Source organism: Scyliorhinus torazame, chromosome 3 (genome assembly GCF_047496885.1).
Source record: "Scyliorhinus torazame isolate Kashiwa2021f chromosome 3, sScyTor2.1, whole genome shotgun sequence".
NCBI classification, from domain to species: domain Eukaryota; kingdom Metazoa; phylum Chordata; class Chondrichthyes; order Carcharhiniformes; family Scyliorhinidae; genus Scyliorhinus; species Scyliorhinus torazame.
The window spans coordinates 260,854,776-260,926,864 of NC_092709.1; positions in this window are offsets into that span (position 1 = coordinate 260,854,776).

Sequence of the window (72,089 nt, forward strand, 5' to 3'; positions counted from 1 at the left end):
AGCCTCAACGATTGGACTTATAAATAATTCCCTGTATATACAATGTTATGTTTCTGCATGCTAAACACCTTACATGTACATATCCATCCACTCACCGATTTTGTATATAGTTACTCTTGTAAATATGTAGTTTCTGCTCTAAGCAGCCGACAACATTTTTTTTAAAAAAGGGGGATGTCATAATGTACACCCATGCACATCATGATGTAAAAGCAGGCAGTGACAGACACCCAGGTGAACCAATCAATGTACAGAACAGATCACGACCAATCACAAGACAGACACCAGAGGGAGACTGACACCTATAAAACACACGAGGCATCAGCACTCTGCCTCTTTCCACTGGTAATAGCTATAGTGATAGTCAGGGTGTACAAATCATTCAACACCTCCAACACGTGGATCAGAGCTAGCCTGGTCTAGGTAGATAGCTTGAGTTTACTTAGGGTAGTAGAGAGTCAACCCACAGGCAGCTGTGTGTTTTGTTGCTAGAGATCAATAAATCTTTTATTGAACAAACGCCTTTGTTTGTTGTATACTTGATCAGTTAATTGCATCGTGTGCAATCCGTGTTACCCCAGGGTGAACAACATGACAGTCGAATCGGGGGTTTGCCGGTCAGATGGCTGCCACCAGTTCAGCGGACTCCCCGCAGATACTTCATGGACCCCCAGGGGTCTGCGGACCCCAATTTGGGAACCCTTGGTTTAAGAAATTGATGATGTGGAGAAGCCGGCGTTGGACTGGGGTGAGCACAGTAAGAAGTCTTACAACACCAGGTTAAAGTCCAACAGATTTGTTTGGAATCACTAGCTTCCGGAGCACTGCTCCTTCCTCAGGTGAACAAGTCACTTCCCCTTTTCACATTATTCGCAAAGGCAAGTTCAAGGATCATCGACCTGATACATTTATTCCAGAAATGCTGCTAGACTTGCTGTGTATTTCCAACACAATTCCAGATTTTCAGCAATCTTTTACTTTTGTAACAAATTGGACTGATTCAATTAAGTGGGTTTGGTCCTTTTGGTTGCTGTGCGCATTCACCTGTCGTGAAGTAACTTGTCGCAGGGTAACACTTCGTAATCCACCATCAAAAACTTTGGAGAAGGATATGGAAGTGCAAGTCCATATGGGTGAAATTCTTATACCCCTTGGCAAAATTAGATATTGAATGGAACAAGCATAAAATCACCTGGAAATTATTTGGAAAATTGGGAAATTTTGAAAAAAGTGGTCTTCTTTCCTACATCAATCAGAAAAATAAATTTGTTTCCCTCACATAATACAAATAAATAAATCACTGAATGTAGTACAGCAGGGGGCTACTTTTAACTTGACTGTCTATATTTTTAGGATACAAAATTGTTTCTCACAACTCAATCCTCCCATCTCCACAACCACTTTTCCCTCCACTGTCTCATTAAAAATACATCTATGATATGGTATATTACACAAATACACAAGTCGTGGGTCATGTAAGCAACCAGAGTGTGAGATTGTCGTCTTTCACTTGAGTGTAAAAATACTTTCACTTTATGGTACTGGTAAAGCATATCGGTCAGGATTCTCCGTCCCGCCGGGCCCGATTTCTGGTATGGTGTACCCCCGCCGGCAGCGGGATCCTCCGTCCCGACAGCCGGACAATGGGATTTCCCACTGTGGGCACCCCCGCGCCGTCGGGAAATCTGCAGCCGTGAGTGTGCTGCCGGCAAAACCGAAGATCCCGCTGACGGAGAATCCAGCGCATGGTTCTGTGTGTTCCTAAGAGAAACTTAAGAGAGCATCTTTGAATAAATTCTGAATAAGGACACTCTTTGTTGACCTTTATGTGTGATTTCACATATGGTAACTGTCATGATATTTAGATCAGTATATCATGGTGCAATCACACACACACTGATGGACATGCAGTAGGACCAACCAACACACACAACATCGCAGCCAATCACCAGTGAGAGCACACGCACTATAAAAACAGTGGACACTACAGTTCCCGCCCATTCCAGCAGCAGCCAGCTTAGAGCACCGAGCTCTGAGTCTGCCACTCAGACATTCACCATGTACTGAGTGCCTCACCCAGATAGTGATAGGACAGGGTCCACAGATTAGCTGGTAATGCACGTACCCAAGTTAGCAGTGTGCTGTTATAGTTGAGTAGTTAATAAAATTGAGTTACACCATCTCCAGCCGTGTTGGATCGTTTGTACATCAGAACACCCAACACGACATGATACCAGAAGTGGGCACAAACTAGCGCCTATGAGACCTACCTGCAACGTATCAGCAATCCGCCGTCCTGCCCCATGGAGAACATCAACCCGCCGCCACCTCTCTGAATCGCTGGCAATCTCGGGGTCAATTGGAAACTGTTCAAGCAGCGCTTCCAACTCTTCCTCGAGGCCACAGGCAGGGAGAATGCATCGGACACCAGGAAGATTGCCCTTCATCTCGCCACGGCGGGACAACACACCATCCACATCTTTAACTCCCTTACATTTGCGGACGGCGAGGACAAAACCAAATACAAGACGATGCTCCTGAAGTTCGACGAACACTTCAGCGTTGAAGTAAACAAAAGCTTCGAAAGGTACCTGTTCCAGCAGCGCCTGCAGGGTAAGGACGAACCTTTCTAGTCTTATTTAACACACCTCCGCATCCTCGCGCAGTCCTGCGGCTATGGGACCACCTCTGACTCCATGATACACAACCAGATAGTTTTCAGAGTCATGTCGGACACCCTGCGCCAGCAGCTCCTTCGGGTCAAGCAACTCACCCTGGCGACTGCCATCGAGACCTGCGTCCTGCATGAGAACGCCACCAGCTGGTACTCACACATCCAGGCGGCCGAAACAGCACGGCACAGGCCCCACGAGGCGGAGCGGGTCCAGACAATCGAGTACCTCCCGGGCCGCGGCCTGGAGGAGGCCGGCCATTTCGCGCGCTTTCCGAGGCCTCCTGTGCTTGTACGCGCCGAAAGAGGGGACGCTGATGCAGAGGAACGCGATGCGCAGGCGCGCACTACGCAAGACCGCACCGCGCATGGGCAGTGGCGCAACGAACGCACTGACGTCACGACGTGCGGCAACTGTGGCTCCCCCCATTTAAAGCGGCAATGTCCGGCCAAAGCGTGACAATGCCTACACTGTGGCAGGTTGGGCCACTATGCTGCCTGCTGTCAAGCAGCTCAGCCTGCCAACTCGTACCCGTTTAACCAGCCTCGCAGAAACGTTCGGGCAATTCAACCCACGTTCACCGAGTCCTATCCCGACATCACACAGACCAGTGACACTGAGGACAGGGAGCCCTTCCGCGTTGCTGTCATCAACAAGAACAAGCTGTCCCCGAGTCGAAAGCACCGACCTCTGTCAGTGCACAGCATTGATGTAGACGACGAGTGGTATGCCACCCTGACGGTCAACTGATCCCAGATCAGATTCCGCCTGGACACTGGTGCCTCCACCAATCTCCTCGCATGGTCAGCATTCCAGACCTGAAGGTTAAACCACCTATTCTGCCATCCAACTGTCAACTCGTTGACTATAATGGCAACGTCATCCCCGCCACGGGGTTGTGCTAGCTCGAAGTGACACGCAACTCACGTAAAGCCATACTACCATTCAAAATCGTGGGCTCTTCAAAGGACTCTCTGCTAGGCGCACAGGCGTGCAAAATCCTCCACCTCGTTCGGCGTGTACACTCTCTCTCTCCAGAAGGCACGTCCGATTTCCCAGATGCAGACTTTAGAGCGCAGCTCAACTCAATCCTCACGCACAACCAGGATGTTTTCGAGGGCATGGGCACACTGCCCTACACGTACAAAATCCGGCTTAAACAGGATGCCACCCCGGTAGTTCACGCACCTCACAGGGTCCCAGCACTCCTCACGGACCGCCTCAAGCAGCAGCTGCAGGACCTTCAGGACCAAGGAGTGCTTTCCTGGGTAACTGAGCCGACTCCATGGGTCAGCTCCATGGTGTGCGTCAAGAAGCCTTCCGGCGAGCTCCGGATCTGTATAGACCCGAAAGACTTAAATCGTAACATAATGAGGGAACACTACACCATACCCAAACGTGAGGAGCTCACGTGCGAGATGGCTCGGGCAAAGATATTCACCAAGTTTGAGCTGCTTGACAGCAGGCAGCATAGTGGCCCAACCTGCCACAGCGTAGGCATTGTCGCGCTTTGGCAGGACATTGCCGCTTTAAATGGGCAGAGCCACAGTTGCCGCACGTCGTGACGTCAGTGCGTTCGTTGCGCCACCGCCCATGCGTGGTGCGGTCTTGCGTAGTGCGCGCCTGCGCATCGCGTTCCTCTGCATCAGCGTCCCCTCTTTTGGCGCGTACCAAGACGTCTGTGCGTCTTTCTCCGATTCAACCCTGCCTCCGCCTCGTGGTGAGTGTTCGCGCCATTTTTACCGATTTTGTTTTCTAAATGATGATTCTGTGTTTGCAGAGACTCAAAGTACTGATTTTGTTTTTGTTCATAAGCAAGGCATTTTTGTATAGCGATTTCTAGAGTTAGATACTTATTTTGTGAAAATTCTTCCCTCAAATTTTTATCAGATAGTCCAGAAATTAATTGATGCATTATCACAGTGTCTCTGAAATCAGCATAATCACAGCCTTGTGGTATTAACCTGAGATTTGTAATAAAATCAGAGATGGGCCCTCTGTTTCTCTGACAAGAGTTAAATCTTTCCAGCATCTCACTGGACTGACTGTTACAGCTCTCAACAAATTTTTTGAGTATAATGTCTACTTTGGTGATGTCCTCACCTTCTAAGTAATTAAAGCAATTATAGAGTTTTCTAGCTTCATGCCCTCCTGTTGAGAGTAGTAGGGCTATTTTTGTTGCGTCAGAGGCAGTGCTTAAACTATTAGCTGTGATAAATATTTGGAACAGCTGTTCAAACGTTTTCCAGTTAGAACTTAAATTACCGGTTGTTTCCAGCTGCCATGGAGTTCCAACAAGTTCCATCGAATCAGTTAATCGTCGAGGATCCATTTGCTGCGAAGCCTTCCACAGTTGAATATCCAGTTTAAGTTTTTCTTCTCTTGCTGGTGTCTAGCTAGCTTTCTGAAATCACTCCTGGTATCATATCTTATTCTCTAAGACTGAATAAAGATTGTAGAGTTCCAGTTAACACAAATACTTTATTCAATGGGTTTGTTCTGTTTCCAGAGCTTAACTAGATATAATACAGTTAAGAGGTATGACCAGTGAAGCTGAGGTAAACTGCCGATGCTGAGCTGTTTCTGTCTGCTGCTGCTCACGAGCCCTGTGCTTCTGAAAGAGGCGGATCCTGCCTTGGGCCGGACCCTTTATACCCGTCTCTGATGCTGCCCTCTAGTGATGCTGTGGCTGTTACATCTGTCTTTAGTCCCTGGTGTATGTGCAGATGTATGTACAGATGTACAGATCACTACATCATCAAGAATCAAGAATGAGAGGGCGCAGATTTAATGTGATTGCAAAGGAAGCAAATGTGATGTGAGAACTTTTCACACAGCGAGTGTTTTGCGTCTGGATTGTACTGACTGGAAGTGTGGTGGAGGCAAGTTCCTTCGAGGCATTCAGGAGGGCAACAAATGATTATTTGAAAAGAAACAATGTGCAGGGGCACAGGGAAAAGGCTGGGGAATGACATTAAGTCATGTTGTTCATTTGGAAAACTGGTGCAGCCACAATGGGCCGAATGGCCCCCTTCTGTGCAATAGGCGTCCGATGAATGCAGGGTCATGATTGTTTGTAATTAATCAAACTACGGTCCTGCTGGGCCTCTGTCTAAGAGGATGATGTGAATAAAACTCACAGCTTTGGGTGAATTCTGTGGAGTTATAGTGTCCTAGGGCGGGATTCTCCGACCCTCCGCCGGGTCGGAGAATCGCCGGGGGCTGGCGTGAATCCCGCCCCCGCCGGTTGCCGAATTCTCCGGCACCAGATATTCAGCAGGGTTGGGCATCACGACGCGCCGGTTGGCGGGCCCCCCCGGCGATACTCCGGCCCGCGATGGGCCGAAGTCCCGCTGCTGGAATGCCTGTCCCGCCGGCGAGAATCAAACCACCTCTCTTACCGGCGGGATAAGGCGGCGCGGGCAGGCTCCGGGGTCCTGGGGGGGGGCGCGGGGCGATCTGGCCCCGGGGGCTGCCCCCACGGTGGCCTGGCCCGCAATCAGGGCCCACCGATCCGCGGGCGGGCCTGTGCCGTGGGGGCACTCTTTTCCTTCCGCCATCGCTATGGTCTCTACTATGGCAGAGGCGGAAGAGACCCCTTCCACTGCGCATGCGTGGGGATGCCGTGAGTGGCCGCTGACGCTCCCGCGCATGCGCCGCATGGCAAAGTCAGTTTCACGGTAGCTGGCAGGGCACCAAAGGCCTTACCCGCCAGCAGGCGGGGCGGAAATCAGTCCGGCACGGGCCTAGCCCCTCAAGGTAAGGGCTCGGCCCCTCAAGATGCGGAGGATTCCGTACTTTTGAGGCGGCGCAATGCCGGACTGATTCGCGCCGTTTTGACGCCGGTCGGCAGACATCGCGCTGATTGCAGAGAATCCCGCCCCTGATGTCTGGAGGAATACTGAGGCTCAGTGTCAAGATGAGGCCTCTGCATTATTCACGCGTGACAGCTGGCATTTGGAGAGATGGTGCTGTCTGGATGTAGCTCCTTCATGAGACGGTCAAGCACTAACCATCGGCGGCTACTTTTCCTGTTAGCACCACCTTGCTAAGCTGTCGTCATACTGGCATAAGTGCAGCCGGTCGGCGGCTGCTGATAGCGCCCCCACCCCCGGCGATTCTCCGGCCCACAATGGGCCGAGTGGCCACCTGTTTTTTGCCAGTCCCGCCAGTGTAAATTAGAGTAGGTCCTTACTGGCGGTACTTGGCGGCGCGGGCAGCCTCCTGGGTTCACGGGGGGGCGTGGGGGGATCTGGCCCTGGGAGTTGCCCCCACGGTGGCCTGGTCAGTGATCGGGGCCCACTGATCCGCGGGCGGGCCTGTGCCGTGGGGGCACTCTATTCTTCCGCACCGGTGGCTGTAGTGGTCTGCCATGGCAGGTGCAGAGGTGGAGCCCTCTGCACATGCGCCGGGATGACGTCAGCACACACTGGCGCTCCCGCACATGCGCCAACTCGCGCCAGCCGGTGGAGGCCCTTTGGCGCCGGTTGGCGTGGTGCCAAGCCCCTTCCACGCCGGCCAGCGTGGCGCAAACCGCTCCGGGGCCGGCCTAGCCCCTGAAGGTGCGGAAGATTCCGCACATTCAGGGCGGCCCGACGCCGGAGTGGTTCATGCCACTCCTTCCCGCCGGAGTTGCCCACCCCGCCGATTATGGCAGAATCCCGCCCCAGAACTATCACATTCCTAGACAAGCGAAGGTGCCTGCAGCACTGCATTTTGTTTGTAGAATCATAGAATTTACAGGGCAGAAAGAGACTATTCGGCCCATCAGGTCTGCACCAGCCCTTGGAAAGAGCATCCTACTCAACCCTACACCTCCATCCTCACCCGGTAACCCAGCAAACCCCACCTAACCTTTTTGGACACTAAGGGCAATTTAGCATGGCCAATCCACCTAACCTGTACATCTTTGGACTGTGGGAGGAAACCTGAGCACCCGGAGGAAACCCACGCAGACACGGAGAGAAGGTGTAGACCCAGCACAGACAATTACCCAAGCCGGGAATCGAACCTGGCGCTGTGAAGCAACAGTGCTCACCATTGTGCTACTGTGCCGCCCCGTCTCCATGTATGAACTCCATCTTCTGCAGAGCCTTGTTTGTGCCAAATGTCTTTGTGGATTTGGCTCCTCCTCATCAGCATCTGGGTCTTCATGGGACCTCGTTGGCTCTTGTTCCTGAGAGCAATGTTTTTCTTTGATCTGTGCCAATCGGTCTTTGGCCATTTTCCCCTCATCTGAATCAAAGCTATCAAGAAGGCAGCTTTGCTTGCAGCCTGCATTCTGCACTCCTGTGTGTAGCTGTGAAGGAACAGGTGCTGGAATGTGGTGGCTTGGGGCTTTTCACAGTAACCTCATTGAAGCATACTTGTGACAATAAGTGATTATTATTATTATTATTATTATTAATAAAACTGAGCTAGTTCTCATTGAATGTTGCCCCTCCATATTCAAGGCAGGAATACTGTTTCTAGCCCTACATGACACACCAAGGCTGAGCTTTCCCCTCAGACATGATGGTGCATTCATAATGAGGGCTTTAATTAAGGGCCAAAGACCCAAGACAGGTGCTCCACTGTCGGTTGGTTGTTCTCAGTGATCTTGAGAGTAACTATTGATACCCAATCCTTGCACTTATGTCCTGACTACAAGCATGGTGCTCCGAATGCCAGGATCAATGCACAGGGAACATGGAGGCTTTTAAAGGTAGGTGAAAGGCCCATGCTGCCTCTTCGCTGCAATTCTGGCTTTTGATTACTTGGCCCTACATTCAATCTGGCATCCCTCTCTGAGGATCAGATGCTAATTAAGATCATATGCACCACAATACTAAACTTCATGTACTCTCATCTGAATGTGCATCATGAGCAAAATAGCCAAGTTTGTTCATTGTGACCTTAGACCCTCGAGTCTAACACTCAGCTGAGCAATGTTGTCCATGGTTTGTGAAGGATGTCTAAAAGGTGCCCCTTCAATCTGCCAAGAATTGCTGTGCTGTACTCCTCCCTCATGGCCAGAGACCCCTCGCTTGACCACATGCTTTCCAGCTTGTTTTCCAAACCCCGTCATTGTAAAGTGAGATTGAAAATTGTGTTGCTAACATTTATCCATGGGGTCAGCTTCCAACCCTCCTCCCATCACCCATCAATATCTTCCCATCCTCCTCCATACTACCATTTTTAATTCCCCTTCCTCCCAGCACTATCGAGACTTCAGCTGTTACCCTTGAACCCGTCATTGTCCATGTGGATATTCCTGTTTTATCCCTTGAATCCTTGAATGTTGATGTCACCATGCTCTTTGTTGACCTGACCCCTTCTTGAGGCCACATGCAGACTTACTTTCTGAACAATTTGCCCTTGACAGCATGGCCTCAGCTCCAGGACAGTCTCTGACTTTTAGACATTCTTATTACTCTTGCCCCAAGAGAGTCTTTAAATATTTTGCTCTGTTCCTTGACCACCTCCTAGCCCTGCCTCCGTCTCCCCCCTCCCTGTTGGTCTTGCCTCCTGTGCCCAGCTTTGGTGCAACTTGTGCACAGGCACCCAGAACCTCACTACAAGCTTTTAAAGGTAGGTGAAAGCAGCGTCAACTGTCCTCCAAGTCATGGATAAACTGATGCTCGCCAGGTGGTCACCATGTATATACAGTCGGAAAACAGACTTATCTAATCATCCGTTAGTGAGGCACTTAATTTGAAGAGGAGCATAATTCCAGCGAGTTTGCCTTTTAGATGCAAATGTGATTCCCAACATATATCAGTTGGAAACTCAGCTCACTTTTAACCCGCCATCAAAGTTGGGAGAAAAAAACTGCAAACTAATTTCCCGTTGGCAGGAAACTGACTTTTTCCATCATGCCAAATTTAGTGTGTTTGTTCACCACAATTCCTGCTGTTGGCAGAACTGGAAAATTCCTCCTAATGTCTGGTTTGATGCACAATATTCATTGGCTTGTCAGCATTTCCCAAGTTTCAAAAATAGATTTAAAAAACTGTTGGCCACAAATTTGTTTACGATGATTTTTTGACATGGGTTGTAATTTGCCTGCGTGCACGTAGATTGAGATGTGCATCTGCAAAATTCATGCACCTACCTCACCCAAATGATCGCGCCACTTGCTAGTGCTTGACCACATGCTACAGGTAGCCTGCTCTTTATTAAAGACAGGCTGTGTTTTAAAGGTAAGCTGGATAAAAAGATTGCTGCAATGGAAATTGATGGAAAACAAAACATCAGGGCAGGCAGAGGATCCATAGTGATGGATATGTGGCAATAGGTGTATTGGTGGTGCAGATGGGCTCCTTGTCATTGACAAAAAGCAGACACCTTCCTTACACACAGCACCTCTGTGAGGTTCAGCCATGGAATTCTGTTCCTGAGGACCTGCATGCAGTAATGCCTCCTGCATTCTTGTCGTCGTCCGGGCTACACATCTTTGCCGGCCTCCATTGCTGCTGCTCCAGCTGCTACTGCTGTTTCTACTCAGGCTTTGGTTACCTCATTGATAAGCTCAGCAGAATTATCAAATTCCGCAAACCTGATCAATAAAATACTTTATCCTGTCTTCAACCACATTTTGTGAAAGTATTCACCAAACACTTGCATAAACCAGCCATAAACCAGATCCCAAAGTACCCCAGTTAAAACCATAATTTACCTTTAAGAGATGCGACAACCCCTTTAAATACCACTTTTACAAGCATAATGTCATGAATGGTGGAAAGAGTTTCAGATGCACAGAAATTAATCTTATTGAGACACAGGGCCCTAACTGGTTACATTCATACGATGGCTTTATGAGCACCCAGGTAGATACGGGGGGTCATGCATATCCCGCACCCTTCCGGTGCGGGATATCCTGTTGCTTAATTCAACTTTGTGGCCTCCGTTTCGGATGGCCAAATCATGCAAGAAGCATTTTAATGTCTGCTCCTCTCTTTTTCTAAAGTTCTTGACAACCACAACCATTTTTAGTCCATTAATACCAATATGCTCTGCAATGGTATTTAGGGAAGGATTGGATTTCAAAGTGCAGAGTTGCATTTTAGCTTAATATGCATACAAGGATGTTAACGGTATTACGAATTGTACATCTGATTGAATCTTTATATGGTCCTTTGGACCCCGGTAGAAAACTGGAAAATAACAAATTCCATTCTCCAAGTGAGGATTGGCACAACCCTGGGAATTCTAACCAGTTAACGGCATGTCGACAGTGACAAAATACAGGTGCTTATTGTAATGGAAACTATTTTTAGATGATTTAGTAAGACTGAGGAAATAAACAAATGTTAGCAAATGTTCCATAAAAGGGAAACTATGCTTAGCATGCTGTTGTGCCATTTTGAAAGGTAACAGTCAGCAATATCTGCATTGATTGCACAGGCTCAGATATTCAAGTGTGCTCCGAATATTCTTTCAGGTTCAACATCAACTGTCAAGCTATATTCTCAACAACAGGGAAAGTATTTTTATTGCCTAAAATCTAAAAGGGACTGAAAATTCAATCTGTAGCAACAATGGAGCCGATATTTAGTGGGGCACGGTTTTTAAGTTGGGTGGAGTTCTGATCCTGGCTGCCTTGCACACCATGAAGTTTTGACTCCACAACGTGAGTGTTTATATTTTTAGCAAGTGTCCCCGTCCAGAAAACAGATTTATTAACAGGTTTGGCACCCTATCAGGCAGGGGAATGCTGCACCAAAGGCCACAGTCCAAGGCGAGGTAGGATAGCACAATTGCTTCACAGCTCCAGGATCCCAGGTTCGATTCTGGCTTGAGTCACTGTCTGTGCGGAGTCTGCACATCCTCCCCGTGTGTGCGTGGGTTTCCTCCGGGTGCTCCGGTTTCCTCCCACAGTCCAAAGATGTGCGGGTTAGGTGGATTGGCCATGATAAATTGCCCTTAGTGTCCAAAATTGCCCGTGGGGTTACTGGGTTATGGGGATAGGGTGGCGGTGTTGACCTTGGGTAGGGTGCTCTTTCCAAGAACCGGTGCAGACTCGATGGGCTGAATGGCCTCCTTCTGCTCTGTAAATTCTATGATAATGTGTCAGGAATTCAGTTCCATAATTTTTTTAAATTATTAAAGTTTTCAAATTTTGCCAAATATTACAAGAAATGTAAATTTTTACAAATCCACAACACAACATTCCAGGAAAGAATACTAAAAATAATTATTATCTTTATTGTCACAAGTCGGCTTACATTAACACTGCAATGATATTACTATGAAAAGCCGCTAGTCGCCACATTCCGATGCCTGTTCAGGTACACTGAGGGAGAATTCAGAATGTCCAAATAACCTACAGCACGTCTTTCAGGACTTGTGAGAGGAAACCGGAGCACCTGGAGGAAACCCAAGCAGACACGGGGAGAAAGTGCAGACTCCACACAGACAGTGACCCAAGCCTGGAATCGAACCTGGGACCCTGGAGTTGTGAAGCAATAGTGCTACCCGCTGTGTTACCATGCTGCCCACAAACCCACATAACGCATTCCCCTCCTTTTCAGCCTCTCTCCCCCCTAGCAATTGCCTTAAAATATGTCATGAAAGGCCACCACCTCTGGTAGAATCCCTTGACCGATCCCCTCATGGTGTATTTAATCTTCTCCAGGTACAGAAATTCCATCAGGCTCCCTAACTGTGCCAAGGTGCTGGGTGTGGTTGGGCACCTCCACCCCAGTAGAATTCGCCTTTGGGCAATCAATGAGGCGAAGGCGAGAACCTATACCCCCGCCCCTGCTTGCCTCCGACACGCCAAATATTTCAACGAGAGGACAGGGCTCCAACCCATAGGGGGGGCTGGAACCATCACATAAATCAGTAAGTTGTCGGCACATAGGGGTACCCTCTGGTCCACCACCACCACCCCCAACTATCCCCTTCCACTTTCTTGAAGCCCTCATAGGCAGGGGTCGCCTGATACATACAAATAGTTCAAATCTAATCTTTAATGCCTTTGGGTAGTAAAAGAAAGTTCTGACTTAATTTCAACCTACCCCCTCCCCAAAGGTGGGTGGCACATATCTCCAATTATTGTTCAGGGCATGGCCAGTACCATTGGGCAATCAATTGTCTGATAGCCACCGTTGTTCCAGCTTTTATAAAGATTTGCTGAAGAAGATTTCCATGCACACAAAATGCAGCTGGACGTGCATGCACAAAACATATAAAAGCACCGCAGCCAATCAGCGATATAAGTAGGGGAACTACACATACAATCCACTCACATAGATTCAATATTAAATCACTAAATCTAATAATAAACTGGGAAGCATGTCAGCCTGAGTGACTGATCTGGAAGATTTAAGTTCCAAATCAGTAAGTGAATCACTGACTTGGAACTATATTTAATTCAAATATTCACCAAATTGCGTGAATGAATCATAGAATGAAAAGAAGAAGGGACACCTGACCTAAATGTCAGTAGAAATTATTTCAGTATCTCATTTTTAAGGCACTTCTGCCCTTCATGGCTGTAAGGTTCATCAATCGGTCTGTCGCAACGCTGCTTTATAAATTCCTGACAGGATGTGAAAAACACTTGTTGTGTTATGCTTCTTCATGTAGCATAAGCTGCTTCCTTGATGTATACTCTGACAAAGGAAGGTTCAGACTTGGAAATAGATTTAACACATTTATTGAACAGTTCTCCTACTTGAGTTTGACTCTCCTGCTAATCTTACTATAGTAACTCGATCTAACTAACCAGTCTGCTCTAATCCATGCGGTGGGTGTGATGCTTCCTGATCTGCCCCTGTCTCTCTGAGTGTCGCCTAGGGAAAGAGAAAGAGCATGTGTGCCTTGTCCTTTTATATGGGTAGCCCCCTTGTGGTAGTGTCACCTCTGGTGATTGACTGCCCATTGGTCGTGTCCTATTTACTGACCTATTCGTTGAATGTCTGTGTGTCATGATGTCTCTGGTGCTCGCTCTAGTGTTTATTCAGTTGCAGTGTGATGCTCGATCAATGACTCCAGAAGCGAGATTGGATGACAATTGAAGGCTGTATTGGTCTAGATGTTTCCCCCAGCAGCGCAGGTGCAGAATGCAACTGCTAGGGAGACACAGACTCTTATACACCGCCTTACTGGGCGGAACCAGCAGGCAGGCTTCACCAATGGTCTTCCTGTCTCAGGTAACTCCCACACCAATGATCTTACAGCCTCAACCTAGGTACCGTAATACCCCTAATACCGACTACCACACACTGTACCTACATTAACCCCTTGTGTATTTATAGTGATGCATATCACCACATCCCCCTTTTCTTTGTGTTACATATTTTCTGTACAGTGTTAAAGAAAATTGAACAAAATAGGTAGATAAGTGATGACATGTACAAATCATGATGAGAGTGATGATTACACAATAGCAAATAATATGTATGAGTCCAAAGTTCGTGAATTAATACGCTCGAGTGGCTTTCTTGTTTTGTTAGTGAAGTGGTGATGTTGATGGTGGCATGTCCTTGTGAACGCCGTCAGTGTCCCTGTGCATAAGGAACCAAGAAGTCATCAGGATGTGTGCAAATGGTCAGATCATTTGTTGTCTGATTTGGACTCTTTTTTTTTTCAATGCTTGTGGTAGCGATGCAATATATCATCTGTGTTGTCCAACCTGGACTGTTTCTTGTGATTGCGATATTGATGCAGTATGTCACCTGCCTTGAAAGCTGGTTTGCTTGTTCGTAGTGGAGCAAACTTTAATCGTGAGATTTGCTGTCATGCCATGGTATGGCTGTACTCTTGCCCGTGTTAGGAGCTGTGCTGTTACACTGTCTTACATTCGCAGAGTTGTACCATGTCGTACCAGTCGTCCCAGTGTTGTTGTTCTTGTCGTTCTTGTTGTTGACGTTGGTGCCTTTGGTACGCTTCTTGTTGTTGTCTTTGTTGTTGCTTTCATAGGTTTTGTTGTTGTGTTTGTTGTGCTCAATGACCACACCGAGTGGAGAATTTGAGTCCTTCACAAAGTTACTCATGTCAGTGTCCTTTGTGGCATCTGCTGTTTCATTGAGCATGCCGTCTCTGATTCCTCGGCGCTCCCCGTCTGGAGTCATGTCCGGTTCACTGGAATCATCTTTGGCTTGTCAATGCTCCAGGTCTGGAGTCCTTTCTGGTTCACCTGAAACAGCTTTGGTTTCCTGACACTCCCCGCCCGGAGTCATTTCAGGTTCACTTGAATCATCTGAGGTATCTTGATGCGCCCCGTCCGGAGTCAAAACGTTCAGGAATGCATTTTCTTGTGGAGAGGCTCGAGTGGATGAGGTTTGAATTAACGTGGTGTCACTGGAGTCACCAGTAGCCTCACTTTGACTGTCGAGTGTCTCTGTACATACTAGCGGAAAACAGTCAGTCTCGCTGTCATGTTGCACATCCTATATGGGAAGTTGGATGCTGTCGTCACTTGTCTCACAAACAGTGGGTAGAGCCTCAGTGTCTTCTTGTCGTTCACTTGAGCGTGATAGACTGTCATCGTTTTCTTGCTGTGCACTTGAGCGTGATAGACTGTCATAGTCTGCTTGCTGTTCACTTGAGGTTGCTAGACCTTCGTGGTCTTGTTCATGCAAGGACTGTGCTCTGGAGTCTTGCGTTGCTTCCATGGTGGAGTCATTCCACGAGCTCACTGTGGAGGCTTGTGTTACTCTCTCTGTGGAGTCTTGCAGCGTTCCCTGTGTGCAATCGTGCATTGGTCTCGCTGTGGAGACTGTCATCGCTTTCTGTGTGGAGGCTGGGACCCTTCGTGGTGCGTGGACCACTTTCTGTGTGGAGACGGGGACTCTTCGTGGTGCGTGGACCACTCTCTGTGCGGCAGCAGGCTGCTCTCTGTGGGCTTGTACCGCTCTCTGTCTCTTGGCATCAGGCCGCAGCATAATCCTGCACTCACGAGTCGGGATGTGAACCTATGGAATTTCTTGCCCAGTGAAGCAGTAGAGGCTCCTTCATCAAATGTTTTTAAGACAAAGATAGATAGTTTTTTGAAGAATAAAGGGATTAAGGGTTATGGTGTTCGGGCCGGAATGTGGAGCTGAGTCCACAAAAGATCAGCCATGATCTCATTGAATGATGGAGCAGGTTCGAGGGGCCAGATGGCCTACTCCTGCTCCTAGTTCTTATGTTCTTATGTTCTTATATATGCTGGGCTGAAGATCCTCAAACCTGAAGAACTCGTCCATATCTGTGTCGGATTCTTCACTGTACAACACATCGCGTTGCGGTTCAGATTTGGTACTGGGATCGCCATCTCCAAAGATTAAATCTTCATCTGAGTCGTAGTCTTCAAGGACCACATCATCACTTTTTGTGTCGGAGCTGTCATTGTGCTCGCGATGTCCAAAGAAGTAGTCAACGTCTGAGTCGTAGTCATCAAGGACTAAATCATCTCTTAGGGCGGTGCTATCTGCTTGTTGCAGGGTTCTGCAGAGGTTACTTTCAGCTACTGGTTGAAGTTCAGGCATTGTGCTGTCGTTCCAGGTGAAAGAATTGTGTTTTCCGACTTTAAAATTTTTTTTCACTATTTTGGGACATTTCCCCTTTAAGTGGGCGTGGTCCAGGGCCTCTGATGTCATGACGCTTGTGACGTGAGCGTAGGAATGGATTGCGTATGCGCAGATTGCTGTTCCTTTACTTTGCACCATTTTCGCAACGGCGCATGCACGGCTTCTCGCGCATGCGCAAACACTTTTGCCCGTAAGCCTATTTTGCGGAACTGCGCATGTGCGGCTCCTTTCTCAAGATGGCTGCCAATCAAAACTGCCGTTTTCTGCGTTTGCAGGCCTACCTTCGCCTCGTGGAGAGTATTGGTGCCTCTTTTACCTTTCTCTCTTGTGTTTTCCTTGCAATATTCTTTAAACTTGTCCAGGACTGTCTGGAAGTCTCTCTTATCTTGCCCTTTGGAGTACTTGGAGGTCTTGAAGATTTCTGCTGCTCTTGCATCGGCAATGGTGAGCAGAGCTTTATTTTCTCTGCATCCGCCACGCCATCTAGGTCGGACACTACCAGGTAGACCTTGAATCTGTGCCTGAACACACGCCAATTTGCACTGAGATTGCCGTGGTACCTGAGCTGCTGCAGAACAGGAATCTCGAACATCGTGCCTGGATGCTGTTGCTGGTAGTCACGGATTTGTTGAGTTGAACTATGTAGATTTAACAGGTTACTAACTGGTACCATGTTGTGTTATGCTTCTTCATGTAGCATAAGCTGCTTCCTTGATGTATGCTCTGGCAAAGGAAGGTTCAGACTTAGAGATAGATTTAACACATTTATTGAACAGTTAACAATTCTCCTACTTGAGTTCGACTCTCCTGCTAATCTTGCCATAGTAACGCAATCTAACTAACCAGTCTGCTCTAATCCATGCGGTGGATGTGATGCTTCCTGATCTGCCCCTGTCTCTCTGAGTGTCGCCTAGGGAAAGAGAAAGAGCATGTGTGCCTTGTCCTTTTATATGGGTAGCCCCCTTGTGGTAGTGTCACCTCTGGTGATTGACTGCCCATTGGTCGTGTCCTATCTTACTGACCTATTGGTTGAATGTCTGTGTGTCATGATGTCTCTGGTGCTCCCTCTAGTGTTTACTCAGTTGCAGTGTACCTACATTAACCCCTTGTGTATTTACAGTGATGCATATCACCACAAGACTAGCACTGAAAATGAAATGAAATGAAAATCGCTTATTGTCACAAGGAGGCTTCAATGAAGTTACTGTGAAAAGCCCCTAGTTGCCACATTCCGGCGCCTGTTCGGGGAGGCTGGTACGGGAATTGAACCGTGCTGCTGGCCTGCCTTGGTCTGCTTTCAAAGCCAGCGATTTAGCCCTGTCTGTGTATCATGATGTCTCTGGTGCTCCCTCTAGTGTTTACTCAGTTACAGTGTACCTACATTAACCCCTTGTGTATTTACAGTGATGCATATCACCACAAGACTAGCACTGGATCATCTGTCTTTGAACCTAGATTGCACCAATTCCATTGGATTATGTATAGATCATCCAAGTAAAAAAGCAATTTTATTTATTTAAGTGTTTTTCAAATTCAAACATTTGCAACAGTGAATTTTCAACATATTCCTTTTTTTTCTGAATCTGCAGGTTTCTACTATCCTCTGATGCAGTGTTGGAGCTGGCTACAGGAATGTTTATACTGATAAGCCTTCCTTCCACAAATAAGATGCTGCTTGCTGACTGTTAGAGTGAAGGATGCTGCTTGGATAACCTCAGAATTTGATCCTATCCAATTGACAGATTCCTGGCGTTTTTTGAGAGTTGTTCATCAAGATAAAAACACAACTTTCCAAATTAACAAATCAGAAGTGGATGAAAAAAGATCCTTAAAAAAAATGAAGCAAACATTGCAAGAAAAAACACCTACCTCGATGAGACAAATATTAGCCTGTAAGAAGCATAGAAAATGCAGCACCAGGCATGACGCTGGAATCCATTTGATTAGCCACATAAATTAATAATCTGTGTTACTAAAACTCCAGCTGTCTTCTTCCAAATTACTTGTACAATATCGATTTAGCTTTTAGATTTAGATTTATTGTCACCTATACCAAGGTCGAATGAAAAGTGTTGTTCTGCGTACAGTCTGGACAGATCGTTCCATACATAAAAAACCAAGGCCTTTTGATAAATACTCAATGTAAATACATAGACACAGGCATCGGTTGAAGCATACTGAGTGTAGTGCTACAACAGTAGAGGAGATACGTGGAGAGATCAGTCCAGTCCATAAGAGGGTCATTCAGGGGTCTGCTAACAGCGGGGAAGAATCTGTTTTTGACTATGTTAGTGCACGTTCTCAGTATCTTCTGCCTGATGGAAGAGGTTGGAAGGGAGAATAATCCGGGTGGCAGGGGTCCTTGATTATGCTGCCCGCTTTCCCTATGCAGCTTGTGGTGTAGACAATCGATGGGAGGCGAGTTTGCACGGTGACTCGGCTGTGATCACAGCTCTATGTAGTTTCTTACGGTCTTGGGCCGAGCAGTTGCCATACCAGGCTGTGATGCAGCCAGATAGGATGCTTTGTATGGTGCATCTGTAAAAATTGGTAAGAGTCAATATGGACATGCCAAATTTCCTAAGTTTCCTGAGAAAGTTTAGGCACTGTGGTGCTTTCGTGGTCGTAGCGTCGACATGGGTGGACCAGGACAGATTGCTGGTGATGTGCACACGTGGAATTTGAAGCTGTCAACCATCTCCACCTCGGCACCATTGATGCTGACAGGGGGGGGGTATGACACTTTGCTTCCTGAAGTCAATGACCAGCTCCTTAGTTTGCTGACATTGAGGGGAAGATTGGTGTTGTTGCACCATGCCACTAGGTTCTCTATCTCCCCCTGTACTCTGTCTCATCGTTATTTGAGATCTGACCCACTCTGGTTGTGTCATCAGCAAACTTGTAGATGGAGGTGGAGCTGGATTTTGCCGCACAGTCGTGTGTGTACAGGGAATATAGTAGGGAGCTAAGTACGCAGCCTTGAGGTACTGAAGAATATCGTGGAGGAGATGTCATTGTTTATCCTTACTGATTGTGGTCTATGGGTCAGGAAGTTGAGGATCCAGTTGTAGAGGAAGGAGCCAAGTTCCATGTCCTAGGATGACTCTAAGGTTAATAAAACAGCCAAAAATCTAAATACTACTCCTGCCGATTCTCTTTCCGTTGATAGTACTAGGCTCCTATTTCTATGAAAAATGCCGCTGTTACAAACATGCGAATTCAGAACAAGACTACGCCATTCAGCCCCTCAAGCCTGTTCCACCTTACAACAGCCATAAAATAAGAGTATGGCTGGGGCCTCATCACCATTGTTCTGCCTATTCCTGATACCTTATTAGTCAAGAACCTACCTACTGCTGTCTCAAAAATATTCACTGACTCTGCCTCTACCAATCTCTGGTCAAGGGAATTCCTCGGTCTCAGAAGACTCTAAAAAAAAATCATTATTTTTGTCTCCGTCTTATATGGGAGCCCCCCCCCCCGCCTCCGAGCCCCAGTCCTGGTCTCTCCCACAAACATCTTTTCAGAATCTGGGAATTTTTGCAGTTGTTTGTGTGGGCTTTGGGAAAATCACCATCTTGATTGTATGAGCAACACCCTTAATAAACTTCTCATCGTGTTTTACAAGAATCTACCTTCATCCCTTTTCTCTTAGCGGCAACAAAGAAATTTAACAGAAGAGAAAACTGGCGTTGAGGACAGGGCAGAGAAAAGTTGCATAAAAAAGAGATTTCCATCGAAGAACAGTGGGACGACGTCAGGAACAATGGAAGATTTGCGGGGCCGGACACACACACACACCCACAGACGTCAGGCAAAGCACTGCTGCCGATGTGAAGGTTTAACAGATTTTTTAACAGAAACTGTGAGTAAGGAGACCGAGAGTCAGGGAAGACTTGCATTGAAGTGAATAGGGTCTGGGCTTCAGGGACTGCACACTTGTCAATGCTACATGGGCTGCAGGAACGAGGACTTTGAAATCTATCGACTCTGCATGGGCCACTACCTGAGGACAAAAGTCCAACTAGTCAGGCCAGATGGGTAAGATTTCCCAGTTGTTTGTAAAAGGGATTGTTTGTGCCATACTTCTATTAAATTTGGAAGGGAGGAAGTGTAGACCCTACGGTCCGAGATCCCAAAATGGCAGGAACAATGGGTGCCATGGACACATATGATGATGATTATGAAACACAGAATTGATAGGAGGAATGATTCCAACTGTTTACAATGGCAAATCAGACATCGGGGCCGCGATTCTCTGGTCCGGGGCCAGAGTGCCGGCGCCAGAATGGGAGTACTTTACTCCGGCGGCGGCGCTGGTTCCGAGACCCGATTCTCGGGTCCTGGAGGGACCAGCACGGCGCTAGAGCGGCACATTCCACTCCAGGAGCTGGTCCCGGCGTCGACCTGGCGCCACGGGGTCAACGCATGCGCAACGCAAATGGCGCAGGGATCCAGGGGCTGGCGCGAAGGAAGGGAGGTCCCCCGACAGAGAGGCCAGCCAGCCAATCGGTGGGCCCCGATTGCAGATCAGGCCACTACGGAGGCCCTCCCTGGGGTTGGGCCCCTCACCCCCCACAGGCTGCCCCGGACCCTTCAACCCCGAGGTCCCGCCAGCCCAGAGCATGTTAGAATGGCGCCGGCGGGACTCGGATTTCTTTGTAAGGCCGCACGGCCCATTTGGGCCGGAGATTCGACGCTACGGAGGATCGCCGCTACGGCCATTTGCAGCGATTCTCCATGCGGCCCGGTGCCATGCGCGCCCATCCATTATTTCACGGCCGGGAGAATGGCGTCTTGGCGTTGGGGCGGCATGGCATGATTCGCGCAGCCCCCCGCCGATACTCCGGCCCGGCGGGGGGTCGGAGAATCGCACCCCCAGGTCCTAAAAGTCACAACTCAGTTGGATGTAAAACGTTTATGTTGCAACAGAATCTAGTTCACCCAGCAAAACCAGGAGAAATGTCTTATATTGGATTAATGTAAATCTTAGAGGGACATTTCTCTCTGAAACCATTATTGATTGCAGGAAGATTTCAGTTCCACTACCATTGTCAGGAAGAATGTGAAAGCATTTTACAATTTATAGCATCTTTAAAAAGGTTAGCTGGATATTGTGAATTTGGTACAACACATGATGATAGTCTTTGTGACAGGCTGGTTTGTGGACTCCATAGTGAAGCTATTCAGAGGAAGCTCCTTATTGTAACTGATTTAACTTTAAAAATTGCAGTGGAAGTTGCCACATCTATGGAGCCTGCAATGAGAGAAACTTCATAGATTGAGGCTGGAGCGAAGATCCACAAAATATGATACCTCAAGGAAAAAGGCTGCAAAGGTGCAACCACGTTTCCATTGTACACAGGTTGGACACTTAGGGCGAAATTCTCCGGAAACGGCGCGATGTCCGCCAACTGGCGCCCAAAATGGCGCAAATCAGACGGGCATCGCGCCGCCCCAAAGGTGCGGAATGTTCCGCATCTTTGGGGGCCGAGCCCCAACATCGAGGGGCTAGGCCGGCGCCGGACGAATTTCCGCCCCGCCAGCTGGCGGAAAAGGCCTTTGGTGCCCCGCCAGCTGGCGCAGAAATTACATCTCCGGGCGGCGCATGCGTGGGAGCGTCAGCGGTCGCTGACGGCATTCCCGCACATGCGCAGTGGAGGGAGTCTCTTCTGCCTCCGCCATGGTGGAGACCGTGGCGGAGGCGGAAGGGAAAGAGTGCCCCCATGGCACAGGCCCGCCCGCGGATCGGTGGGCCCCGATCGCGGGCCAGGCCACCGTGGGGGCACCCCACGGGGCCAGATCGCCCCGCGCCCACCCCCAGGACCCCGGAGCCCACCCACGCCGCCTTGTCCCGCCGGTAAGGTAGGTGATTTAATTTACGCCGGCGGGACAGGCATTTTAGCGGCGGGACTTCGGCCCATCCGGGCCGGAGAATCGAGTGGGGGGGCCCGCCACCCGGCACGGCGCGATTCCCGCCCCCGCCGAATATCCGGTGCCGGAGACTTTGGCAACCGGCGGGGGCGGGATTCATGCCAGCCCCCGGCGATTCTCCGACCCGGCGGGGGGTCGTAGAATTTCGCCCTTAGTGTGGGAATGCTGGAGAATGCAAGACCTGTGGCAAGGGTCACATTGCCAAGGCATGTTGGGCTCAGAAAACCTTTCCTACACCAAAAAGGTGCAAGAAGAACAATACAGTCAAACAATCTACTCGTGTCTACAAATTAGTGGATGAAGCTCAAGATCACTCAAAAGACAACATAACCGAGCTATTGCAAGAGATTAAGGTAGGTGTCTTGTCAATTCAGGGTGATCAAAAGCGGTTTTGGGTATATCCAAAACATGAACATCATAAAATTAAAATTAAAGTGGGTATGGGTGCAAAAGTATCACTAATACCTGAGACAATCAAAACCTGAAATATCTGCCTGTAAACTAGTCAAATGTGATCCTAAAAATGTACACTGAAGGGGCCGTACAATTAAAAGGATGCATTATGGTGAAAGTAGAAGCAAATGAGTGGTCGGGGAAGTTATCTCTTCGCATTGCCTGTGCAAACAGTGACCCAAGCCGGGAATCGAACCTGGGACCCTGGCGCTGGGAAGCAACAGTGTTACCGTGCCGCCCGTTGAGTATTCAACCAGGGAGAGAGAGTGCAATCTAGGAGCTACACCGCCAATGAGAAATGGGTACCAGCTATGATCCTAGCAAAGACAGGTCCAATGTCATACAACATACACATGGATGTTGAAAGCATTTGGCGACATCATGCTCATCAGTTATTTACTACGCAAAATGAGTTTGCAGAAACTTCTCAAGAAGTTCTACCCTTGTAAAACCTAGAGAATAATTCTTCGGAATGGAGACCAGAGACAGTGGTGAGTTCAGATTCTGTTTCTGAGGACTTTTCAATACCTACAGTGACAGATACTGAAAGAACTACTCAAGAATTACCACCCACAGAAAGGAATGAGGACATTTCTGATGTTGCAAGAGCCGAGTTCAAGAATGCCACATTCTACCAAAACGGAATAGACGTCCAACACAGTCTGCCTATTGAATTGAATATATGTATTCAAATAATACGTAAGGGGATATGTTGTGTAAACGTGGCCAATGTATCCTTTACAATAGTTATCATTTTGAACAATCATAAAAAGAAAAGCAACAGCACAAACTATGTTAGAGGCCACTGCAGTAATGAATTACTCTGCTCCTGTTTATCAGGTATATTGAGCTTTTTTACAATAACTTTGTGACATTCAGAAACAACCCACCTTTTGCACCATTCCTTCAATTGGATTATCCGATGGAACAGAAGCTTGTACACAGGTAAGGTTTCCAATAACAGTTCCCATTGAACACACTATGCAATCGAAAACAAGCAGGGACTTTTGAAAATATCTTTCACACTTCTCACTATTCAATATTATGGCTGCATCTTCTGGGACAGCACTCTTTTATTCACAAAGGGCTCCCTTGCTGGTGGTGTTGAAATGATTTCCCATGTTGCCTGTACAATGATGTGTTTCTCCTATTGGTACTTCAGGTGTTGCTACTTCTTGCACCAGGACTGGTGCTCAAATTCCTCTCCTTGGCCTGTTTCTTCGAAGAGTATATTTTCCTTTTGTTTCAAATAAGGTTTAATATTTCTTTGTTTAGTCATTATTTACAACTCATTAATAAAATGGTGGATGCACAGATTTAGAAATGGATCTTTTTGTGCAAGGCAATTCAGTTTGTGGGAATGGTGAAAAATGGTCAATTCATCCTTTAACACTAATCAAGTAACTGATGAGCCATTTGAATGGTATGTGTTAAGAATCAATACCTTTATTTCATCGTTCCATTAACATTCCAACATGTCCAAAGATTCTTCATAGAAGTATGATCAGACAAAACTTAACCCTGAGTCACATAAGTAGGTATTAGAAGCATTGTCCAAAAAAGGTTATAAGGGCATAGAGTCTGAAATATTTGAAGGCTAAGAGAAAAGCAACAACATTTTTCATTAAATAAGGTGATGGGTTGGGCAAGTGTAGCATGTAACCCATGAACGAAAGTAAAATATTGCTTATGTTAGAAATCTGAATTAACAGAAAATGGTGGAAATATGCAGCATATTAGGCAGCATCTGTGGAGCGTCAGGTCTGAGACCTGTCACCAGTTTTGATTTCAGCACAAAATGCACTTCCACTAAGTCTTATCGCTTTTAAAAATAAATTTAGAGTACCCAATTATTTATTTTCCAATTAAGGGGCAATTTAGCGTGGCCAATCCACCTAACCTGCACATCTTTGGGTTGTGGGGGTGAAACCCACGCAGACACGGGGAGAATGTGCAAACTCCTCAGGGACAGTGGCCCAGGGCTGGGATTCGAATCCGGGTCCTCAGCGCTGTAGTCCCAGTGCTGACCACTGCGCCACATGCCGCCCTCCTTGCAGAAAAGTTCCAACATATTTGGTTTTGAATAAAATAACTGACTTTTTGATTATTGTTTGTTATATGACACAGTGACAGGATATGTGGCGAGGATTTTTAGAAGTTTATCAATATACTCCTCACAGTTCACAATACTTGTAAGTTTTGTGTCATCCACAAATTTTGAAATTGTGGCCCATGCACCCAAGCCCAGGTAATTAATGTGTATCAAGAAAAGTAGGACCCCTGGACAGTCCTACTCCTTCCTCCAGTTTGATAAACAACCATTCACAGAGTGAATGGTTAAGATCTGGAATGCACCGCCTGAGAGTGGGGTGGAGGCAGGTTGAATTGAAACATTCAGAAGGGAGTTAGACTGTTATTTGAGAAGGAAGAGTGTTCAGGTTTATGAGGAGAAGGCCGCAGAAAGGCACTAAGTGAAATTCTCATTCGAAGAACAAGGGCAGACACGGTGGGCCAAATGGGCTCCTTCTGTGCAGTAACAATTCTGTGATTACAGCCAGGATTCCATCTGCTCCAAAGTCCTTGTTGTTTCTCAGCTGTCAAGTAGTAGCTTTTTTCAACTTTGTTCCAGTCCCAGGTAGCGCCGAGGCTGAGCTGGGCAGGGTAGTGAATAATGAAGTAGAGGACTTCAGTGATGAGGTTGTGCCGAGCGGAAGCACAAAAGGTGGCTCTCCTCCTGGAAACTCGGAATTAGGCAGTTTTAACATAACATAGTTCGCTAAACCGAGGGGGGGGAACCCCCCCACCCTCCTCCAACACCATCACCATGGAAGAAACATTCCAGGCAACAACCTGAGGAGCTGACAAGACGGCAGAGGCAGTAAAAGCCTGGAGAGAAAGACTGAGACGCTGGTGAACACGAGGGGTGAAGATGACTCGCCCACACCCGAAAGGGATGGGCCGCCAGAACATATGCTGAGCTACCTCGTGATGAACGAATGGAGGGAATTCCTAACAGAGGAACTCAAGAGCTTAAGGACAGCATCAAACTTGAAATTATGGCAACAGAGAAAGTGGCAGTAGTGGATGCGCTGGTCACCCTGCAAGCAGCGCTGGAAAAGACGGAGCGGTGTTTAGAGATGCAGGAGGTGACGATCAGAGAGCTGGAGATGGCCACCACCAACCATGGTGATTGGATGGCCTCAGAAGTACAAGGTTTGTGGCATCACAGGGGACACTAAGGGGAAAGGTCGAGGACCAAGAAAATTCATCGCGTCGCCAAAATCTCCACATTGCGGGCCTACCGGAGGGTACCGAGGGCAGGAACCCTATGGAGGACATGGCCCAGATGCTGGGCAAACTGGTTGGAGGGGAAAGCTTCTCCAAACCACAAAAAGTGGTCAGAGCCCACAGGTCACTCCGGCCAAAGCCCAAGGCAGGGGAGCAGCCGCAGGTCATCATTGCGAAACTGCACCGGTACCAAGACCAGGAAAATATCCTGAACTGGGCAAGACACACAAGGTCCTGTAAATTGGAGGGACACTCGATCTGGGTGTACCAGAATATTGGGGCGGACCAGGCCAAGTGCCAGGTCGAATTTAACAAAGACAAGGTGGCCCTCTATAAGAACAATGTGCGGTTCGGGATGCTGTACCCTGCCAAGGTCAGGGAATACTATTTCATCACACCGGCTGAAGCAGATGAATTTGTGCACAAGCGTAGGCTGGGAAGGCAATGAAACAAGACATTTAATCGTATCAGTCAACAAAAAAATGTAGAGACCATTTGGACGGGACTGAACAGCCTCATCTTCAAATCTGACGTAGATTCTCAGGAAGAGGGGGTGAGAGCAGTAGGACACAGGAGAGCATGAGGAGGAGGAAAGGGGGAAGAGACACGCATGGGTCAAGGGGAGGCATAGATCGATCCTGGGGGGGGGGGGCAACCACACAACGGGTGAGCTAGCACAATGAAGTACAAGCGGGGGAGGGCTGCAGCACAGCTCCCAACAGGGAGAGGGTGCCTGACGACAGGGGGAGAGAATACTCCATATGGGGAGGCGATTCGGGGATAAACAGAGGAGGAAAGCTGGGGCGGGGGGAAACTTTCAGGGGTGATGGGGAGGGGGGGAGACAGACTTGTGGTAGTCACCACTGTTGTATTATATTGTCTATACTGCACTGCATACAAGGGTATTACGGTAAGGCCCCTGTACTACAGGTATGGGGGTAGATCCCTGCCTGCTGGCTCCGCCCAGTAGGGGGAGTATAAATGCGTGTGCTCTCCGAACTGCAGCCATTTCGGCAGCAGCTGTAGGAGGCCACACATCTCTGTGTAATAAAGCCTCGATTACTCTCTACTCGCGTCTCGTCGTAATTGATAGTGCATCAATTTATGACATAGAGATTTTACTAACGGGGTCTCGATCTTATAACGGGAGATGGACCGAATGGTTGACCGGTACGGACTGCGAGCCACTTTCCCATACCTGGATAACGTCACCATCTGCAGCCACGACCAGCAGGACCACGACGCTAACCTTTCCAAATTTCTCCACACCGCCAAACTCCTCAACCTAACCTACAGAAAGGAGAAGTGTGTGTTCAGCACAAACCGATTAGCCATCCTCAGCTATGTGGTTCAGAACGGAGTTCTAGGGCCCGACCCCGGTCGCATACGCCCCTTCATGGATCTCCCCCTTCCCCACTGCCCCAAGACCCTCAAATGATGCCTGGGGTTCTTTTCGTACTACGCCCAGTGGGTCCCTAACTATGCGGACAAGGCTCATCCACTCATCCCCTCCACCGGTTTCCCACTGACGGCCGAGGCTCACCAGGCCTTCAACCGTATCAAGGCCAACATCGCCAAGGCCGCGATGCACGCGGTCGACGAGACGCTCCCCTTCTGTAGCCACCTAAATTGGCCAACTCCCGATTTAAAATGGCGAACGGCAAAGGCTGAAGGGAAATTCAGCCAACACAGGCAGAAACCAGCAGGTGCAAGTTTACTGTGTATTTGACTCTGCAAAGCCCAGACAGCATCGATACCAGCGACCATCAGCATAATAATGTAGCAGCCATCTATATACTAATGAGCAATCCCCGGGAACAATAGCAACATTTGGGACACACAAAACTAAGCCAGACTCCACGGCGCCAGTAGGAGCCAACACAAAAGAGGTTAACGAACACCTCAATACTGCCCATCGATCAGGGAACCGCTTCAGTATTGGAGAAATCGAACCAAGCGATTGGAACAAAGTCCAATCACTTAGAACCAGGTACAGGGTCCGCCCCGAAAGGTAGGAAGCCCCTGGGGACTATAAAGTTAAACCCCCAAGTTCAACTCGCTCTCTTCTTCCTGCCCGGGTCACCCAGCAACTTCGAACCAACCTTGACCATGACCGGTGAAGTGACCACCGAAAGTCCGTAAGTCTTAATTCAACGCTTGCTATGACATAGGCGCTCCTAGCTACCAATCCGTACCAACTTCGAATCCCGCAGACTCAGAACCTGAACGAAAGGCCATTTGTTCCCCTGACCTGGTGGGCCAGTGCGAAGTTAAGTATAGGCCTGTTAGTTGTAGAAGTAGCTTAGACGTAGAATTTGTGCATGAGTAACGATTACTGTGTATAACAAATGTGCTTTGATTTGGATCTTACTAATCGGTGTATTGAGTTATTGATCATTACTTGGACTTGAAACTTGTGGTGGTATCATAAAGATACCTGGCAACTCGTGAGCAAAGGTGATAAAACAGAGCAATTGAACCAACCGAAAAGTTAGCAACATTATTTGGCGACTCTGGTAGGACCCGATCTAGAAGTGGCATAACCACTCCGGCAGAACCCAGAATTTGAATTAGAGATCCAATTGGGAACAGAAAACCACAAGCGTTCAAGCAGTTCTGATCAATCCTCATAATTCGGAAGTGTGTGTATGCATGCGTAACAACAGGCGATAAGGCAAAATTGATAGATTTTTGTTGCGACAAAACTGTCGGGAGTCCGTATTTCGGAAAGTAGCGAAAGCCGTACCAGTATTTATAGCACCGCCTTAATACCCCTGTCCCAAATTTGAAGAGCAGCATTCAGATAGGAAAGATGGCAATGCAGGCCAGCAGCAGTAGAGTGAGACAATGTCCCATTTGGGAAGAGGAGATCAGGAAATATCTCAAAGGGAAGGGATGGTCCCTTTGGAGTGAATTCTGTGAGGAATTAGGTCCCGGAGAATATAGGAGATATTTGGTGGGAGACCCTGAGCGAGATCCACAAGAAGAGTTTAGGAAAAGCTCGCAAGCCGATGGCAATCGTGTCCTACTTGGCAAAATTGCGAGGCACAGAGGAGGTCGTTAGGATGCTCCGGAAAGAGCTAGAAGGCATACATCGAATGAGTAAGGTCGATGTAAGCGAGGTAGAAAGAGAGAACTTAGAGTTAAGGAGGAAGTTGGCAGCAAAAGACGGAGAGATGGATGACGCCAAGAGAGCACACCAGTCTTGTCTGGCGCACTTAAGCAGCTTCCAGTCCTAGCATGAAAAGGCCTATCAGGACACGTAACGTGCAGTCCTGGTACGAGAAGAAACCGAGAAGCAGGTAGAAGCATTGCAGTGGCAGTGTAGTGACCTGAAGGCAGCGTTAAGAGCACTCCATTCTGCCACCACAGAGCAAAGACAAAGCTCACTAGACCATGCAAAGTGCCGGAAGCAGATTGCAGAGCTGCAATCGCTGCTTTCAGTCCAAAAAGGATTTCAGGAAACCTTTGGAGCAAAATTAGATAAGGAAGACGGCCCTGATTGGGAAGAATTAAATGAAACAGTGCAGAGATATGTTCATGGAACATGTGCACTGGGAAAGCCACAGAGAGCCCAGCAGACGGGCACTCTAAGTAAGAAGAAGACAGAGCCCATTCATAGTGTTAGCGCCCGTTCAGATCAGACGGACCTGACCAGAACGGACTGACGGTGTACGGGCTCCCCCAGTTGGGTCTGCGACACCCTTTGGGATAGGTCCGGACTACCGGTAGTTGCAGCGAAAATTCGGGGACAGCCCATCGAATTTCTATGGGACACAGGAGGGTCCCGCACCACAATAAATTCCTCCACCCTGTTTCAAAAAGACACGTGGCCCACTACAGCCACCACCACCCTCAGCGGCTTTATAGGCCACTCACAGCAGGGACACATCACAGCCCCTGTACCCATTCAAATCGGCACCATCACCACAAAGCACCCCGTAGTCTTAGTCGATCTGCCCCACACAGCAGAACACATTCTGGGAATAGACTTCATGAATTCCCACAATCTTTCATTCGATCCAGTCAACCAGTGTGTCTGGAAAATGGCAAAGTCTGCAAGAGCCCCCGCAACGCTCAACATAGGAGAGTACGCAAACAAAATTAGCGCAGTAGGCAAATTTTGGTTCAACCCGACCACGACAAGCAGGTTAGGGCAGTTCTGCAAAAGAACAGGGCAGCATTCGCGACCCACAAACACGACTGTGGCCGGATGACTGGCTCCGTACAAATCACAGGACCTGACCCTAGACCCCCAAAACAATATGGATTGCCCCAAGAGGCAGAGGGAGAAATCGCAAAAGTAATTGAAAGCTTATTAGAGCAGGGCATACTTAGATCAGTAACCTCCACTAATAATGCCCCGATTTGGCCAGTGAGAAAGCCCGATGGATCATGGCGACTGACCATCGATTACCGGGAACTCAACAAAATCACCCCCGCAGCAGCCCCCACAGTAGCCACAAGTCCCGAGACCATGCTCAAGCAGGGACTCAATTCCCGATTCTTTACGGTTTTGGATGTCAGTCATGGATTCTGGTCCATTCCATTGGCAATGGCATGCCAGTACAAATTTGCCTTCACCTTTAAAAATCAACAGTACACGTGGACATGCCTGCCACAAGGCTTCCACAACACCCCTTCCATTTTCCACCGACAGCTGGCAAATGGTTTAGCCAAATTCTCTCGCCCCGAATGTCTGGTCCAGTATGTAGACGACCTACTACTGTAGACAGACACCAAGGAAGAGCACATCGAGCTTCTGTCCGAACTCCAGGAACTTTTACATTCAATTGGTTGTAAAGTTAACTCCAAAAGGGCCCAGATTTTGGAAAACAAGGTGATATATTTGGGAACAATTATCACGCACGGTAAACGCGAGATCGAGCATAAAAGGATTGACTCGATCGCTAAATTGCCCCTTCCCCAGAACGTTCCAGCCCTCCAGTCGTTTTTAGGACTGGTTGGCTACTGCCGAAACCACATTGACGGTTTCGCCAGCAAGGCAGCGCCCCTCTCAGACCTCCTAAAGAAAGGAGCCCCCTGGGAATGGCTTCCGCAGCATACGGATGCTGTGGACTCGTTGAAACAAGCACTCATAGCAGCCCCCGCACTACAAGTTCCAGACCCGCTTTCCCCTTACGCTATAGAGGTAGCAACCACAGACCGCACCCTTTCGGCCGTGCTCCTTCAGGAACGGCACGAACAGTTAAGGCCCGTAGCTTATGCCTCCAGAATTTTAGATGCTGTGGAGCAGGGACTTTCAGCCTGTGAGAGGCACCTGCTCGCAGTATTCTGGGCAGTCCAGTATTTTTCGTACATTACCGGACTGAACCCCATCACAATCCTCACAGAACACACCCCCACCCAACCTTTACTGGACGGACAACTCAAGGACGGTACAGTTAGTCAGATAAGAGCAGCCAAATGGAGCCTTCTTTTGCAGGGACGGGACATCACTGTTAAAAGGACAAAGACACACACCTATTTAGCCGACAACTTACAGTACCCGGAACCCCCCATGAATGTGAAATTATCTCTCCACACCACAACACAGGCCCGTTTATTGCGAAAACACCCCCCAGAAAGATAGGTAGTTCAACCCAGAGCCCCCAGCACACAGACACGTGCGAGCCCATAAAGATATATGTGGATGGATCTTCCACAGTATTGGAAGGGAAGCGCATAACAGGATGCGGTATTTATGTCGAGGACGCGCAGGGACGCGGCCTAGAGGAAATATCATTAAAACTTCCAGGCCACTTAGGTGCGCAGGCAGCAGAGCTTGCGGCCATCGCGTATATAGTGGAACACCCAGATTCCTTCCGCAGCCCAGCAGACATATACTCGGACAGCCTCTATGTCTGCAACAGCCTTACGGAATTCCTACCCCTGTGGAAAGCAAGAGAATTTGTTTCCACAGACGGAAAAACCCTCCCCTCAGCCCCATTACTCCGTCACATTTTAGAGAGAGCACATAACAGGACTTTTGGGATAGTCAAAGTTCGAAGTCACCATTGTTCCTCCCCCCTGGAAATGTAAAAGCCGACGCACTGGCTAAAGCAGGTACCAGGCATGGATATTTTTGGACATCCCCCGAAAGCGCACCAGTGAATGCAGGTCAGGTCTCGCAGACTAAGATCAAGGATTTAGTGCAGGCCCAGAAGCAGGAGCGCAATCTCGGAGATTTTAAAAGGAAACTATCCAGCACCCTACGAGAGGTTTAAAAATGCTCTGACCACACATGACGGTGTGGTGTTAAAAGACACCCTTTATGTGGTTCCTGAACAGGACAGGAATCAACTGATTTGTTTGTTCCATGACGGTCACGGACATCAGGGAATCGATCCCACTACAGCCCACCTCAGGCAGCTTTGTTAGTGGCCGAATTTGAAGGAATATGTAAATCACTACATTGAGAATTGTCTTATCTGTGCCCAGAATAATCCGGACAGATATGCCAAAAAGGCTGAGCTTAGTCACACCCGACCCGTTAATGGCCCCTGGACTAACCTCCAGATTGATTTTATAGGACCATTGCCCCCTTGCAAGAATTGCTATAAATATGTACTCGTGGTGATAGACACGTTTACCAAATGGGTGGAAGCATTCCCATCCAGAACTAACACGGCAAAGACCACAGCCAAGATTTTGACCCACCACATCGTTACAAGATGGGGACTCCCCCGCAGCATTGAATGGGACCAAGGTTCCCATTTTACGGGACGTGTCATGAAGAACGTCCTCATGATATTTGGCATTACCCAAAAATTCCACATTGCATACCACCCACAGTCGAGTGGTATCGTGGAGCGCATGAATCGGACCCTAAAATCCACCCTCAGAAAAATGGTCCAGCAAAACAACACCACTTGGGACTCAGTCCTCCCTTTTGCGCTGATGTTTTTGCACAATACAGTTTCAACTTCCACAGGTTACACCCCACACACTCTCATGACCGGATGCCCCATGAAAGGCACAGAATTTTTATTAGGCTTAGACTTGGCCAGCCCTGAAATGACGGCCGTCACACACGAGAAGGCAGTCAAACAACTAGTGGATAATGTTAAAACGGCTCAGCTAGCAGCCGCAGTGAAATTGGGCACAAGAAAGGAACAGAGCAAGGCCTGTTTCGATAAGACAGTGCATGCGACTGAGTTCAGTGTAGGACAGCAAGTCATGCTCTCCGTATACAACCCCAGCACATTCCTGTCACCAAAGTACTCGGGTCCATACTCCATTGCGGACAAAGTAAGCCCTTCCGTCTACAAAATAAAGTACCCCAATGGTAAGACTGTGTGGTTCCATATCAACCAGCTGAAGGCACATGGAACACAGTCTAACCACACACATCACGTCATGCTCGATGCAGCAGACCACGCCCCGCCCACAGCCAACGTAACCCTACCATCCCCCAACACGTCCAGCCCAGCGACGGACTCAACCCCGACTCCACCCACGAACTATAGACTCCGCCCCGGAACGCTCACAGACTGCAGCAGCAGAGACACCGACTGTGACTCGGACAATAGCCACAACACTACTATCCCCATGCAACAGGGCCCACACCCAGCGAATCTGACCACGATTCAAGTGATCCCTTCATGATCACTTTCCTAAACAAACCCCACCACCGACCACCGACCCACAATGACTACCCCGATTCCGTCCCCACACAACTAGACACCACCTATTGGCACAGAGACAATTCGTACAGACTCGTCCGGAATGACGAGAGCGATCCAAAATCATACCAGGCAGCCCTATCAGCCCTGATACACTCGAGAGTTTGGCATCCAGGAGAAGATGATGACCTTGAGTCTGACTCCCAAAACGAGAACCCCTTTGCGACCCTGTTCGCAACCGATAACTGAGGTGTCCAGATGATGTTTTAAAAGGAACCGCTTGGGAGAAAACGGTGTCCTTTCTGATGGAACCTGCCGCATGTTTTATGTTGTTTGTAGTGTACTGTTAAATGTTGTATATCAGACCGGAATTTTTTTTTTCACTGCCCCACGCCCTTTCGGCCGAAACCTCTGAGGACTTGCCCACAGAGACTTGCCACTGTCCCAGACGCCAGTTCAGAGGAACTCGTCTGTCGACAGACGCCCGTTCATAACTGCCCTTCTGGTTCAAAGGAAGAACCAATACGGCAACCCCCCACGATGACTACATTTCTTGCCCGTTCTTGTCGGTTGCTCAGGCAGTGGAGAAACGGCTTGGGACCCGCCCTGCCTGGGAACCCCCCTCTGGTCAGCTACGCTCGGGTAGGGGAAACATGGCATTGGTCGCCGTCCTACCCGGGGACTCCATCCAACTCTTACCCGTCGCGGCCCATACGCACCTCATTTTGGAAAGTTTTAGTTCAAAAAGTTTTGCTTTGTTTCAGGTAACCCGTAGGTTGCCAGCCATATGCTATTTACATCCTCAAATATTTGGATGGTAAACCGCACAGTCTGCGAGACGGCTCGCACTGGTTCATTATTTGTACGCGTGTCTTGTCCTGAAATTCGGTTTTTGAAGAAAAAAAATGAGGGAGTCACACATCGTGACCAATTATAAAGGGAGTAATTGGCACTAAAGGACAGACAGGCTATCATACGAGATGTTAAACCGAGATAGTAACAGACACTATGCTTGTTTCCACAGAACTCCTGAAGCTCCAGGACAGGAGAAGGAAGTGAAAGAAGAAGAACCATGAGGACATCCTCCGCGTGGTTCATCGTTATAATGGACATTTGGTTGCGCACGAACGCGAACCCCATGACCTCAAGACCCCAGTGTTCCCTTGGAAAGCATAGGGACCAACACTACAAGACCTGACTACTTCCAGCTACACAGAGGCTCGAGGCAGGGATGCCCGTGTCTCCGCTGCTGTTTTCCCTGGCAATCGAGCCCCTTGATGATCACCCTCAGAGCGGCGAAGGGGTAGAGAGGTATCCAAAGGGGGAACAGAGAGCAAAGAATCTCACTATACACGGATGACCTGCCCCTCTACATCTCGAAGCCCCGGGCCAGCATGGAACAATAATGAAACTCCTAAAGGAGTTTGAGTCCCTCTCAGATTACAAGCTTAACCTGAGAAACAGTGAGATCTTCCCTGTGAACCCGCAGGGGGGGGGGGGACAGAGCTGGGGGGACTGCCGCTCAAACAAGCCCAAACTAAATTCTGATACTTGGGGATACAAATAGCCCACAACGAGACATGGATTCACAAATGGAACTTGGCGAGTCTGGTGAAGGAAGTCAAAAGTTCTACCACTGGGTGGTCACAGCAGAAAGAGTGAGGGGTTGGGTGAAGGAACCGGGAGCAGAATGGGTGAAGATGGAGACGAGTTCCTGCGTAGGGACGTCCCTCCGAGCCCTAGGTACAACCACTATCCCATCCTCCCCCGACCGAGCACTTGAGGAGCCCAGTGGCACTAGCCACACTCTAGACGTGGTACCAAATGAGACAACACTTCGGCCTAACCAAAATATCCACCATGGCCCCCATCTGCAACAACCACAGGTTTACCCCCACAATAATGGACGCCAGCTTCAAAAGGTGGAGTCAGGACGAGGGGACACTGACGATTAGGGACATGTACACGGATGACAGAGTGGCAACCCTGAGGCAACTCACGGAGTGGTTCCAATTGCCAAAAGGAAATGAGCTATGACACATCTGGGTCAAAACATTTCTGGAAGGAAATGCCAATATACCCACAGATACCAGGACATTCATTCATCGAAGAACTGCTGGACACAGGCGATCTAGGGAAGGGAAACTGTGAGGACCTTTCTGGCGATTTGTGGAGGAGGTATATTCCTCCCTGGACGAGACAAGGAGAAAATGCCCAGGTAGCACTGCCAGGGTATTAGTGCCAAGGTGTCAGCCTGGCAGTTTGTCCGCACCAGGGATCAGGTCCGATCCCAAACATGGACAAGATTCAACCTGAACAATTTGGCACTGTCAGCCTGAGGTCTCCGATCATCTGGGGTGACACCCCCAAGTGCCGTTCCGCCTGATCCACATAAGTGGAGACCAGTGCTAAATGACCCCGGCTGGAAGTCTCCAAGATGATGGGATTCAATCCTGGGTGCTGGGTACATCCGGTGTAGACATATTCAAGTGAGGCTAACTACTCACTTAAATATGCAAATCCGGGTCCCGTTAGATCTCTTGAGGGTTAACCAGCCGGGTAAATCTCACGAGATTTACCGGTCACATCGCGTCCCGGGTCGGCCGTCAGATCGCACCCACTAATTTCTTCATAATACATTAATTATCTTTTTTGTCAAATGGGCAGAGGAATGTTGCCTGAATGTTTTGTACATTTTCCCACAGTTGTCATGAGCAGCAATCTTTGTGCTAAAATCTGCTGGATTTTTTGCAATGGCATTTTTTTTTCCATTTTAGTTTTAAATTAGAACTGAAACATTTTCAGGGCTCATGGCAGTTGCCAGTATACTTCAGCCATTATATCGACAATCAAATCACTATGTTCTCCATAGTTAAAGTGATTCATAACTCTGTTTCCCAAGTGGCAGAGTTCCTGGAAGTGAAACCTGAACTGGTAATCGGCAATGAAAATGGTGCTTCAGCTATTTGAAATTCTTTTTTAAAATTTCCATTCCAATTTTACTCCTTGAAACAAACGAAAATCATACAATTTTTTTTTGCAATTACAAGGTCGCCATCCTTTAACTCATGCACCCTCCCGAGAGATTTCCAGAACTGCATCTTTGGTAAGAGTCTTTATAGTATAGTACAGCTGTCCAGTGCACAGAACTGAAGTGCGACTTAATGCGTCATTTTGCAAAAAGCAGACCACGTACATCTCCTAAAAAGGGCCATAACTGGAATTTAATTGAGTTATTTTGTTAACAATTTACAGACAGCCCATCTGGTAGGTTAATATTTGCTTAAAAACATGGCACTAGGCAGACTGCTTATTCTCACTAAAAGGAACACAATATCGTTCAATTTCTCTTCAGATGAATTTTGTTTGCCGGCAAGGTGTTGAATTGTTTCAATAATTTATTACAACCATGGAAAGAATAATCCAAGATGTTGATAAAATGGATTTGGTTTGGGCAGAATTGTTTTGGAATATTACCTAGAAAAATAAAAATATAAGTGATCATCGCCACTTCCTGTGTAGCTCCAACTGAAACATCCAACACTAGAAAAGAAGGTTCAAGCTAATTGGAGGTATTTCGCATATTCATCTTTTTGTAAACATGTCAGACAGCAGTATTGTTATATTTACTTTATTATCATTGAGTAACTTAAGTAAAAGTTCATGACCCATGGTGTAGGAGGGCATCATTAAAGTTGAATAGAGGATGACTGAGAATTAAATAAAGAAATAAAATGCTCACGGTATTCAGCAGCTGTGGTGGAGAATAGATGGGTTAACATTTTGTGTGTGGGACCTGCTAAGTGCTCTGTTTGTGTTTCAGATATCCAGCAAGCAAAGAGATTTTGGGAGGTGGGGGATGGCGTTGTTTATAGGATTTAAGATTAAATGATTAGATAATAGCCAGACAAATCAGTCTTGGTTTGGAAAGCTTGTAAACTGGAGGAAAAGAAAGCATGGGGAGGTACAGAGCTTTCCAGTTTTGAGATTTTGGAAGAGGAGCTAAAATAGAGGACAGTGCAACAAGTCTGATTTTTAACACAGCAAGGCTGCAGGGAGAAGGAGGACTATGTGGGAATTGATGTATTGGAACGTCAGAGCAACAGGACGGAAGAGCACAGTACAACAAATAAAACAGAAACATGAGCTAATGAATAATATATTGTGACCTTGTTGTTTGCCAGTAGCCAAATGTGAGTATTCCTTCAATAAATATGAAATAATTATGGCACATTTAGAAATCATTTAGTGAGGACTCTATACATATTGACTAGAAAGCGAATAACTAGTGAAATAATAAGGGTTGAAATCAAATAAAGCCACAAACTCCATGGCATGATTAAAAAATATCAAAACATGGAGAGTGAATCAAAGCTTTAATATTATTTGTCAATTGTTATTGTTCTAACCCTTTCAATTTATAGTGTATGAGTCATTCAAATACCCCAAATCCAATTACAGCATCTAATCACTTCCTGGATATCCATTAGTCTCTATTAAATGTTGCTTGTCAAAGGGTAACCTGGTAAAATTACAGGTTCTGTTCTATAATCTGTGGTTAAAATTAATTATACTCTTTACCTGACATCCCACAGCAGTATTTCCAGTTTCAATCCACATCATGACTCTTATGTCAAAGAAGCAGACAATAAAGGGGAGCAGAGAGTGAGGAAAACTAAAACAATGATCCAATATTTGGAAAGATAAGCGAAAATGTAAGGTGATTCTAATGTTGATCTTGTGATCATGATAATGAACTCAAGCTTTGCCTTAATCAATTCCATCAACCATGTTCCTCCATCAGAAGACTCTATACAGCTTTCTTTTCACTCAGAAGGATAGATTATCCTTGATGTAAAGGTGGAAGAGCAACTAACAAACAGTCCAAATACAGATTCTGCATTTGGAGATTTACTCCATTATGCCTTTATTACCATTATACGCTGTTAACCCATCTCTCACCAATCTCCCATTTCAATATTTGTGAAACCTTGCCTGTACAAAAACAATGGGTGGAATTTAGTGAGGACAGTGGGGGTCTGACATCATCTTCCAAAGCAGGCGGTGCCCCTGCCAACCCAATCTCCAGGACCACTGAAGGAATTAAGTTCCTAAGTGGCAGCGGGAAGCCTGGCCCTGGGGTTTGTTGCTCCACAGTGGACATTTAATCATAGAATCTATGACACAGAGACAGGCTCTTTGGCCCAAACTGGTCTATGCCAACCAAACAGCCCATCTAAGCTAACCCCATTTGCCTGCATTTGGCTCATGTCCCTCTAAACTTTTCCTAACCATGTATCTGTCCAAATGCCTTTGAAATGTTGCAATGTCCCTGCCTCAACCACTTTCTCCAGCAGCTCATTCCACATACATACCACCGTCTGTGTGAAAAGATTGCTCCTCAGGTTCCCATTAACTCCTTTCCCTCTTAACTTTAACCTTTGCCCTCTAATTCTCGATTCCCCAACCCTGGGAAAAATACTGAATGAGGCTATCATGTCTATTCAGCTTGAGTTGCTGAGTACTGCATCTCCTTTCAGCCCCTCATTTCCTTCTCTGCTGCTGAGGATTCCCCCCACACCCTGCCGACCTAGTTCAGGCAAGTAACATATTTCACCTTCTTCAGGGATTATCCTGGATCCCTGGAGAAAGTAAAGTGAGGGTGGGATGAAGGGTGTAGTGAGGGTTTCATGGTGTTAGGAGGGCAGAAGGCATTTGGGAAACAAGGGCAGGGGAGTTGGTTCTCCACCCACCCTCCACCTAATGCTGGGTCCCTCAATCAGTCCAATATGTCCCTTTGTACAAGTAACTCCCCCACAAAGAAGCCTGCAGGCAGACCCGACAAAATTTGCTCATTAGTCTCCCGCCATGGCAAGACCCCTGCCGTCGTTAGCTGAGCATTGGACCTAATCGGGGGAGGAGCAGACTTCCCCACTTGGCACCATCCTGCCCAGTCAGAGGCCTCCGGACTCGCCCAATATTTCCATAACTGTTCAAAATATATTTATTAAAATTAATCAATTCTATTTCTCAACACATTAGTCTTGTGCAATGTAATACACAGAACGTTTAAACATTACTCCAATGTCCTCATTTATTTTAAGTTGTAAATTTCAATTAAAAAATTACATTCTCCAAACTTAAACTTTAACCAATGAAATTGTTTCCACAACCACTTCACCAGGGGGAATGATGAAACTAAAGAACAGCGGACACACTGTGGGTTCCTGTCATTGGCTGAAGCGATTTTCAATTATTATTTTTTAACATATTGCAAGCTAAGCAGCCAATATAGCTGACAAAGTCATTTGGAGGCAATCAAGAAGATTAGGAGTCTACATTAATGAACCCTGATAGTAATCAACTATTTCCTGATAGATCTGATAGGTAAAAAGGACCCAGTTTTAATACCCATTTTAAAATAACGATTTCAGCACTCATAACCTCAGGTCATGACAAAACAATTAGCTTCAACAGACACAAAAAGCCTGACACATGCATAAACTAATTGGAGATAAAAGCAACATTTTCACCAAGCAAGATGAAAAAGCTATTGTTCTGATGAACATATTTTCAACGACAGTTTGACATTAAGAACTGTACCAGTAATCAGATCAAGGCCAAGTAAGCACCATAGCAATATGAAGGCACCATTGTCCAGAATGTGGATAAAAGCTGTCAGCAGAAAACCAGTAGAAACCAGTCATGATAATAGCACAGAATCGCATTCCATAACATACACAAATATTCAAACATGAAACATTCGGAACTTATGTTGCACATCAAGGATTGACAGTTAACCATCGAATCAAAGGGGGGGCACGGTAGCATGGTGGTTAGCACAATTGCTTCACAGCTCCAGGGTCCCAGGTTCGATTCCGGCTTGGGTCACTGTCTGTGCGGAGTTTGCACGTTCTCCCCGTGTGTGCGTGGGTTTCCTCCGGGTTCTCCGGTTTCCTCCCACAGTCCAAAGATGTGCAGGTTAGGTGGATTGGCCATGCTAAATTGCCCATAGTGTCCAAAATTGCCCGTAGGGTGGGGTTACTGGGTTATGGGGATTAGGTGGGGTTACTGGGTTATGGGGATAGGGTGGAGGTTTGGACCTTCGGTAGGGTGCTCTTTCCAAGAGCCGGTGCAGACTCGATGGGCCGAATGGCCTCCTTCTGCACTGTAAATTCTATGTCTATGTCAAATGTATTTGATTCTAACCCAAACCAATTAGGACGCTGTGGAGGTGTAGATAGATGACTAAAGTCTGATAAGATTCTCCTTAAACATGATGGTCCGTACGGCCATCTTTATCCAGGATCATCCTATATTTTGATATAACTACTCGCTATCCTTATTTTCATATTTTTACTTTTCCACTCTAACTCTTGAAGTAAATGCAAGCTGTTTTGCCATAAGCAAGAAACCATTTATGCATTATTTTGAAAGTTAAATTGTTTATAAGTTACTTCTCTTTAAGTCCTTTTGCTAGCCGGACTTTATTGAGAATAGATTTAAGTTTCTCTCAATTGTAATCAAATAGAGGCAATAAAGATTCTTGTTTGCATCCGAGAAGTTTAACTCCAATTTCTACTGAGTTTTAGTGTCGCAAGACTTCACTAAATCTGCATGGTAGATCTCATAAAAACCCTGAAATAAAAGTGCTTTATCAGACTTAAGTAGAAGAGGTTTGACATTCCAACGGTTAAGGTAAAGTCACCATAGTCCCAGATGACCATAGGCTGCTTGCCCCTTTGAGGGGGAGAGCTGACTGGTAGTGATTTAAGCTGAGGGGGGAGGTTGTGAAGGTGGGGCCTCATGAATAACCTCAGCCGGTATGGGAATTAAACCCACCCTGCTGGCCTTGCATCACATACCAGCTGTCTGGCCAAATGAGCTAAATCGGCCCCCAAGGGACAGGAATATGCTGAGGACCCACACCAGCACAGGCTGCCCTGCTGAGCAAGTAGTGAACCATACCATTTACTAAAGCATTTCCTGAGATATAAAGTATAGCAAATGTAATATTTTCCTGTTCTGCAGCTAAATTTAGTGAAAACATTTAATAGTGGAACTGCACAGTGACACAAGGAGGTGGTGTAGACCTGCTGGTGAGGAAAGGAGTCAGTGCTGTAATGAGAAATGAAGTAAGCACTGGAGATCAAGATGTGGAAACAGTCTGGGTAGAAATAAAAATAGCAAAGGGAAGAAGTCCTTGGCAGGAGTAATCTTTAAATTCCCAAACAGTGATTTTGCAGTGGGGCACAGTATAAACCAGGCTTGTAAGAAAGGTACAGCAATAATCATGGGTGATTTTAATATGCACATAGACTAGATTAATAAAATTGACAGGGGTAGCAAATCAAGTTCATTGAATGTATTAGAGATTGTTTCCTGGAACAGTATGTTGGGGAATCAACCAGGGAGCAGGCTACTCTGAATTTGATATTATGTAACGAGAAGGGATTAATTAATGATCTCATAGTTAAGGGTCCTCGAGGGAGTAGTGAACATAATATGGTAGAATTCAAAATTCAGTTTGGGGGCATGAGGACAGATTTGGCATGAGTAGACTGGGCAGGAAGGCTAAAAGGTAGGACAGTTGATGAGCAGCGGCAGCTGTTTAAAGGGATACTCAATTCCTCACAACCAAAATATATCCCAGTGAGGAGAAAAGATGGTAAGAGGGGTAAAAAAGTCCATGGCTAAACAAGGACAATATAAAGCCAAAAACTAAGATATATCATTTTGTAAAGGCCAGGGGCAGGCAGGCAGATTGGGAAACGTTCAAACATAAATAAAGGGATGCTAAAAAAGTCATAAAAAGAGCAAAAGTAAATTACAAATGAAAACAAGAGTAAAATATCAGAAAGGATAACAAAAGCTTCTATTAGTACATAAAGGAGAGTCGCTAAAGTGAATGTTGGTCCCTGGAAGATGAAACCGGAGAGTTAATAGTGGGGAACACAGAAATGGCAGAGATGCTAAATCAATACTTTGCCTCAGTTTTCACGGTGGAGGACATTAGTACCATTCCTGTAAGAATGGGCAATTCAGAGATAATAGAAAGGGAGGAACTTAGAATAATCAACATCAATAGGGAAACGGTACTCAACAAACTGTTGGGATTGAGGGCAGACAAGTCCCCAGGGCCTTAAGGCTTACATATTAATAATCTCTATTTGTGTCACAAGTAGGCTCACATTAACAAGGCAATGAGGTTACTGTGAAAATCCCCTCGTTGCCACACTCGGGCGCCTGTTCGGGTACACTGATGGAGAATTCAGAATGGTCAATTCACCTAACAGGCATGTCTTTCGGGACTTGTGGGTTGAAACCGGAGCACCCAGAGGAAATGCACACAGACATGGAGAGAACTTGCAGACTTTGCACAGACAGTGACCCAAGCCAGGAATCGAACCTGGGCCCCTGGCGCTGTGAAGAAATAGTGCTACCCACTGTGCTATCGTGCCACCCATCCTCGGGTATTGAAGGGAGTGGCCGTGAAGATAGTGGATCCATTGGTTATAATATTCCAAAATTATCTGGACACGGGGAAGGTTGTAAAAATGCTAACATAATGCCCTTATTCAAAAAGTGGAAAAGAGCATTTGTAGGCAGGTTATGGAAACCTGCAAGGCAAGTAGGGTTGGGATAGTTGGGATTTCAATTACCCTAAGGTAGACTGGAAAACAGGTAGAATGTGGGAGACGGAAAGGGAGAAATTCCTGTAGTGTGTGCAGGAGAACATTCTGGAACAGTACATTGTCAATCCTACCAGGGAACAAGCTGTGCAGGTCCTAGGAAATGAGGCAGGGCAGATGAAAAATGTCAGGATGGGGGAGCCGTTGGCCGATCATAATACAATACGGTTCAATATTAAATTGGAAAAGGATAAAATCAATCACAGATTATGATCCCAGGCTGGAAAAGGACAAGTTTCAGGGGTCTAAAAATTGATCTGGAGCAAGTGATTGGAAATGCATTTTGGTGGATAAACCAGTGGATGAAAAATGGGAGACTTTCATATGAGATATGAACAGGGTGCAAGCTAGGTACATACCCATGATAAATAAATGTGGGGTATCCAAAGCTAAAGTACCCTGGGTGACTAAGGATATTGATGATAAAATAAGGAAGAAAAAAAGAGGCGTATAATGCATGCCAGAATAATAATAGCATTAGAAATCAGGAAGAGTATCTCAAATACAGGACAAAGACTAAGGCTGGACTAAGGAAGGCTAAGAGGAAGCATGAGAAAAGGATTGCAGGCTGTGCTAAAACAAATAGCAAAACGCTCTTCAAGCATGGTAAAAGGTTAGTGAAGGATAGAGTGGGGTCCATAAAGGGTAAACTGAAGCAGAGAGAATGGCAGAAGTACTAAATTAACACTTTGCTTATGTCTTCACCAAATTTGAAGATGATGACAATGGCACAGTTGAAAATGTGGGTGTTGAGTAACTGAGCAGTATTGTGACAGATAAAGAAAAGGTGCTAAAAAGGCTGGCATCATTCCAGGTAGAGAAGTTGCCAGGCTCAGATGCAATGCATCCTAGATTACTGAGAGAGGCAAGGAAGCATTCGACAGAAATTTTCCAGGCCTCTCTGAACACAGGATTAATCCCGGGGGACTAGAGGATTGCAAATATGATGCAGTGTTTAAGAAAGGGGCAAAGGATAATCCAGGAAACTACAGACCTGTCAGCTTGACATCAATAGCGGGTAAACTGACTGGGGCCATAATATGGGATGAGATAAATATACACTTAGAGAAAAATAAGTTAATACTAGAAAGTCAACATGTCTTTGTCAAAGGCTGTGGAATGGGGCTAGCTTGGTTATTCTTTTGGGAGCCGATGCAGACACAATGTGCCGAATAGCCTCCTTCTGTGCTGTAAATAACAAATATACAAACTAACAAATCATGTTTGACTGATTTGCTAGAGTTCTTCAAAGGGGTAATTTATTACCTTGGATAGAAAACTGGTTGACGGACAGAAGACAGAGGCCTGGATTCTCCGCCGTCGGGATGCTCCATTTTGCCGGCAGCCCGGGGGTTTCCAGACGGCGTGGGGCTGCCCCACAATGGGAAACCCTATTGACCAGCTGCCGAACCGGAGCATCCCGCTGTCGTGCTGAACCAGAAATCTGGCCTGGCGGGGCGGAGAAACCAGCCCAGAGAAATGAAAACAAAAATCATTTATTGTCACAAGTAGGCTTCAAATGAAGTTACTGTGAAAAGCTCCTAGTCGCCGCATTCCGGCACCTATTCAGGGAGGCTGACACGGGAATTGAACCGTGCTGCTGGCCTGCCTTGGTCTGCTTTAAAATCCAGCTCTTTAGCCCTGTGCTAAACCAGCCCCTGAGAGCCGGGATAAATGGGTCTTTTTCTGGATGGCAACCATTGGGATGCCACAGGATTCGGTCCTTGGGCTCTAGCTATTAAAAATCTATATTATCGACTTTGATACAGGAATAGAAGGTTATATAGCAAATTCATAGATGACCCCAAAACAGGTGGGACAGTAAGTTGCAATGAGGAAAACTTCCTTACACATGGATATAGATAGGTTAGGTGAGTGGGCCAAAATGTGGCAGATGGAGTTTAACGTGGATAAGTGTGAGGTCATGCATTTTGGTTGGAGAAATGGGAAGGCAACTTATTATCTAAATGGGGAGAGACTTCAGGGTGCTCCGATGCAGAGGGATCTGGGGGTCCTCATTCATGAGTCACAGAAAACGAGCATGAATGGGATGGGAATAGAGGGATACGGACCCACGAAGTGTAGAAGATTGTAGTTTAGTCGGGTAGCATGGTCGGCACGGGCTTGGAGGGCCGAAGGGCCTGTTCCTGTGCTGTACTTTTCTTTGTTCTTTGTTTGTTCTTTAGGTACAGCAGATAATAAAGAAAGCAAATGGAATGTTGGCTTTTATAGCTAAAGGAATCGAGTATGAAGGTGCAACTGTACAAGGCTGCAACTGTATAAGGCATTGGAGTATAGTGCACAATTTTGGTCCCTTTATTTGAGGAAAGATGTTGTGGCATTGGAAGCAGTTCAAAGGAGGTCACTAGGTTGATTCCAGAGATGACGGGCTTGTCGTGTGAGGAGAGATTGAACAGTTTAGGCCTATACTCTCTAGAGTCTAGAAGAATGAGGGAAGATCAAATTGAGGTATATACGATTCTAAAAGTTATGGATAAAGGAGGTGTGGAGTGGATGCTTAATCTATTGGGGCAGTCTCAAAAGAGAGGCCACAGTCTTAGTATAAGAGGTCGCAAATTCAAATCGGAGTTGAGGAGAAAGTACTTCTCCCAAAGGATTACGGATCTGTGGAATTCACTACACCAGAGTGCAGTGATGCTGGGACAGTCAGTAAATATAAGAGGAGTTAGACAGATTTTTAATTGGTAATGGATTGAAGAGTGATGAAGAACAGGCAGGACGACGGAATGAAGGCCAGGATGAGATCAGCCATGATCGAATGGCGGAGCAGACATGATGGGCCAAATGGCCTATTTCTGCTCCTATATCTTATGAACTTATGAACAATGGCAAAAGTAGAACCTCGAAATAAACCTTCAAAAACGTCCTGTTTCTAATTTTCAAACAGATGAAAAGTATTTGATGGATCTCTGTGTCTATTCGGACCCCTGGATATCCGTTATCCCTTCTCAGTTCCCAAATACCAGAGGTCAAGTCTGTGCTTTTTGGCCGAGCCCACTGGAACTTTATTAGTCTGTAGTGCTCACTGGTAACTTTATTTTCAATACAACATTAAGAGAATTCCGACTAGCCCTTTAGCAAGCTAGTCAGATTAATTGTCTTTAGCGAATACAGTGATTGAGTTTTAAAATATAGATCGTGGTAATTCTTCAAATCATAATGCACAGAATAAAATTAATAAGTGATTTCAACAAAAGAAAGATGGTGATTGGCAAAGGCAAGCAGCAAAGACACAAATTTCAGAAAAAGTCAGAGAGTGATTCCGGAATGGGTTTTTCCATCCCAGGTAAGGTATTCTTAAGGAGATTATTATCTTAAGGTTTCACCTTCTTTTCACCTCTGATTGGCTTTAACTAATTTATAATTCACTTAATTTGACCAAAGTGTCTGTCTATCAATTTTAAGAAATATATGTATTTGAATATCTTGGTTTCACTTTCCCATACCATTGCTTGCCAATTTAATTGGAAAAACACAGTTTTTGTTAAGAAATTATCAGTCCTAGACTGGCTGTTACTATAGAGACGGAACTACCAGTTCTTTACTGTGTAACAATGGGGCCTTTCAGCTAGTTGACATCACTGTTATTACAATCTTAAGCAAGTCTCAAGTAACTTGCAAACTATGAGAAATTGAGAGTATTATCTGGATTAACCCTTTGCCTAATATTATAGTTAATTTATTCTCAATGAGTTCGCAATTAAACCTCTATAATCTCCCCTTACTCTCATGGTTAATATGATTAGAAAAGTTAATTTCTATCAGTATTTTTCAGAGAACTCAAACTTAAGCTTGAATTAACTGAGACAATCACCGACAAGTCTTTCAATAGTTCTTGTAGGAGAATGCAAAGTTCCATTCACACAACACAAATTCAAATCACTCTCTCATATGTCACTTTAATCCAACACAACACAATATCATTGGATCGCACCTCAAGAGAGCCTGGCTGTATGGATCACATGACCGACTGGGTTGAGTAGAGGAAAGAAAGCCATCAGCACAAGGATCTTGTAGGCCTCCTATCTAAGTAATCCCGATAGAGGGAGGTTATGTCCCAGAACAAAGCAATGCAGCAAAGTGCTGCAAAGTATCGAGAAGGCCAATCAGTATATCCAGCTCATTGTTTCCAAGCAAGCTGTATGAAACTTGTGGGGCTACGAGCTCTCCCTAACTTATGTAACCTGCACATAGAGATGGGTGACCATGGATGAAACCTCTCGGAACATAAAACCGTTCAAAAGCCAAGAAAAAGAACAAATGACAGTCATCCATCAGAGAGTGGAATCAGTAAGAGAGAGACCTATAAAATACTGGAAATCGGAAACAAAACGCAGAAAATACTGGAATTAAGCAATTAATCAACCAGTATCCGAACAAGGAGGGATTGGTCAGTGTTTCCGGTAAAATTGAACACTGCGAATTGTTTAGCGATAAATATTTGGTTACAGTTAATCCAATAGCGCAGAATATGCTGACAGACTGCACCCACATTACAGTCGGGACCCAGCGATGGACTGCAAAAATAAAGCACCCCCCTAAAATGGACATGGTGTCATGGGTATTTGAAAGCAATACCGAGGAGTAATCACAAGCCGATTAGAATACAATCATAGAATTCTGACAGTGCAGAAGGCCCATCAAGTCTGCACCGGCCCGCTGAAAGAGCACCCCACCTAGACGCATTTCCCCCACCCTATCCCCGGAACCCCACACATCTTTGGACACTAAGGGCCAATTTAGCCTGGCCAGTCCACCTAACCTGCACATCTTTGGACTGTGGGAGGAAACTGGAGCACTCGGAGGAAACCCATGCAGACACGGGGAGAACGTACAAACTCCACACAGGCAGCCACCCGAGGCCGGAATTGAACCCGTGTCCCTGGAGCTGTGAAGCAGCAGTGCTAACCACTGTGCCGCCCATTCTGAATGGCTCAACGTACATTTTTGAGGTTTGTGACATCACATAAACATTTCAAAGTAATGCCCATCAGGGATATAATTGAAAGGTTCAATCAAAGCCACTGAAAGCACAAGAGCAAAGATTATGTTTTATAACCAGCATTTTAATTCCAAGATTAGATTGCAACCTTGAAATCATCCCCTGCTGTGGGTTATTATGTATAATGTATGGTATTTTGTTTCCAAATGCCCATTTCCTCTACATAATGAAGAACATTTAACAAAAATATGCCTGAAATGGACCAGCAGAACAACAGTTAGTTTCTCGTATTGGTGCCCAAGAGTAAAGAAAAATGCATGAACATTGTATTTCTATAACTGTATGGCATATATATAATAATAAAACTATAACTATCACATATTTCTGTTCCTATTGCTTTCCTGTTCTTTTTTTCTGAAAAACATGGGCGGGATTCTCCGCAATCGGCGCGATGTCCGCCGACCGGCGCAAAAAACGGCGCAAATCAGTCCGGCATCGTGCCGCCCCAAAGGTGCGGATTCCTCAGCATCTTGAGGGGCCATGCCCTCACCTTGAGGGGCTAGGCCCGCACCGGACTGATTTCCGCCCTGCCAGCTGGCGGGAAAGGCCTTTGGTGCCCCGCTAGCTGGCGCGGAAATGATTTTGCCATGCGGCGCATGCGTGGGAGCGTCAGCGGCCGCTCACGGCATCCCCGCGCATGCGCAGTGGAGGTGGTCTCTTCCGCCTCCGCCATAGTGGAGACCATGGTGAAGGCGGAAGGAAACGAGTGCACCACGCTCCCCCCCCCGATCGCCCCGGCACCCCCCCCCCCAGGACCCCGGAGCCCACCCGCGCCGCCTTGTCCCGACGGTAAGAGAGTGGTTTGATTCTCGCCGGTGGGACAGGCATTCCAGCAGCGGGACTTCGGCCCATCGCGGGCCGGAGAATCGCTGGGGGGGGGGGGGGGGGCCCGGCAACCGGCGCGGGGCGATTCCCACCACTCCCGAATGTCCGGTGCCGGAGAATTCAGCAACCGCCGGGGGCGGGACTCCCGCCCAAGGTTAATGACACTCATGGCTATTGAGCGGGAGAGAGATTTCTCACTTCTAAATCTGTTGTGATCTTTCATAAGGTTTTAGTGAGTAATTTAAATTAATATCGTGAGGTGAGATGAGGTTACTGGGTTACAGGGATGGAGTGGAGGCATGGGCTTAAGTAGGATGTTCGTTCAAAGGCCGGTGTAGATGCAATGGGCCGAATGGCCTCCTTCTGCACTGTAAATTCTATGATTCCATGATTGTGGCCCCAAGGAATTAAACAGCTCTTTAACAGAGTGAGGCATTAGTTTAATAGCAGTGACATCTGGTGGCAATAGCCTGTAAGTGCTGTTTTCTGCACAATTAAATCATTTCTTATGATTTTCAATATAGGTCGCGATTTACCGGCTGCGTTGCGCCCGGTGCGGATCCATACGTGACAGTTTCGGGGAGGCCGAAATCAGGATTTGTGCCGGGCACCAATCGGTTAACGATGTAACCCACCTGCTCCTGATCCGCCTCGACATGCCAACACCCCAATTGACACCAATTAAGAACACTCTCCATCCCATTAACAAGATGGAAGCCCAATCTAATCACCTCCCAGGCAATAACTGGCCCCCCTGCGAGATATCACGTGGGCGCCATTTAGCACTCCTACTGAAAAACGGGAACGTGACATAGTGGCTGCTGAGGGGATCGGGGGAGGTGAGTAGTCATTTTCATTTTCAGACATGCAGCCCAGCCGCTGTCCCATGCTCGGCCAACTCCAGGAGGATGGGCCTGGTCAGGGGCTGGGCGTCATCAGTTGGCTGGCCTTCCAGGGCTAGGGGGGTGAGGGGCTCAGTTATATGCAGAAGGTCACTTTAACTCCCTCTGACTGTGAGCAGCCTCTGACTGCACAGCTGAAGGCTACTGCTAATAAGGAATTGACACTGTTAGTTATGTGAGCAGTTCACAGTTGCAGGTTGTGTTTGCTGCTTGGTGCTGCTCGTGGCTGCAAATGCCTGGAGGCTGCTTTTGCTGCTTCCTTCCTTTTCTGTAGCCGGAAAGAAGGACAATTTGTTTTAAAATACCTGGGTCATGGAACACTGGGCTCAGGGGTCGTATGAGTCCAGAAGGCAACCCAGTTTGAAGCAAGGAGACACTGTGGGACCTGGTGCACGTCATTTTCCCAAATGGGCCACCTACTAACGCCGTTATGCTTTTGAAGAAACACTTTTGCAGATTGTTGCTGCTTTTGTTGCTGGTGTGGTGCGTGCTGCATGTAACAGGCACGTCACCGCGGGTTATACACGCTGGAAGGTAAGATGCTCAACTGCACCTTGAATGTCAGTAGAATATGTAGATGCCAGGGTTTGGTTCCAGTGACATTGGGCTGTGTGGGAGGGCTCCTTGATAGAGAATGACACGGATATGTGGAACAAGTAACACATTGATGGACAGAACCTTTCCAAGACAAAGTTCTGGACATCACAATACCTTCTCAAGCTTATTCTCCATTTCTGTGGAGGAACCTGTGTGAAACCAAAAGAGATAATGCTGGAAAATCTCAGCAGGTCGGGCAGCATCTGTAGGGAGAGAAAAGAGCTAATGTTTCGAGTCCAATGACTCTTTGTCAAAGCTAAAAGACATAGAAAGTGGGAGATATTTATATTGTGGCGTGAGGGAATGAAAGATGAGTCATAACCACAGAAACCAAGGGAAAGAGTGCTAATGGCAGTCCCCAGCGAGAACAAAAGGTGTGAAAGGCCAAACAGCAGAGAAACTAACATCAGATGGTAATCTCTGACAGATATAGGGGGAGGAGAGGGAAGCAAAGGGGAGAAAAGGTAAGGAGATGGGGAGATAAAATGGGGGGGGGGGCGGATATGTAAATAAAGAAAGACAAGAAAGAAATAAAATGTAAAAGACAGTTAAAATGAAATGGGATGAAAAGAAAGCGGTTGAGATGGGATGGAGCTAATCATCTTCAAGTTGTCGAATTTGATGTTGAAATCTGAAGTGCCTAACCAGAAGATGAGATGCTGTTCCTCCAATTTGCGTTGAGCTTAACTGGAATGTTGCAGCAGGCCAAGGACAGACATGTGGGCATGGGAGAAGGGTCTTGCATTAAAATGGCAAGCAATGAGAAGCAGGTTAAGCAGTGTTTCACTTGCACCTCTTTCAATTTGGTGTATTGCATTCGCTGCTCCCAATGTGGTCTCCACTATCTCGGAGAGACCAAACGTAGACTGGGTGATTGCTTTGTTAAGCACTGTGGCAATACGCATCACTATAAATACACAAGGGGTTAATGTAAATACACTATGACTAAGTAACACTAGAGGGAGCACCAGAAACGTCATGACATGCAGACATACAGCTAATGAACACATAGAATAGGACACGACCAATTTATGTTAAGTATCCAATAATTGACACTGATTATGTAAAGAAGCTTCAGGTGGCCTTTGTGTCAGGTGGTGTGATGATAGAATTTTGTGCAGAGTCTGTTAAAGTGAAATAAAGGTGTTTGTGAAAAGGAGCAGAACCTTTGACTCTTTACACAACAGCAGCTAAATGTCTAACAAATGGTAGCAGAGGATGGTTGCTGTCCAAATGCGAAGGGTTGAAAGATACAACTTTTCCAGACCAAACCAAGGATTGAGTGAGAAGAAAAAAAAGGATATATGGCTGAACCTAGGATAAAGATGGCCTGATATGACTACCGCTCTTATTTTCTGAAAGGTGATCGTACGACCAATGGAGAAATGCAGTAGTTATGTGGACTAAGGTAACTGCCTTGGGAAAGAGAAAACAAGGTATGACATCGGCTCTTTCTCTACCTTAGAACAGTAAAATCCAAAGCAAAGTGTTTTCTGAGCTGGAATTGGAAGAGTTAGACTCAGAAGAAGCTCTGGAGACTCTATTACGTTATATGGATAAGATTTATGAAAAGGATGACTTGTTAAGTGCATATGAAGCATGGTCGGATTTTGATAGGTTCCGGAAAGTAGAGGATTTCTCCATTGAAGACTATATAATGGAATTTGGCAGACTATATACAAGGCTGCAGAAACACAACCTGGAATTTCCACAGTCTGTGTTGGCCTTTAACTGACTTGACTGTGCTAGAGTGAGCAACATGGATAGGCTCCTGGTTTTGACAGGAGTTTAGTTTGTGGATAAGGATACCTTATTCGATCAGATGACAGAAGCTTTAAAAAAGTTTCTGGAGAAACATTCGATTCCGATGGCTCTGATGACCCAAATAAGTCAGTCTGCAATCAGGCAAAATATGGAAGATACACTACTAACAGGACGGCAAAATCACACGGCTACAAACAGGTTCAAGATTATAGAAGGAGGTCGGGACCCAGAATCTATGAAGACAGAAACCCAGTTAGAACCTACAATAGGAAGATGAATCCCAGAAATGAACGGGGTATGATAAATCGATGTTTTCGATGTGACTCTCAATACCATTATGCTTTTAAGTGTCCAACACGTTATAATAGAGTGTTTGAAGTGACACATGACACGGAAAAGTCAGAAGAGGAAAAAGATAGTGACCAGAAAGAAGGTATTGTCCTATTAACAAGCAGTTTAAGTCGGTAATGAGGGTGTTGGTTGCAGAATCCTTCAATTGTGCTGTATTGGACAGTGGCTGCACATCTATTGTGTGTGGAATTGACTGGTTAAAATGTTATCTGGACTCCTTGAATGCTGAAAATCGTAACAAGGTTAAGGAATTTGAAAGTTCCGCAAATTACAGATTTGGGGATGATAATACTCTGAAGTCACTGAAAAGAGTGGTGACCTCTTGCAATATTGCTGGAGTTAATCATTTCATTAGCACGGGTGTTGTATCAAGTGAGTTACCTTTGCTTCTGAGCAGACCGTCGATGAAGAAAGCACACATGAAACTGGATATGGAACAGGATAAGGCAACAGTTTTTGGAATGACGGTGGACTTACAATTTACACAGTCGGGACACTATTGTATTCCATTAGTGACAAATAATATTTCAAGTACAGTTGTTAAGGATGTGTTAATGGCAGTTGAAAATGGGACTTTAGCTGATAAAAAGCTTATTGTATTAAAACTGCATAGGTGTGGTGGTATCATCTCTCTCGTAAGTCATTGTGCGCTACAATAGGCAATTTGCGCATCAATCTCCTCGGAGGCTGAAAAATGTATTAAAGGATGCAGGGGTAAGGGATGAAGACAATACTAAACTGATAGAACAGGTAAGTGATCACTGTGAAGTTTGTAGGAAGTACAGAAGGACACCAGCACGGCCGATAGTAACCCTCGCTTTGGCCAGGGATTTTAACGACATTGTGGCCATGGACCTTAAGATCTGGGATAAAGCGAATAATATATTTATTTTGCATTTTGTAGATTTAGCAACCAGATTTAGTCAATCAACGATTGTACGAAGTAAAGAAAAGAGAGTAATTCTGGATCAAATCGTGTAAAAATGGATAGGGACAGGAATGGGCCCAACGGCAAAATTCCTTATGCACAATGGGGGAGAATTTGCTAATGATGAGTTTAGGGATATGTGTGAAAACGTGAATATCATAATTATGAATACGGCTGCGGAAAGCCCAATTAGTAATGGTGTGTGTAAAAAAAAACCATGCTGTAATAGATTACATGCTCTCAAAAATGTTGGCAGGTAGTCCAAACTGCAAGCTAAATTCAGCTTTAGCATGGGTGGTACATGCAAAGAATTGGTGGTTGGGGGCTATAGTCCCTATCAATTAGTGTTTGGTAGAAATCCTAAAATTCTGTCCATTTTGGATGGCCAGCCTCCAGCTTGGAAAGGGTCTACAATTAGCTATACCTTTGCTGAGCATTTAAATGCATTACATAGCAGTAGAAAAGCTTTTTTGGAAGCAGATGTCTTCCAAAAGTCTTCGCAGAGCTTTAAGACATAATGTCCGGCCATCAAATACCGTTTTTCAGCAAGGAGACATAGTATACTATAAGAGAGACAATTTTAATGAATGGAAAGGCCCAGGGAAGATCATAGGCATAGATGGCAAACAATTATTTAGCCACATGGCAATCAAACTGTTAGAGTCCATTCATCAAGGATAATGGGTACAGATTACAAATTTTCAAATTTAGACAGAGCAGACAGACATGATGAGGAACCAGGGTCATCTGGTACCCATGTGTTACAGAACTATGAGGACCAGTTAACTGATATAGACAGGGTTTCTGTAGAGGAACACAATACTTTGGATGAATTAGAACAGGTCATTTTTCCGAAAGGACAACTGCCAAAAGTTGGTACAAAAGTGACATACTTGCCTGAAGGGTCTAGTCAATGGAAGGATGCAACTGTTATTAGTAGAGCAGGGAAGGCCACTGGAAAGTATAAACATTGGTTGAATGTATAGTATTCAGGGGAGGGAGTCAAGACAATGGATTGGGAACACAAAGTTCAAAAATGGAGAGCACAGAAGCGTAGTGCCAGTTCAGATAGTACATTGGATAGTGAACAGGTCCGCAAGAAAAGGTCGAGAACTATTGAAAAGACATCCCACAGCAGAAGGGAAAGATCAAGCAGTAGCAGTACAGAACGAGATACCAGGCAGGAGAGGGGACGTAGTTTATCAAGGTCTCAGAACATGAGTAAGACTACGAATACTCTTAGGAGTAGATGCCCACATGCACGTGAGATTTTGATGGCTTCCAATAAATTAGATGAAAAAGTTATCAATGATGCCAAACAGCAATAACTGCATAGTTGGAGTGAATTTGGGGTATACACAGAAGGACCAGTATTCACCACTTTGCATCAGTATTCACCAAAGAGAAGGAATTGGTAGATGTTGAGTCTGGAGAAGGGTGGGTAGATAGCCTGGGTCACATTGAGATCCAAAAAGACGAGGTGTTGGGCGTCTTAAAAAATATTAAGGTAGATAAGTCCCCAGGGCCTGATGGGATCTACCACAGAATACTGAAGGAGGCTGGAGAGGAAATTGCTGAGGTCTTGACAGAAATCTTTGGATCCTCACTGTCTTCAGGTGATGTCCCGGAGGACTGGAGAATAGCCAATGTTGTTCCTCTGTTTAAGAAGGGTAGCAAGGATAATCCAGGGAACTACAGGCCGGTGAGCCTCACTTCAGTGGTATGGAAATTACTGGAGAGAATTCTTCGAGACAGGATCTACTCACATTTGGAAGCAAATGGGCGTATTAGTGAGAGGCAGCATGCTTTTGTGAAGGGGAGGTCGTGTCTCACTAACTTGATAGAGTTTTTCGAGGAGGTCACAAAGATGATTGATGCAGGTAGGGCAGTGGATGTTGTCTATATGGACTTCAGTAAGGCCTTTGACAAGGTCCCTCATGGTAGACTAGTACGAAAGGTGAAGTCACACAGGATCAGGAGTGAGCTGGCAAGGTGGATACAGAACTGGCTAGGTCAAGAAGGCAGAGAGTAGCAATGGAAGCATGCTTTTCTAATTGGAGGGCTGTGACCAGTGGTGTTCCACAGGGATCAGTGCTGGGACCTTTGCTGTTTGTAGTATATATAAATGATTTGGAGGAAAATGTAACTGGTCTGATTAGTAAGTTTGCAGACGACACAAAGGTGGGTGGAATTGCGGATAGCGCTGAGGACTGTCAGAGGATACAGCAGGATTTAGATTGTTTGGAGACTTGGGCGGAGAGATGGCAGATGGAGTTTAATCCGGACAAATGTGAGGTAATGCATTTTGGAAGGTCTAATGCAGGTAGGGAATATACAGGGAATGGTAGAACCCTCAAGGGTATTGAAAGTTAGAGAGATCTAGGAGTACAGGTCCACAGGTCACTGAAAGGGGCAACACAGGTGGAGAAGGTAGTCAAGAAGGCATACGGCATGCTTGCCTTCATTGGCCGGGGCATTGAGTATCACAATTGGCAAGTCATGTTGCAGCTGTATAGAACCTTAGTTAGGCCACACTTAGAGTATAGTTGTTCAATTCTGGTTGCCACACTACCAGAAGGATGTGGAGGCTTTAGAGAGGATGCAGAAGAGATTTACCAGAATGTTGCCTGGTATGGAAGGCATTAGCTATGAGGAGCGGTTGAATAAACTCGGTTTGTTCTCACTGGAACGAAGGAGGTTGAGGGGCAACCTGATAGAGGTCTACAAAATTATGAGGGGCATAGACAGAGTGGATAGTCAGAGGCTTTTCCCCGGGGTAGAGGGATCAATTACTAGGGGGCATAGGTTTAAGGTGAGAGGGGCAAGGTTTAGAGTAGATGTACGAGGCAAGTTTTTTACACAGAGGGTAGTGGGTGCCTGGAACTCACTACTGGAGGAGGTGGTGGAAGCAGGGACGATAGTGACATTTAAGGGGCATCTTGACAAATACATGAATAGGATGGGAATAGAGGGATACGGACCCAGGAAGTGTAGAATATTGTAGTTTAGTCGGGCAGCATGGTCGGCACGGTCTTGGAGGGCCGAAGGGCCTGTTCCTGTGCTGTACATTTCTTTGTTCTTTGTTCTTTGACCGGATAGGGGACAAAGAGCTCTATCCCACAGATGGATTTGCACGGAAAGGTTCTTCCGGATGGAACTTATAAGGCAAAGGCCAGGCTTGTGACAAGGGGATTTGAAGAAAACTTAGAAGATCAGGATTTAAGGGTAGATTCACCTACAGCAGGAAAGGTTATTTTAAAGATCCTCTTGGCTTTATTAGCCACAAAGGCATGGGAATACAAATCTATAGATATAAAAGCTGCCTTTTTGCAGGGGCATCAGCTCCAGAGAGACATTCTTCTCCGTCCTCCAAAAGAGTCAGCTAACACAGAAAGGGTAGTCTGGAAGTTGAACAAATGTGTACATGGATTAAATGATGTATCTAGAGTCTGGTATTTTTCGGTAAGGTCAGTTTTGTTAAAGTTAGGCTATTGTCAGTTGAAAGCAGATCCGGCAATGTTTTACTGGCACTATAAAGGAAATCTTTCTGGATTCTTTATGATGCATGTCAATGATTTTTTTGTGGGGTGGGACTAGTGATTTCGAAGCTATTCTGTGCTGTATTTTCTATGTTCTATGTTCTATGTTCCATTGTAATCTCTGGTTTGAGGAAAGAATTCCGGGTGGAAGTCAGGATTCCAGTGCATTTAAATATATTGGACTGTGTTTGCACTGAGTGCTGAATTTGGTGCATTTTGAGTGCTATAGTAAGAGTTTGGTGACCAAGGGAGTATAAGGCTTCATTTTTATCTAAAGTTTAGTCTTTCTTTTATTTAGTTAATTAACTTAAAAGTTGCTGTTTGGTTTAGAAGAAGGTGAATTTTCAATCAGCTTTAAACAGGCTTCTACTTGTAGGCACTTGCAGCTGGAGCTTGTTAATTAGTTAATTGGATTAGGCCAGTTTTCAGAGGCTAGATTCACAGTATAAAAGTGATCCCCTACAGTGCAGACTTTGTTTGCACTGAGTGCTGAATTTGATGCATTTTGAGTGCTATAGTAAGAGTTTGGTGACCGAGGGAGTGCTGAATTTGGTGCATTTTGAGTGCTATAGTAAGAGTTTGGTGACCGAGGGAGTGCTGAATTTGGTGCATTTTGAGTGCTATAGTAAGAGTTTGGTGACTGAGGGAGTTAGGTGAGGAGGGAGTAAGGTGCTCCTTTCATTTTGTTTCCGACATTTCCGCAAAGAGTGAGAAGAGAGCCAGGAGTTTACAGAAAGTGTAGCTGACTGGGAACAGAGTCGGAGGGCGGAGATCTAGTTAGTCCACAGGGCAGCTATATTCTGTCAGGTAAGAGGGGATGGAGGCTAGGCCAGTTGCATGCTCCTCCTGTAGGATGTGGGTGGTGAGGGATACCACCGGTGTCCCTGCTGACTATACCTGCGGGAAGTGCACCCAACTTCAGCTCCTCAAAGACCGTGTTAGGGAACTGGAGCTGAAGATGGATGAACTTCGGATCATCCGGGAGGCAGAGCGGGTGATTGAGAAGAGTTACAGGGAGGTAACCACACCCAAGGTACAGGACAAGAATAGCTGGGTTACTGTCAGGGGGAAAAAAACAAACAGGCAGACAGTGCAGGGATCCCTCGTGGCCATTCCCCTTCAAAACAAGTATACCGTTTTGGATGCTGTTGGGGGGGATGACCTACCGGGGGAAGGCCCTAGCGGCCAGGTCTCTGGCACTGAGTCTGGCTCTGGGGCTCAGAAGGGAAGGGGGGAGAATAGAAAAGCAATAGTTGTAGGAGATTCAATGGTTAGGGGAATAGATAGGAGATTCTGTGGTCGCGAGCGAGACTCCCGGAAGGTATGTTGCCTCCCGGGTGCCAGGGTCAGGGATGTCTCGGATCGTGACTTCAGGATCCTTAAGGGGAGGGCGAGCAGCCAGAAGTCGTGGTGCACATTGGTACCAACGACAGAGGTAGGAAAAGGGGTGTGGAGGTAACAAACAAGTTCAGGGAGTTAGGTTGGAAGTTAAAAGCCAGGACAGACAGAGTTGTCATCTCTGGTTTGTTGCCGGTGCTACGTGATAGCGAGGCTAGGAATAGGGAGAGAGTGCAGCTGAACACGTGGCTGCAGGAATGGTGTAGGAGGGAGGGATTCAGGTATTTGGATAATTGGAGCGCATTCTGGGGAAGGTGGGACCTGTACAAGCAGGACGGGTTGCATCTGAACCAGAGGGGCACCAATATCCTGGGAGGGAGGTTTTCTAGTACTCTTCGGGAGGGTTTAAACTAATTTGGCTGGGGAATGGGAACCGGATTTGTAGTCCAGCAACTAAGGTAGCCGATATTCAGGACGCCAAAGCGTGTAATGAGGCAGTGGGGAAGGGAACACTGACAAAGGAGAGTACTTGCAGGCACGGAGATGGGTTAAAGTGTGTATACTTCAACGCAAGAAGCATTAGGAATAAGGTGGGTGAACTTAAGGCATGTATCGGTACTTGGGACTACGATGTGGTGGCCATCACGGAAACTTGGATAGAAGAGGGGCAGAAATGGTTGTTGGAGGTCCCTGGTTATAGATGTTTCAATAAGATTAGGGAGGGTGGTAAAAGAGGTGGGGGCGTGGCATTGGAAAAAGATTGTATAACAGCTGCAGAAAGGCAGTTCGAGGAGTATCACCCTAATGAGGTAGTATGGGTTGAAGTCAGAAATAGGAAAGGAGCAGTCACCTTGTTAGGAGTTTTCTATAGGCCCCCCAATAGTAGTAGAGATGTGGAGGAACAGATTGGGAAACAGATTTTTGGAAAGGGTAGTAGTCATGGGTGACCTTAACTTCTCAAATATTGAGTGGAAACTCTTTGGATCAAATAGTTTGGATGGGGTGGTGTTTGTGCAGTGTGTCCAGGAAGCTTTTCTAACACAGTATGTAGATTGTCCGACCAGAGGAGGGGCAATATTGGATTTAGTACTTGGTAATGAACCAGGGCAAGTGATAGGTTTGTTAGTGGGGGAGCATTTTGGAGATAGTGACCACAATTCTGTGACTTTCACTTTAGTAATGGAGAGGGATAGGTGCGTGCAACAGGGCAAGGTTTACAATTGGGGGAAGGGTAAATACGATGTTGTCAGACAAGAATTGAAGTGCATAAGTTGGGAACATAGGCTGTCAGGGAAGGACACAAGTGAAATGTGGAACTTGTTCAAGGAACAGGTGCCACGTGTCCTTGATATGTATGTCCCTGTCAGGCAGGGAAGAGATGGTCGAGTGAGGGAACCATGGTTGACAAGAGAGGTTGAATGTCTTGTTAAGAGGAAAAAGGTGACTTATGTAAGGCTGAGGAAACAAGGTTCAGACAGGGCATTGGAGGGATACAAGATAGCCAGGAGGGAACTGAAGAAAGGGATTAGGAGAGCTAAGAGAGGGCATGAACAATCTTTGGCGGGTAGGATCAAGGAAAACCCCAAGGCCTTTTACACATATGTGAGAAATATGAGAATGACTAGAGCGAGGGTAGGTCCGATCAAGGACAGTAGCGGGAGATTGTGTATTGAGTCTGAAGAGATAGGAGAGGTCTTGAACGAGTACTTTTCTTCTGTATTTACAAATGAGAGGAGCGATATTGTTGGAGAGGACAGTGTGAAACAGACTGGGAAGCTCGAGGAAATACTTGTTAGGAAGGAAGATGTGTTGGGCATTTTGAAAAACTTGAGGATAGACAAGTCCCCCGGGCCTGACGGGATATATCCAAGGATTCTATGGGAAGCAAGAGATGAAATTGCAGAGCCGTTGGCAATGATCTTTTCGTCCTCACTGTCAACAGGGGTGGTACCAGGGGATTGGAGAGTGGCGAATGTCGTGCCCCTGTTCAAAAAAGGGACTAGGGATAACCCTGGGAATTACAGGCCAGTTAGTCTTACTTCGGTGGTAGGCAAAGTAATGGAAAGGGTACTGAAGTATAGGATTTCTGAGCATCTGGAAAGACACTGCTTGATTAGGGATAGTCAGCACGGATTTGTGAGGGGTAGGTCTTGCCTTACAAATCTTATTGAATTCTTTGAGGAGGTGACCAAGCATGTGGATGAAGGAAAAGCAGTGGATGTAGTGTACATGGATTTTAGTAAGGCATTTGATAAGGTTCCCCATGGTAGGCTTCTGCAGAAAGTAAGGAGGCATGGGATAGTGGGAAATTAGGCCAGTTGGATAACGAACTGGCTAACCGATAGAAGTCAGAGAGTGGTGGTGGATGGCAAATATTCAGCCTGGATCCCAGTTACCAGTGGCGTACTGCAGGGATCAGTTCTGGATCCTCTGCTGTTTGTGATTTTCATTAATGACTTGATGAGGGAGTTGAAGGGTGGGTCAGTAAATTTGCAGACGATACGAAGATTGGTGGAGTTGTGGATAGTAAGGAGGGCTGTTGTCGGCTGCAAAGAGACATAGATAGGATGCAGAGCTGGGCTGAGAAGTGGCAGATGGAGTTTAACCCTGAAAAGTGTGAGGTTGTCCATTTTGGAAGGACAAATATGAATGCGGAATACAGGGTTAACGGCAGAGTTCTTGGCAATGTGGAGGAGCAGCAAGATCTTGGGGTCTATGTTCATACATCTTTGAAAGTTGCCACTCAAGTGGATAGAGCTGTGAAGAAGGCCTATGGTGTGCTCGCGTTCATTAACAGAGGGATTGAATTTAAGAGCCTTGAGGTGATGATGCAGCTGTACAAAACTTTGGTAAGGCCACATTTGGAGTACTGTGTACAGTTCTGGTCACCTCATTTTAGGAAGGATGTGGAAGCTTTGGAAAAGGTGCAAAGAAGATTTACCAGGATGTTACCTGGAATGGAGAGTAGGTCTTACGAGGAAAGGTTGAGGGTGCTAGGCCTTTTCTCATTAGAACAGAGAAGGATGAGGGACGACTTTGTAGAGGTTTATAAGATGATCAGGGGAATAGATAGAGTAGACAGTCAGAGACTTTTTCCCCAGGTGGAACAAACCATTACACGGGGACATAAATTTAAGGTGAAAGGTGGAAGATATAGGAGGGATATCAGAGGTAGGTTCTTTACCCAGAGAGTAGTGGGGGCATGGAATGCACTGCCTGTGGAAGTAGTTGAATCGGAAACATTAGGGACCTTCAAGTAGCTATTGGATAGGTACATGGATTACGGTAAAATGATATAGTGTAGATTTATTTGTTCTTAAGCGCAGCACGGTAGCATTGTGGATAGCACAATTGCTTCACAGCTCCAGGGTCCCAGGTTCGATTCCGGCTTGGGTCACTGTCTGTGCGGAGTCTGCACGTCCTCCCCGTGTCTGCGTGGGTTTCCTCCGGGTGCTCCGGTTTCCTCCCACAGTCCAAAGATGTGCAGGGTAGGTGGATTGGCCATGATAAATTGCCCTTAGTGTCCAAAATTGCGCTTGGTGTTGGGTGGAGGTGTTGAGTTTGGGTGGGGTGCTCTTTCCAAGAGCCGGTGCAGACTCAGGCCTACTTCTGCACTGTAAATTCAATGATAATCTATGATTAATCTAGGACAAAGGTTCGGCACAACATCGTGGGCCGAAGGGCCTGTTCTGTGCTGTATTTTCTATGTTCTATGTTCTATTGTAACCTCTGGTTTGAGGAAAGAATTCCGGGTGGAAGTCAGGATTCCAGTGCATTTTAATATATTGGACTGAAAATCAGACAGACTAAATTAGGGGCAACTTTACGTCAGTAATCTTATTTGGAAAGCATCAGTCCAATAGCAATTAGTCGTGGCCGGGTTTCACAAAAAGGCGCAATGGTTTCAAAGATAGAAAAAGAGCAACTGTGACGTTTAATCGGGCAACTGAATTGGTTAGGTAGACAGACTAGACCGGATGTGAGTTTTGATGTCTGAGAGTTGAGTACAAAAACAAATGATCCTAAAGTGGAAGACATAATCAGAGCAAATAAAGCATTGGTCAAACTAAAAATGCAGGAGTGTGTTTTGAGGCTCCCGGTTTTAGGTGACCTCAGGCACTTGAAACTCATAGTTTATAGTGATGCGTCCTATGCAAATTTATGTGATGGGGTTTCAAGCGCAAGAGGTTTTATAATTTTCCTACTGGGGAACAATGGTAAATGTTGCCCTCATGTGTGGGAAACAAAGAAAATAAGGAGAGTGATCAAAAGCACTTTGGCTGCTCAGACGTTAAGCCTTGGAGAGGCGGTGGATATGGCCTTTTATATATCTCAGATATTGACAGAAATTTTGGGATTAGGGGATTTGGGTAAAATACCTATTGAATGTCACATTGACTATAAATCCCTGTGGGAAAATGTGCACTCTACAAGAACTGTCAATGAAAAAAGGTTAAGGATAGACATCACAAGTTTGAAGCAGATGTTGGACAGAGGGGAAATAGCAAAAAATTAAATGGGTCGACAGTAGCTATCAATTGTCAGACTGTTTTACAAAAAGAGGGGCTAGTTCACAGAAACTTTTGTATATTACTAATGAAGGGCGCCTGTTTCTGTGACTGTTTTTTTATCTTCCAAAAATGAAAAAAAAGAAGGGGGGAAATTGTGTGTGTGTTTTCGATTTTCTTGTAATTTTGTTTTCACCTAATTTTTTTTTCTCCAAGGAAGGGGAGACTGTTAAGTAATGGGTTGAGAGACATTCCAATTAGTTGTCTCATTTATGTTAAGTATCCAATAATTGACACTGATATGTAAAGAGGCTTCAGGTGGCCTTTGTGTCAGGTGATGTGATGTTAGAGTTGTGTGCAGAGCCTGTTAAAGTGAAATAAAGCTGTTTGTGAAAAGGAGCAGAACCTTTGACTCTTTATACAACAGCAGCTAATCGTCTAACTTCGCTCTGCATCGCAAACTAGCTGTCAAGCCAACTGAGCTAAGCCGACACCTGCTGAGGACCTAGCTGATGACACCAGTATGAAGGCCAGAGGCCCAGGATAATGGGGCCCATGTTGCCACCCATTCTGTCATTGAGCAGTGCATCAGACTGCTCAAAATGCGGTTCCGATGCCTGGACAGCTCTGGTGGTGCCCTGCAGTACACTTCCCAGAGGGTCTCTCGCTTTGTGGTGGTATGCTGTGCCCTCCACAACCTGGCACATCAGTGGGGAGAATGCCGGAGGAGGAGGAGTGACATGTGGCCTCGGTTGAGGAGGATGAGGAGAGGCCCGACCAGGACAGGCTAGAGGACGAGCCCGGGGAGGACCTGCGGGAGCGGCCGCAGGAAGGAGGACAGACTGAGGCAAGGATATTACATGCCCGGAGGGCCATGCAGGCCCTTACCCTTGCCCGCTTCTCATAGGACGAGGCTGTGTCCATCTGCACACCTCTTCTGCCCCAATCCCTCCTTCCACCACAATACCCCCTTCTCCCCAATCCCTCCTTCCCCAACTCCCTCCAATGACCCCATCCCCACATTGACCGCCCTCACCCTATCCCCCACCCTCCCACCCATTATTCCCTCCCTCGCCCCATCCCCGCATTCCCCGACCCTCCCACACACCATTCCCCCACCCCCAACCACTCTGTTCCACCCTCCAGGGCCTGTGTAACGTCAGTCCAGGGTGATGGGCCTGTGTCGGCACTGTCAGTGAGTCAATATACAATGCAGGAAGGTGATGATAACTCGCTGTGAGATATGCTCTGTTGCTTCCTAGTCTATGTCAAAGTCTGACTCCTGTCTTTCTGCTGACAACGCCCTCGCACCCATCATCTGCACACGGTCTGCATCGAGGACTCTTGCGGGTGGTGAGAGAGCAGAGGGCAAAAGGGCATGTGATGCAGGCCGGCCTGCTGTGAGGAATAATGTGACAGAGGCTTCACCTGTATCAGGTGTAACGTGTTTTAATTCTGAACATTCAAGACCCTCATTGTCCCCAGTTACAGCTGGTGCCCCCCCCCCCCCCCCCCCCCCCCTCCCCGATCCCCGCCAGTGCCCACTCAATGTTCTTAAGCTTCTGGGCTCTGCCGCTACATCTAGGTATGTGCTCAGGATGCATATCAGAGGTAGAGGCAGCCTGCTGCCTCTCACACCGTGTGGTCTTTGATGCCCTTGGCGGACGTCTTCTGGAATGCCTGGAGCCAGAAGGCCCTGGGGCTGACTTACCGGTGTCACTGACATTGCCGTGCCAACCTGTTCTGCCTGCTGACCTTGAGGCACGCCAGTATCAGGAGGGGGGATTTGGGTGAGGTGGAAACTACCATCACCTCCCTGGTGAAAGGCACCAGGTCAGGCTCCAGCGCTCTCTCTTTCCAGGCAATACCCGTAAGGCACAGGGGAACTCCCTGGAACGGAGAGGCAGCTGAAATGTGCAACAGAGGCCTCTGGGTCATCCCTGCCAGTCCTGGCGCCTCTCTGCTGTCTGCACCGTCAAGTTGATACCCCAGGCGATGCTCCTCAGTGACTGGGCCATGGTCTGGAGTTCCCCGACAATGTCTATCTGCTCCTCGGACATGCTCTGGAGGATCTCGGCAATGTCCACCTGTGTCAGGGTCACATCCCCCAGGGAATTGCTGTTGAGGCCCTCAACCATGGTTGTCACTGACAGCCATGCCTTGGACATCGCCACCTAAGACACTGACCCCCTGCTGCAGGCTTTCCAGTGTGGTCGCCACCCAAGCAGTGCTCGCCTCGGTGCCATGCAATGCCGGCATCAACTCCTGTTGCCGTAGCTTTTGGGACTCCTCCAATCAGCCCTGCACTCGCCAGAGTGTCACTGACATCCCCTCCTGAATCATACCGCCACACCCTAGTCTGCATCAGCTCTGGGATAACCTTATACAGAGGCTCAGCATCTGCTTAGTCCTGTGATCCAGGAGACCTCCAACTGCTGACTCCCTTAAATTCTGCCTCCGCCTGATGTGCATCATCAACTGTGTGGTGCTCACCAGATTGTGCCTCAGAAGCCTGTCCACTACTGTGTGTCTCTGCATTGGCTGAGAGTGGGTGAACTGTGGTGCCTCAATGGTGGCATCTTCGGAGCTCTCCTCTGAGGTGTTCTCTTGGGTGGCAGGGAGGGGCCTGGGGAGGCGAGGCCTATCAGATGGTGATCCTGCGTCAGAATGGACAAGTGGTCAGTGAGAGGGGAGAATCATTTTGTCTGACATGAAGACTTGAGACAGGTCATCTGGGTGAATGGGCAGTGGATCCTCACCTCGTTCGCACAAGCCAACCTCGCTGTCAGTTACTGCTCTATCCTCGGCCAACCCCGCGATCTACAGGGCCGGTTGCTCATAGGGGTGAAGAATCTGATGACCGGCAGGCACCTTTCCCACCTATTATGGGACAAAGAGAGGGCATTGTGAGCTGCACGCTCAATGCATATGGGGGAGGCATGTGTGGACACTGATCCTAGGCATGGAGGGGTTGTGCTGTGGGTGCCAGGGCTCAGGCATGATAATATGTCGGGGGGTTGCCAGCCACCAACCTGTTGTTGGGGGGGGGGCGACAGAGATCAGGGGTTTGGTAGGTGGGACCGATGCCAGGGAACCACTGTTAACCTACCCTTGCAGCCCGGTGAAGGTCATGTCACCTTCCTGCACTGGGCGGCAACCCTCCTGGTCATGCTGCCCGAACTGACGGCTGCTGCCACTGCCTCCCAGGCAGCATTGGCGGCCCTGTGGCTGGTCCCCCAACCCCCTTGGGAGAATAGGATGTCCCGTCTCACCTCCACAGCATCCCCAAAGCGTGGAACAGGTTTACATGGCTGGCTGTCTTAGATACATAGAAGATAGGAGAAGGAGGAGGCCTTTTGGCCCTTTGAGTCTGCTCTGCCATTCGTCACGATCATGGCTGATCATCCAACTCAATAGTCTAATCCTGCTTTCTCCTCATAGCCTTTGATCCCATTCTCCCCAAGTGCTATATCCAGCCGCCTCTTGAATATATTCAAAGTTATAGCATCAACTACTTCCTGTGGTAATGAATTCCACAGGCTCACCACTCTTTGTGTGAATAAATGTCTCCTTATCTCTGTCCGAAGTGGTTTACCCTGAATCCTCAGGCTGTGATCCCTGGGGCGTCATTCTCCGACCCCCCGCCGGGTCGGAGAATGGCCGTTGGCCGCCGTGAATCCCGCCCCCGCCAAAGTCTCCGGTACCGGAGATTGGGCGGGGGCGGGAATCGGGCCGCGCCGGTTGGCGGGACCCCCCGTTCAATTCTCCGGCCCGGATGGGCTGAAGTCCCGCCCAGAAATTGCCTGTCCCGCCGGCGTAAATCAAACCTGGTATTTACCGGCGGGACCAGGCGGCGTGGGTGGGCTCCGGGGTCCTGGGGGGGGGGGGGGGGGCGCGGGGCGATCTGACCCCGGGGGGTGCCCCCACGGTGGCCTGGCCCGCGATCGGGGCCCAACGATCCGCGGGCGGTCCTGTGTCGTGGGGGCACTCTTTCCCTTCCGCCTCCGCTACGGCCTCCACCATGGCGGAGCGGAAGAGACTCTCCCCACTGCGCATGCGCGGGAAACTTTCAGCGGCCGCTGACGCTCCCGCGCATGCGCCTGGAAACTGTCAGCGGCCGCTGACGCTCCCGCGCATGCGCCGCATTTCCGCGCCAGCTGGCGGGGAAACAAACGCCATTTCCGCCAGCTGGCGGGGCGGAAATCCCTCCGGCGTCAGCCTAGCCCCTCAATGTTGGGGCTAGGCCGCCAAAGATGCGGAGCATTCCGCACCTTTGGGTCGGCGCGATGCCCGTCTGATTGGCGCCGTCTTTGGCGCCAGTCGCGGACATCGCGCCGTTGGGGGAGAATTTTGCCCCTGGTTCTGGACACACCCATCATCGGTCCTTGTTAACAGGGAGCTGCCAGGTGTGATATAGGCGAATCAGCTGATGGGACAGCCGTTTCCGCCATGAAATTCTTGGGAGATCATTTCTGGCACTAAGTACTGGTAAAAACGTGCCATGGTCTCGCCGGCTCAGCCGTCAGGAAGAATCCGGGAAGTCGCGCCCGATACAGCAATTAGAACATTTCCTGTTAAATCATGCTCATAGTCTCTGCGTAACCTGCCTCTGTCTGTTTTAGTGGACAATGAACAGGTAAAATTACATTGCCTGTTGTCATGCTATTAATTAAACAATTGGTTTCAATGTAATGTCGCTGCAGCTATGTTGCACAACCTAAATAAATGTCAGGGTGCATCCACCTAGAGCAGCCACCACTGATTTCACCAAAGTTTACAGGATTGGGGTATGGGGCCACATAAAGCAAGCTTTTGGTGCCACGGTGGAGTGTCTAGAGCTTCTTTCTAATTTCAGTGTTTGGTTGAGGCATTAAACCCAAGGCCGGTCTCCTCTCTCAGGTAAAGGTCCCAAGGCACCAGTTTGAAAAAAAAGTACCAGGGGAGTTATACCCCATGTCCTGCCAATAATTAGAGCTCACCCAGCTCCCTTAAAACAGATTATCTAGTCATTGTCACATTGCTGTTTGAAATGAAATGAAAATCGCTTATTGTCACAAGTAGGCTTCAAATTAAGTTACTGTGAAAAGCCCCTAGTCGGCACCTGTTCAGGGAGGCTGTTACGGGAATTGAACCGTGTTGCTGGCCTGCCTTGGTCTGCTTTCAAAGCCAGCGATTTAGCCCTGTGCTAAACAGCTAAACAGTTTGTGGGAATTAGTTAGGCGTAAAATGGCTGCCGTGTTTCCAACATTCCGATAATGACTACACATCAAAAATACTTGATTGGCTATCAAGTAGGACATCCTAAGGAAATGAAAAGTGCCACATAAACGCTGGGCGGTCTTTCTTATTTCCTTTCTTTGTCACCAGAAGAGGCTGCATGGTAGAGTGTGGCTGGCCTCAGAAGATCAGGTTTACGAAGAGCTCATTTGAGTAACCTGTCTGTCATATGGGATGTAAACAACATTTGGGGGCCAAGGAAAGCAGAAGTGGTTTCAATCCAAACAACTGCACAGCAGCGTCAATGTCCAGAGCATGTATGATTTTTAATCTTCACGGCTTGAATGTATTTTTCTATACGGTCCTGACATGAAAAGTAAAATTGTGTTTAAAGTATAATTATGATTTAAAAATCATTGAATTGTAACTCATTATGAGAATGATTCTTGAGAGGCCACTTCAACAGCACAACGTGTTACCCATTGGCCTGCAGTAACAGTTAACATGGAGAAACTCAAGGGGACAATTCAGGCAGTGAGATTAGAGAAAGAAAGCACAAAGGCTGAAGATTTGAATAACCCGCAGTATTCCCTATCAGGAATGAAAGAAGCAGAAAGAATGCTCCAGACAACTCGCCAACGTCTTTGTTTTATGGGAAGATAATAACTGCAGCATTCCATTGAATCTCGTAATTATTTTGCGACAAAACATATGCCTTTAAAAGAATTTATGCACCTAGAAATTAATGTTCAATTGCAAGTATTTAGTAGTGCTGACATAATAATCTCCTTCACTCTGAATAATGTCCTAAACTTAACACGACCATTGCTCAAGTTTCATATTCTCAGTAAGGACAATTAGCTGCAACATTTTTTATATATGCTTAATCATGAACAATAACATTTTACGATTTTAGGATTGCGGGTCCAGCACTCACTGTACATTATATCCTGCAAGATGAAGGTCAAATTCAAGTCAAAACAGATAGTTCTTGGAAATCACGATAAATGATCGCTTCTGGTTTTAAATGTTGAATATTTTTCAAAGTCCGTTTATCTTGGCTATCGAATACTTTTAGGCGAGTGCCAGCAACTTCCCTCTGTCCTCGCTTTTCCAGCATTCAAATTTGATCAAAGTTTGAAGGTTGGAATGGTAGCAAGAAACGTCATTGGAGAAAGTTTCTTCATCGCTCTAACACATGGACATAATCTACCCACAGACCATTAAGTCAAGCAGTCGAGCTGTGAACTCTATATCGTAGAATCATAGAATCCCAACAGTGTTGAAGAGGCCATTCGGCCCATCGGGTCTACACTGACCCTCTGAAAGACCACCCTAACTAACCCCACGCCCTGCCCTTTCCCTGTAACCCCACCTAACCTTTTGCACACGAAGGGGCAATTTTTACCATGGCCAATCCACCTACCTGAACATCTTTGGATTGTGGGAGGAAACCAGAGCACCCGAAGGAAACCCACGCAGACACAGGGAGAACGTGCAAACTCCACATAGGCAGTCACACAAGCCGGAATTGAACCCAAGTCCCTGATGCTGTGAGGCAGCAGTGCCACTGGGCTGCCCTATGAGTCATTGAATTTTACAGCATGAATACAGGCCCTTCGGCCCAACTTGTCCATGCCGTCCAGTTTTTACCATAAGCTAGTCCCAATTGCCCGCATTTGGCACATAACCCTCTGTACCCAGCTTTCCCATATAACTGTCTAAATGCTTTTTAAAAGACAAAATTCTACCCACCTCTACTACTGCCTCTGGCAGCTCGTTACAGGCACTCACCACCCTCAGTGTGAAAAAAGTGCCCCTCTGGACCCATTTATATCTCTCCCCTCTCACCTTAAACCTATGCCCTCCAGACTCCCCGATCTTTGGGAAAAGATGTTGACTATCTACCTTATTCTCCTCATTATTTTATAGACCTCTATAATAATAATCTTTATGTCACAAGTAGGCTTACATTAACACTGCAATGAAGTTACTGTGAAAAGTCCCTAGTCGCCACATTCCGGCACCTGTTCAGAGACACAGAGGGAAAATTCAGAATGTCAAATTCACCCTAACAGCATGTCTTTCGGGACTTGTGGGAGAAAACCGGAGCACCCGGAGAAAACCTGCGCAGACACAGGGAGAACATGCAGACTCCACACAGACAGTGACCCAAGCCGGGAATCGAATCTGGGACCCTGGAGCTGTGAAGCAACAGTGATAGCCATTGTGTTACCGTGCCGACCACCCCTATAAGATCACCCCTAAGCCTCCTACGCTCCAGGGAAAAAAGTTCCAGTCTATTCAGCCTCTCCTTATAACTCAAACCATCAAGTCCCGGTAGCATCCTAGTAAATCTTTTCTGCACTCTTTCTAGTTTAATAATATCCTTTCTATAATAGGGTGACCAGAACTGTAGACAGTATTCCAATGTCTTGTACAACTTCAACAAGACGTCCCAACTCCTGTATTCAATGTTCCAACCAATGAAACCAAGCATGCCGAATGCCTTCTTCACCATCCTGTCCACCACCCTGAATTTTCAGTCTCAACTACATCCAACATGACTGCATGCTGCCAATGAGTTCCGCCAACTTTTAAAGCTTGGGCACACACTGTCAATTCGACTCATGTGCTAACACTCTTCGCTTTCAGTTAGAAGTAAACTTAGAAATACACAGGACAGGGGGGTGCAGTGGTTAGTACTGCTGCCTCACAGCCCCAGGGACCCAGGTTCGATTCCGACCTCGGTGAATGTCTATGAGGAATCTGCACATTCTCCCTGTATCTGCTTGGGCTTCCTCCGGATGCTACGGTTTCCTCCCACAGTCCAAAGATGTGCAGGTTAGGTGGATTGGCCATGCTAAATTGCCCTTTAATGTGCAAAACGTAAGGTGGGGTTACGGGATAGGGCTGGGGAGTTAACCTAAATGGAGTGCTCTTTCGGAGAGTCGGTGTGGATTCAATGGGCTGAATGGCTTCCTTCTGCACTGTAGGGGTTCTATGATTCTATGACACTAGGCAGCATCATATGTAAACAAACTGCGCCTTCTCCTTTGCCACCACGAGGTCGCGTACAACCAAGAAAAATAGGATGAGCACTTCCTCTACCTGCTAGCTGCAAGACGACTATACGAAATGAGTTTCATCATCTCAGCCCAATTCCTACTTGGCAGATCCAAAATTCCAATTACTGCCCTCAGCTTCCACTGAATTCGTAAAAGAAAAGTATAGCTTGGCTCAGGCTAACACAGATTGCAGGTGTCATGGAGAAACATTTGTCCTCTGAAACTAGTTGTTATATCTGATGAACATTTTTTTCAAGTGTTGACGCCTGGCCAACCAGTGCAGCCCATGAAGAGCAGGAACAAGAGCAGATGCTGTAGAATAAAGGGTTCATTCTAATGATCGCTGAGGGACTTCCGATACGGCAGAATGGAGGAGTGGCTGCAATGCAGGTGGCTCCCCTGCAGCTTTCCAGACTTGGGGCTTTTCTGACCTTTTCAGAAAGAATTCCCACGATCAGTTCGTACACCCTGCAGAACAAACAGCTGGGAATCGGGGGATGTCAAAATCAACATCAAAGAGGGGCGGACTCATCAGATTTGGCAGGGGAAGTAGCTATGCCCATCACCCTCGATATGATAATAGGGGTGATGGCAAAAGAGTTAAAGAAATTTGGTGGGGAGATGTATGAACATTTCCAACATCATAGCCAGGGATTGAAGGCATAATTTAAAACTATGGTGGAAAGGTTATGGACCCGGCCAGGGAGCAGCTGAACAAAATGACTAAGGCAATAGGTGAATAGGCGGAGAAGCTGAAGAGCATGGAGGAGGCTCATCTCAACACAAAGACCGACTCGCATCACTGGAGGCCGAAATGGCGATCGTTGGGGACAAGAATAAAGGCCTCAAGGCGAAACTGGATGATA